The sequence below is a fragment of the Peromyscus californicus genome, unplaced genomic scaffold, assembly GCF_007827085.1.
Source record: "Peromyscus californicus insignis strain IS unplaced genomic scaffold, ASM782708v3 Scaffold_10__1_contigs__length_136768540, whole genome shotgun sequence".
Lineage (NCBI taxonomy): Eukaryota > Metazoa > Chordata > Mammalia > Rodentia > Cricetidae > Peromyscus > Peromyscus californicus.
In genome coordinates, this window is record NW_026294391.1 from 60,005,241 (window position 1) to 60,077,329 (window position 72,089).

The window sequence follows — 72,089 nt, forward strand, 5'->3', positions numbered from 1 at the left end:
ATTATCACTATCTAACTCAAGTTGAAAGACACTGTAGTTCCACACTCGCTATTTCTAACAACGGCAGGAATGTTCAACTGTAGGTATTTCATATGGAACCATTTGTATGGTTTTACCAACAATTAGGGAAGTAAATCAAGAGGCTCTGTAGAAATTTCAAGTGTTTATTTCTGAGGCAAGTGTAACATTGCTATTGATTGGCTGCCACATTGTGCTGCAGTTGGACTGGCCTTCCCTAACTGGCTAAACTCTTTTAAAAAGTTTATTATTATTATTATTATTATTATTATTATTATTATCATTATTTGGGTGCATGTGAAGGTCAAATTTCCCTTTACGATGTGGGGCCCCAGATCAATTTCAGGTCATCAAGCTTGAGTGAAGTCCTGAGTGAATGTGTATTTTGACATGGGCACGGACTGTCAAGGACTCTGAGACCTATTGGCACATCAGTATGACATTGGCAATGTCATTACCCATATGGGCCAGGCTCAAGAGAGATGTCAAAGCTTTCCTAGGGAGTGTTTATGAATGACTAATCAGCGCATACAAAGACTAACAACTGCAGTTTCCTCCCCTTGGATGTTTACAGCCCGAGACTGCTCACCTACAGAGCCCTGCTACAGAGACTAGCTGATCCCTCCCCGTGCTGTATATAATAAACACACTGAGGAGCCACGTTGTAGTTGTGGCAGTTAGAGAACCCCACCTGATCCCAGCCTCACTCTATGTGTCTGTTCTTTCTTCACCCCAGCCAGAGTTCCGAGACCCAAGCAGAATTGCTGGACCAGATCCTCTTAAACTATTTGGTATTGTTTTTCTGTCCCTTGGCTGGTGCCTCCTTTGTGTTGGCATGGCCTCTGGGAAATCCTGGTAGAGAACTAGATTTGCTTGACCTTGCAGCCCGTAGGCATTAATGTCTAAGCCTATGTTTATTATTTGCTTTCCTGAATGGACACATTTCTTAGAGAAAGACCATACTAGAACTTAAATTTTATGGAACATGAGAAGATAAGGATCAGAAAATTTGTGGATGAGATTGATAGAAAAATGGAAGATATACTTTGACAAAGAGAAAATGGAAGGGTAAATGCGCCACTGTATCTGTCTACACAGGAAAAGAAAAAAGAGGGCAGGAAATAGTTTTAGAACTCTGACCCCACGCAGTTAGTTCCATCTGACCTTCCTGATGGACAAATTTGTCTCCAAGGCATAGTCTCCAAAACTTCAGTGAGCCTGTCTCTTTGGGGAACAGGTTCTTCAGGTACTAATTCCTCTCCAGCACTTGCTGCCTCTCTTTGAAATGTGAGGAAATGCTTTATACTCACCATTAGAGAAAGACATAAAAACACATATTGAAAAGCTGGTCGGAGGATTAGATAATGTGATATCTAAATTAGATAATGTGTCTGAAGGTTTCAGCCATCTGACGACATACAATAAATAAATACTAAAATACAAGATGGGAGTGGGGGGTGAATGGTACTTTTAGAGGTTTGGCTGGGCATTCTAAGCCAACAGCTTTGGTGTACAAGTTAAAAATGAGGCTTGCTGGGGCTGGAGAGATGGCTCAGTGCTTAAGAGCCCTGGCTACTCTTGCAGAGGACCTGGGCTTAGTTACCAGCCTCCACATGGCAGCTCACAAGCATGAGTTGTGTGCAACTTCAGTTCCAGGGGATCTGACACCCTTTTCTGACCTCTGAGGGTTCCTGCATACACATGGTGCACATAAACTCTGGCACACATATACATGTAAAATAAATATTTTCCAAACCCCCTCAGCATCACCACTGTGAAGTTTGAAAGTTGATGAAAAAGATCCAGATAAATCCAGAGCAGGATTTGATAAATCCAGGATGATTATAGACTCTATTTTTTATCCTTTTGGAAAATAGATTTTATTATATATATATTCCTGTGGTGGTATTGTGTTCCCCAAAATATTGTGCACCCTAATAAACTTATCTGGGGTCAGAGACAGAACAGCCACTAGATACAAAGGCTAGAAAATGGTGGCACTCACACATTTAATCCTAGCACTCCAGAGGTAGAAATCCCTCTGGATCTCTGTGAGTTCAAGGCCACATTGGAAACCGCCAGGCACGGTGACACAAGCCTTTAATCCCAGAAAGCGAGCCTTTAATCCCAGGGAGTGGTGGTAGAAAGCAGAAAGGTATATAAGGCATGAGGACCAGAAACTAGAGGCATTTGGCTGGTTAAGCTTCAGGCTTTCGAGCAGCAGTTCAGCTGAGAGCCATTGGGATGAGGACACAGAAGCTTCCAGTCTGAGGAAACAAGATCAGCTGAGAAGTTGGCCAGGTGAGGTTAGCTGTGGCTTGTTCTGTCTCTCTGATCTTCCAGTGTTCACCCCAATAACTGGCCTCAGGTTTGATTTTATTAATAAGAACTTTTAAGATTCATGCTACATATTCCTTCCCATTTCCCTCCCATCTTGGTCCACACCCCTTTTGTGTCTCATTAAAAACAAACAGGCTTCTAAGGAATAATAAAATATAAGATAAAACAAAAACTTCACTCTCAATGATCTATTTTGACTGTATATTCTAGGAATAGAATTGGTGACCTTGTGCATGCTAAGCATCTTTCCTAACTCTGTTGTTTAAAATGTTAAAACTATGAAGGTCAGCTTCAGGTTTCTTTCAGGCCCTTGAATACAGTTAATCTTAGAACTTGCAGATAGATTACTAATAGCTATATTACAAATGGCTAAGCCTTTTCAATTGCTTTATATTAATTACGCTATAAATTAATCGCCAGTGAGGTAGACAGATGACCATCCTGCATTCTACGTGACACAGGTTAAGTTATAGACTTAACTGGCTAATTTACCAAGGGCCACAGGACACTGCAGGGTATTTCCACTGACATCTTTGATTCTGAAGTTCTTCCTTGCACTCTTAATCCTGTTTCATTATGATCTCCTTTGTTTGGTATTTCTCCCAACTCCTAGGCTAGTTTGATTGTGAGGTATGATTTTTTTTTCTAGACAGGGTTTCTCTATGTAGCCCTGGCTGTCCTGGAACTCACTCTGTAGACCAGGCTGGCCTCAAACTCAGAGATCTGCCTGCCTCTGCCTCCTGAGTGCTGCACCACTGCTAGGCCCTGTTTTTTTTTTTTTTTTTTCATGTATTAAGAATACTTAACATGGTCTCTGGACACCTTAACACGATTTTGAGTGTATGGTAGAGTCCCAGTTAAGGTCAATTGACTGTATAATGAATAGCATGTCTCTAGTCTTTCTGCTGGGATTAAAGGCATGCACCACCACCACCCAGCTTTTTTCCGTATTTTAGTGTGCAAATTTTCAGAAAATTTTCATGCTTCCAGGAATTGAATCCAGAGCCTTGTGCAGGATAGGTAAGCACTATACCATCGAACACAACCAGCCCAAATTGAGCAATCTTTAAGGACCATCTCATTTTTTTTTATTATTGTACTACTGGCCTCAGTTATGGCTTGATTTGAAATAGTTAGGATTTCAGACAATTTTTTAGTATGCCCGTCAGTTTACTGGCATCCAAGAAAATGTCCTTTAAAGTCAGTTGCCTAGAAGCTGCCATAGGCCTTTGAAGAATGTTGCCATTGCTTAGAAGATACTTGTTTAAATTGTTTGGGGGAACACTTTTATGAGCTTCAATAAAGCAACCCTATTCAGTTGGTTCACATGCTACCTTTCTGGTCAGTCTTGGCTGTTTCCAAGAATTTACTACTTAAGTATGCGCTATACATTCTAAAGGCAAGTGCAAACAAGCCATTTCCAAATAATAGTTTAAACGGTGTTTGGACTAAGTAAATGACTGCTGAGAGGACTTGAAGATGATGTCTCATTCAACATTTGAAGCACCAAGATAAACAGTCCCCATTGCAAGGAAGCAGGCTTTTCAGTAGGATCTGTGTAAATAGATACTAACAAACCTTACAGATGTATGTGCCATAATTATCACCAAATACATAGCTGAGAACTCACATATTTGAATGGAGGGAAGGATATGGGGCCGATCAAGAGCTCACCTGAATTTCCAGTTTCCTCAGCTCTTAGGAAGTAACCATGTCTCTCATCTATATCTTAGGCATTGTTTTTGAAGTGGGTCCTGAAGTCTAGGAAATATTGCTGCACTTCTCATCGGATGGCCTATGACTGCTACATCTGTAATAGGTGGTGACTACTATAGTGACCAGTAGAACTCTAGATTGAGAAGTAATTCAAGTGTGTAGGATGCAAACGGCACCAAGTTTTAAAAGTTGATCTATGGCTATGCAGAGACCTACCTTATCTGCTGGCCCACATTACATCAGAACTAAATAAGCCTTATCAAAAAAAAAAGTCTCGTGTGTGTGTGTGTGTGTGTGTGTGTGTGTGTGTGTGTGTGTGTGTGTGTGTATGTGTGTGTAGTTCATGATGAGTTTGGAAGACTACCTGGTAATGCAAGTCTATAATCAAAGCTACTTAGAGGCTGAGAGACAGGAGAACCCCAAAGTCAAGACCAGACTGGGACACAGTTTCAACATTAAAAGAAAAATACAAAAATGGTCCGAGGAGTCAAGCTGAGTACTAGGGTACTTGCCTAGCATTGAGGCCCTGGGCTCAACACTGAGTTTCTGACAAATAGAATCACCACACTAAAAACCCTAGAAAAGTAATGAGACAAAGGCCTACTGCATCAAAACTATACCGAGAAACTGAGTCTGATTACCAGTGGAGAGCTCTGCAGGTGCCACATACAACGAAAATTTTAAGCCAACACTGCCAGTTTTAGGTGTCTAAAAGGGAATTCTACCCACCTATCAGAGTGATGATTTGCTTAGAAAGAACCATGTGAATGAAGGATGTAAACCATTTGAGCTGGGAGACTGACAGAGGATAGAAGCTGCACAAGCACACAGCCACACCCATTCTGTGCAGGAAGGTCAAGCAAGGGAGCAGTCAGGTTAGGAACAGCAGAAACACCTACTTCAAATACTCTAAAAATCGCCTATGTGATTGCTTTAAGATACCAGAACTTTGATTAGTGTCCACCTTTTAAAACCCCAAAGATGAAAAAGCACAAATGATCACTTCATGCATTTTATTGATAGTCTATATTTTAAGTCTGCAGTATGACATTGTACATAGGGAAAAAGCTTCTTCCTAAAAGATAGCTATTAATAATCAAACCAGTTTTAATGAATGACCTTTCAAGGTCTTGTTCTGCATTAAACAAGTTAAATTTTAGCAGGTGTAAAGCACTGTACAAAAAAGTTGGGTACATTCTCAAAATTTAATACAGGGCTTCCCAACCAGGAGTTTGCTGCATCAGATACCGAAGGGTGTTTCATTCCGATTTAAATGATAAGGAAATGAGAAACCAGACATAGCAAGCCAAGCCAATTCACTTCCCTTTGCGTTCCACTGTTGCTTTCTGAAAACGTTTCCTGGAGGTCAGGAAGCCCTGCTATGACAATCACTTTAGCCTTTACGCAGCATGCACACATGTGCTGCATGTTCAAAGACTTAAAGGCTGCCCTTTTCAAAACCTTTCAGCTTCATATGGGCTTCACAGAGCTTTCCAGGATTGCTGCCCAGTTCTTTCCAGGAACCCAAGTAAACATCGATAGCAAAGCAGCTTTTCCTGGGAGAAGACAGACATAGGTCCATAACCAGGCCAGCTGCGTACCTACTCCACCAGACACTTCACAGGGCCCTATACCTTTAAAAGCAGCACCAGGGACAAATGGAGCTATCAAGAGGTAAAATCCAAATGCTGGACAGTTTAAACATATAAAAACCAATCTGTTAAAAAATGTTAGTAACAGGGCACTGAACAGAGTTAAGGCTGGGCAGCTGGCTTGACTAGAAATTGGAACTGGAAACCATCTTCAAGATGAGAAATGAGAAAAACCTTGAAACAAGGCACAGTGGTATGATAGGGTTCAGCTTCACTGCGCATCTCTAGATAGCTGCTAACCCAAATGACTATAAAGCAGCTCTGGGACTTTAGTAAACAAATCCTTGCTGGGTGGGGTGACACATACCTGTAATCCCAGCAATCAGGAGGATCACTAATTCCAGGCCAGCCTGGGCTACAAAACGAGACCCTCTCAAAATACCAAAACAAAAAAGTCCCAAGAATCTCACCATAGTTCTGAGAGTTGAATCCAGACATCTACATGGACATGAAAACAATCATAAAACTGATACTTAGAAAAAAAAATTCCCGGTAGTAATTCTATTCTAAGCTGTGGGCTTTTTAGATACAAACTATGGTGACTTACAGGAGGCCACTTACTTCCTGGAGTGTTGGAGAGTATTTTAGAAATGTTCCAGTGAAGATAAAGGAATCCTTAATTTCAGAGTGCTGAGCTAGATCTGGAGCTACGTTTGGTGACAAGTGCCTGTACTCCCAACATTCAAGAGGCAGTGGCACAAGGAGTGCCCCAAGTTTGTGGCCAGCCTGAGTTCCAGACCAGCTGAGAGTACACAGCACAAGCCCCAACCTCGAAAACTGAAACATTTAAAGGGCAGATATGGAGCTCACAGCCGTTTTGATTTGCTTCAACTGTGACTTAGAAATACTCTTTCCTCAGACCCTGCACTTGAACTCCCCAAGTGAAGCATGATACATCAATGTACATTTAAAAATCGTTTTTTGAAAAGAACCATTTTCTAGTGAACTCAATCACAACACTGTTGCTGAGCATTAAACATACTGAACTGCTAAAGGGGAAAACCAGACACCTTCACATGTGCCTTCCCCACCTGTTACAAAGGTACAGAAAGACGACTTTGGAAAGCAACCATCAGAACTGGCTTAGGACCGACCCTAAGTGCTCTGCAAGCGTGGCTTCCATGTCCTGCATATTTTTGGTAAAACGTGTGACAGGGAAGCCAGTCAGGAAAAAAAAAATCAACTAAGGCAGATTACAAATTATTTCCTCTCACAAAAGAAGTAAAAAGTTTCCCCTATCTGTTAAGAATAATGTCAACCCCAAGGTGCCACTGCATTCTAGCAAACTGTTAAAAAAGGCCTTAACAGTCATTTTGTAATGTTGACCTCTTTATCATGTGGGTATTTGGAGAACTGACTAAAAGTCATAGAAGCAGGTGGTTAAATACAAAACATGCTAAATGCTAACCCTTCATAAATATAAGACATTGACAAAAGCAGAGAATACTTGGCACAGAAATGAAGTTTTCCCAGGAGAAAAACAAAACAAAACAAACCACTGTTTAAGGTAACAGAGCTAACCAGTTTCCTACCTTGGATGGATTCTGACCATCATGTCCTAAAGATTGAGTATCTCCTGGCACTAACACTTCCTTATCAATTGACAATTATCTGCTCCAATGCTAGTGTGTGAGCCTCTCCCTCCCCCCAGTGCCACCTCCATTAGCACAGAGGTGCAACTAACATGGTCTTTTCAGAGATGTGCCAACCCCCCACCCCACAGCTCTCTTCAGTGTTAGTGCAAATAGCCTGCCATTTTTAACTTGTTCAATTCTGTTTTCTGCACTAATCTTAACATTGTAAGCTGTGTGGAATAAAACAAAACACGACAAACCTTCACACTAGTAAGCGGATTAAAAAAAACATTTGAAAGAGTCAAGGAAAGTCAGGCTTTAGTAATTTCCCTATGCTTTGAACAATGTAATTTCCCAACATTATTACTGCATGAAGTTCAAAGTAGGTCTTAAAGACAGAACCTTTCTGTAATAAAGAAAAAGTGCAAAGATACAAAATGAAATGTAAAGTCTTTTGCAAGAAAATGTTCCCTCAAGAATAGGTGTTTGGACACTGGTGAGGAAAAAGATATTCGTTCTTTACTCTATACCTGACACCTATATGAATCTTGAACATCTGCAACATTAGTAATATATAATAGTCATGGGCTTTGTAAAATAAAAAAGCAACGCCTACTAAAAATACTTGGATTCATTCTCTACACAACCCAAAAGATATGAGTGCTATTTGAAAGGGCCCACATGCACGTCAAACATGTGCATTCTACTGAAGGCTAGAAATGGAAAGATTGATTTCCAGTGTTTCTGAATAGCTTCAGCATCTACATTCATAAACAGCATCCTGCTTGAGTTATTGAGTTACCTCTGACTTCAGGACTTCACAAACGAGTAATGAGTTTGAGGAGGTCAGGGAGGTACCTGTTGTCAGTAACTTCATGTTTAGAATGTGCTGCAGTTGTTTTTGAGCTTTAGAAAATGAACATCCCTAACATGGAACATTTTACCAAGAGGAAAATGGATTTGTTTTTAGTTAATCAGGACTATCCTGCAGATCTGAAAACCACAGAAAGGTGACAAGGAGGCTCACAAATATAAATGAATCCTGACTTTTACATGGACAATTCTTTTAAAAAGATAAAAATGTATTACATAAGCGCCATAAACAGTGAAATCTGCTTATATTAAAAAAAATAAGTGAAGCTTTGTTTGGACATTATTTCCTTGCAAGAGCAGTACATATCCTTTGTAAACAACTACCATATTTACAATTGAGTTTCTTTGATACTTAGGTAGGATTGAAAGCCAGAGGAAAACATGAAAGAATGAACTCTGAAATAATCTTTACTGCTAAGGTGATATCAGTGAGAGTAAGCAGGTAATTCCTAAGGCAGATTTGGGTAAAACATTTTCTAGAGTCCTGGACTAATCCGGGTAGTTAGCTCATTTGGTTAAAGGCCAGGGATGTGCCTACTGCATCCAGCTTCTCTTCTGGCCTGGCAGCTTTCCCCAGAGAAACAGCCAGACTAATCTTAACCCCAATCAGCCTCAAAAGAAAACCCAGGCAAGAGCACTGGGGTTATCACAATCTATTCTTACTACTAAAAAACAATAAAGTGCGTGTCCATAGATGTGAGGCAGCCATCTCATCTTCAAATATGGGCAACACAACTAGAATCTGAATTTCAAATAACCCCACATGCCTCACTGTCAATAAAAAATCTCTCAATTTATGAATAGGTCTTTAAAGGTGGCATGTTAGATCTGCTAGATACATCAATGAAATACTGACAAGTGTGCACTAGTACCTTACATGATAAATCTCGAAAACCAGCAAATCCGAGACTTTTCCAATAGCACACCCATCCGTACCAACTGAAACCCTTACTTTAAAATTGGTTTAGTCTTTCTCCTTCCGCCACCTTTCCTTGTTTGGGGGGCAGATTGTAAAAACATCCAGTGAACTTGTGCTAGGCGGCGGTGGTCCGTTGTCTGAAACCAAAGACAGCGCTGCCAAACGATCGGCTTCATCTACTCAAGTGGACTTCTGGGTCCAGCTGCTGTGGCTGTCACCGTGGGACACCAGTTCATGTCTGTATTACTGTCATCATGAAAATGTGCCCCCACTCTTCAGAGCTCTTTTCTTTACCCTCATCTATCATTTCCTGCCTAAACCCAAGTTAAAATGCACAACCTCCATTGGTCTCTAAAGCAGTGTGATTCTGCATGGTCCTTTCCTTTTCATGTCACAGTAGCTGTTCACAAATACATTAAATATAGATATGTTCTGCTCTTGACATCTACACACTTACAAAAGCAGCTTCGTTTGGTGTGTTTGTTATACTATGCTGGCTCACAAAAAGCAGTTCTCATTTCTAAGCATGGTACTTTACAATTTTGAATGCATTAATACAAGAGTGCATTGGAAAAGTACTGAGCCTCTACAAAATAGCTTTACATTTTTAAACAAATGAATGTGATTTTTTTCACTTACACAAGCATAGGCTTTTTTTTTAATATTTCCACAAGATAAATATCTCAATTAAACTATAAGTTCACTCTATTGTGTGCCACAGTGATGGGCTTAGGACAGTTAATACACTTAGAAGATCCTAACTGTTTAGTGTTATTTACACAGGTATGTCCATCATCACCTACTCTGGAAGGTGAACAAACAATATTCAGAATGTGACTGAATTGGTGTCAATAACTGGGAATGGTATTGTTTTAATTAATCACTTACAAAACACATAATGGAACTTAAGTCTTGAGTGGGAATTTTCTTCATGCCTCTCTTATGGCCTGGGAAACTTTAAAAAGAGGTCAACATGTAGAGAAAGGAGCCACTGCTAAGGCAGACCTTAAGATAACAAAGGGAAAAATGACAAGTGGATGTGGGTAAATTATCAGTAACAGGTTAGCAATTATCTGGTACCGAAATCAAACATTTAAGTCCTAAAACATTGCTTTTGAAATATTCTTTTCATCCTGAAAGAGAAACTAAAGACATGATTCCCTCAGAAAGCAATGACTCAGGTTCAGGTTGTGACTTTATATTTAAGCACCACTCAACAAAGTGGACATAAAGCAAGTAATTTGTTTGCCCATCACTATTCCAGCTACACAGCTCAGAGTTCTGTTATTACACAACACTTTCTCTGTTCCCAGAAGACAAGACTGCCCTGCGACAAATGGGACAGGTGGAATTCTCCGATAACCAGCGGTCGATGCAGTGGACGTGGTACTCGTGGGAGCAAGGTAGTTTACGAAGTTTGTTGCCTTCTGTGTATTCTGTAATGCAAACACTACATGTTTTCAATGCATCATTTTCACCAAAACTTCTCATTGCCAAGTTATCGATCTGTTCTTTGGTAAGTCCTCTAGGTTGGTCGTCGTCATCCTCATTTAAGAGGAAAAACTGAGCCAGACTAAGGAATGGCAAAGAACCACTTTCATCAAATGCAACTGGGGCCCTATGTCGACCATCTCTCCTGGCACCTGCTGGGCCAGATGAGCCTCCTTCATTACTGCCTTCGAACATCTCTGAGCTACTTTCTGAACCTTCACCACTGGAACTGGGGCTAGGGCTAGAGCTGGAGCCGGAACCAGAGCTGTTACCACCGGAGCTCCCTCTTCCATTCCGTGACTCTACTCTCTCCGAATTTCGACTGGAGACTGAGGCACTAGGCTCTGAGTCACTGTCACTGTACATAAAGTAGCTTAGCTCACCAAAACCTGTCATTATCTGCCTTAACATGGTTTGAATCGCAACAGATGTAGTTTCACTCAAACCAGTATTTAAGATTCTGCGAATGGGAATCCTGATAGTACTGACATAGGTTCTCACACCTGCACGCTCAGAACGTGAAAAGGTGCGCCTAAAACCTCCACGTTCACTTTCATACGTGACTGTGTTGTTTGGTGTCTGAGACCTTGACCGAGTTCTACTAGCTATGCTATCTCTCTGCCGGTATTCTCCTGGACGAACTCTTCTTACTTGAAGATCAAGGACTATGGTCGGAGGTCTTTGACCAGATCCTGCAGATTCACCACTGGTACCTGTGTCTGAAGAACTTGTTCCTTGAACGGCATTTCTTGACCCAGAAGCTGCAAAAAGACCTCTACCTAGTAACTCAGGTCCAGTTATCTGCTGTCTCAGGGTCACATGGTGACGGGTTCTAGAACTTCCCTCAGTCTCATTTACTAAAGGGTGCTCGAAAGTCTGAGATGAGATACTATGATGAGCTCTTCGTGGAATTTCACTTGTTGGGTGCAGAGGTGACCTACTTCTTTCAGCTCTAGCTCTGGTTCTCCGGTGTTCTGGGCTCCGGCTTCTTGCCCTCCTCTGACCTCTGGTGGATGGCACTTCTATGAATGCTTCAGTTAAATTGCGTTCTGACCTAGATGATCTGGCAGATGATGCCTCAGATGCTGGACTTTCTATTTGTCTTTGGCTGCTCTGTTCCATGTTTTCTACACTAAGACGTCTAGCAGATGGTTCATTTTCATTCTCTGGGGTTTGGCTTCCATTATTACGGTTAACATTTATCTCTAGACTGAATCTGAAATCACCACTGTTTGGATTAGTCCGGCTCACTGCTCTCCAGGACTGATTTCCTCTCTGGCCACTTCTTGTGGTATTGCCAGTCTGTCTGACAGAGTTAAGCCAATCTATTATAGAGTCACCGTTGGACATATCATCTGAAGAATCTCCACCTGTTTAAAACAAAGAAGGAGGAGAGAGAGAGAGAGAGAGAAAGGAACTACAAAAGTTAGGACAATGATATAAATAACATTGAAGAATTCTGCAATTCTGAACCAATTTTACATTTACAGGTCTTATACTGTATGTAACACTGATTTCTAAGTAAAAAGCAAAAAAATCAGGTGTTTGAAAAGAGAAAGCTAAGAGTAATAGAACTTTATTTTCAGAGGGGATCTGGAAGAAGTTGTTTCCACTATTTCATGAGAGCCTGTAATGGTTAATGGTGGTTCTCAACTTGTGGGTCTTGACCCCTTTGGGGGGGGGTGTGAATGCCCGTTTCAGATATCCTGCATATCAGCTATTTACATTACAATTCATAACAGTAGCAAAATTGCAGTTACAGAGTAGCAATGAAAACAGTTGTATGGTTGGAGTCAGCACAACATGAAGAACTGTATTAAAGGGTCACAGCATTAGGAAGGCTGAGAACTGCTGCTCTAGGAGCTGTGAGGCTGAGAAGGCGACATGTTTTTCCTAGTCCACTGTCCAAACAAAATCGAACTATATAATCGCTAGTTGTGGGGGTTAGTGTTGGTATTTTGGTTCCGATTATATTTCTACCAAATTTTCAGTCTCTATTACTTCATCTAGGGACCTAGCTTAAGTATCTTTGATAATATAAAGTTACTTTAAAATACAAGAATTTTGTAGCCATAGCAAAAACATAAACAAGGTTAATGGTTTATAATTACTTGAAGATTTGTCAATATCAAGATCTTAAACTACCATGACAATGAAGCCTGTATCAAATGAACAGCCTGAACCTAGAGTAACAGCATACTCAACAGTAGGTTCACAAACTAATCTACCACCACAGCTCCAAGGTTCCAGCCAATCCCTATTTCCTGTGCAGAGGAGCACCAGGCCCGAGGTTAGAGCCAGCTTGCTTAGCAGCAGCGCTGATGCTCTGAACCAATGAATGCTGGGAACTGTGCTGTGCACTGTAGGGTATCAGGATGGTTCGCAGTATACCTGCCCTCTCTCTGCCTGCTAGATCCTAACAGCAAACCCTCAGCAGTTGTGTCAACCAGTCTCTAGTCACTGCTAATACCCCAGGGGAACAAAATTACACCCACTAGAAAGGCACTAGGGCAGACAAAGCAGCATTTCTTTTCTGCTGATGAAGCCACATTTATAAACAAGGAACTAAGTAGCAGGAAATTTCAATGGCTGTGGAAAGCCAAGGGGAGGAAACCTCATTTAAATAGAGTACTTCTCACTGTGGCCCAATTAACACAAACAATCCAAAGGTGAGGCAGAATAATACAGCATGCTGACATTCTCACCAAATAGCAAGAAAATATCACTTCTCTTTTTATGAACAGTTACTTATCACCAAATTAATTTGTGGCATTTCAGGATAATCTTTGGTGACATTTACTATTATGAAGTTCCTATCATTCCACCCACTACCCACCTCCCAAAGCAAAATATACCTCTATTTTCATCTGAGCTCTGTGGTGGTGGGCCCTCTTTAATTTGTTGTAGTCTTCTGAGCAACTCCTCCTCAGTACTTTCTCCTGGAAGGTGAACAATGTTTGCCAAATTACAAATGAAAATCAGCAAGTCGGTTTCTGTCTTTTTTCCACCCTCATGATTCTTTTTGAAGAAGGGTTCATTCAGGCTGGCTTTAAACTCAACAACCTCCTCCTGCCTCAGCCTCCTGTGCAGCTGGGATTACAGGCACATGCCACCAGGTCTTGTCTGGTTTTGTTATCTGAACTTTAAATTGACTTTCCAGAAACCACACCAAGTAACAACAGAGCCACAAGTGCAGCTAAGATATTCTAATTCAAGTCTGGTATTTATTATTTGCTAGTCTTGCTAAAAACCTTACCTTTGAAAATGAATGAAACCGTCCACAGGTTGGTGGAAACAGAAATGGGAAGGAAGATGTAGACTGAGTTCTAACTAGGATCAAATGAGACCTTATCTGGGTCAAAAAAGTAAGGACAGAGTTCTAGTTGCTGTTTTACCCAGAGCTAATTCTGTAGGGTACAGTTGGGACATATTCAAAGAATAAAAGACGACAAAATAAGATGAGTCTGTCCTAGAAACTAAAATCCTATTAGTTATTTTGTACCTGGATGCATGGCTAGCTAGTAAAAACACATTGTAAAATAAGCTATTTCTTAAAAACCCAGCAACTTATATATACACACCTTACATTAGATGTAGCTTACCTGGGGTGCCCAGCAAATTGTTGTCTCTCATAAGTCTATAATCTTCTTCACTCAGATTGTTTACAAATTGATAGAATGCTTCTTCCCTATCCAATCGGTCCATCTGACTTCTGCGCTGTGCTGCAGATTGATCATTTCCTTTATCGTTAGAATCGGAGTTCTCCATCTTGATGAACAAGTGGAAAATTATCTAAAAAGAGAAAGACCAACTTGAAAACAATGTCAATATGTATTCCATAATTTTATTTACATGGAAATCGAGAATGCAGGTATAGTGGTGAATTTAGGAAAAACGAATAAATGAAATGTAATAGGAAAACTCTGGAAAAACACTGTTACACTAGAAGAGTAGGTCAGGGAATTAGCAAACTATATGCTTGGGCCAAATTCAGCAATGTGGTCTGTTTCTATTTTCTTTGTAATCTAAAACTGGTTTTTACATTGAAGTGCTACAAACTGAACCCAGGGCCTTGCCTGCATGCACTCTATCATAAGGATACACATCCAGCTCCTGGGTTTTATAGTTATTTCCGTCAGGGAAATCTGTGTGGTCCAGTTAACTCAAAACACAGCTCTCCTGCCTGAGCCTCCTGAGTGCTGGGCTTACAGAGGTGTGCCATAAAACATGGCTACTTGCACGTTAAAAAAATGTTTGTGATGTATGAAACCTATGAAATACACACTTGGGCATTCACAGTCTTACTGGAGCACAGCCATGCACGCTTGTGTTATAATGGCAGAACTGAACAACTGTGACAGCCAGTAAATGGGTCCCTCACTGCTTTGCACTGCTGCTCTCTGCACTTCCAGTTACCTCAATGCAATTGTAACTTGACAGTCTTTCAAGTACGGCATGTGTGTCAGCCTGTGACTTTTTAAAAAAAACGTACAAGTACACACTCACTGTGACAAGTGAAAAGTGTACCTGCACACTGGACATAAAGGTACAGCAGAGGATACCTAATAGTCACCAGATTAGCTGACCAAGGCCTCACTTAGGCATGTATTATGAATGTGCTAAGAGTGTAAAATTAGACTAAAATAATTGTCAAAATACTCCCACTACAGGAAACCTATGCTCTGCAAATGAGAAAACTCAGAGTGAAGGATTTCATCTAGAACGTCATAAAAATTTACATACCAGAGTATTATTCAGCTGTTAAAAAGGAAATTATAGAATTTACAGGTCAATGGATGGAGCTAGAAAAATCCATCCTGGGTGAGGTAACCCAGACTCCAAGAAAAATATTGTGTCTCCTCTCATATGTGGATGTTATGTTATCTTTTAAGCCTTTGACAGACATGTTTTAATCCATATAACCAGAGGTTAGGGTTAAGTAAGAGACTAGGGGGAAGGGTTTTTTGATTGTTTATTTTCTAAGGGGGGTGAGTGGAGTTGGGTGAGGGGAAACCATGGTCAATATATTATATGAAAAATATTTTCAATAAAAAAAGATAAAAATAAGGATTTAACCAAGTTTCCAAATGGCTTGTTTTTTCCTGTGTGAAGAAAGTCATTTTATCAATAGGAAATGAAATTTTGTTCAAGGGCAGAAATGTGTATGAAGGAAATGAACTTGTTAGTATTAGCCTTTTGATTAATACAGTTCTACAAAACATCAAGGGTACTGAACAGGCTGTCATTGACCATGCAAGTAATAGAGTGGCTAGTGATGGGTTAACAAATACAACAGTGTTCAAGTGTTTTTTCCCTAGACCAGTGCTGATTATTCAAGTATAAAGTAACTGTACAACTAGTCCCACGAATAGTTTCCATGAAACAACAGGTGAAAATACAGCGTAGGCTTGGCCAGGTGGTGGTAGCACTCACCTTTAATCCCAGCACTTGGAAGGCAGAGGCCAGCCTGGCCCACAAAGGGAGTTCCAGGACAACCAGGACTGTTACACAGAGAAACCCTGTCTCGAAAAAAACCAAAAAGAAAAAAAAAATAGCCCAAGCTGGCCTTGAAGTATCAATCTTCCTGGCCTAGCTTTCTGAATGGTAAGGTTGGAGGTGTTTTAAAAGAAGTTGAGTAAACACTTAATTCAGCATAACCTAAAGCAGACCTGCCAAGATGATTTATAAATGAAATGATAAAAATATAGGTGGGGGAGGAAAAAACCTGGTGGAACATAAACAAAAGTTTATGAAAATGCAAGATGTTTATAAAGCTTCTGGTTAACCATTTTATTTTCCTCAACAAGTACTTTGAATAAAATATTAGAATCCACCATTTTAGTGAACCAATAGCGTCAATGGAAACCTCATTCTTGTGAATTTAATCACCTTTGGTTGTATGAATTTTTTTGTCAAAAAAAAAATCTTTTTTTTTTTTTTTTTTTGAGACAGGGTTTCACTATGTAGCCTTGACTGGCCTAGAACTCACTTTGTAGATCAATGTGGTCTCAAACTCAGAGATCTGTCTGCTTCTACCTTCTGAGTGCTGGGATTCTGTTTTGAAGATACGATCTTATCTTGGAGCCTATGCTGGCCTTAAACTCATGGCAATCTTGCTTTATATGAGCCACAGGCTTAGCCTTTCCATATAGCATTTTGAAGGCTTAACAATGGTTAGATTCTATTGTGATTTGTAGGACTTGGGTCAAAGATCAATTTTTTCTTAATGAGAACAACCTCTCATACTACCTTCAAAACACAAATGGCTTGAGGAATCAGTTTGGCTGGTAACTAATAGATAATGTCTCTTAATGAATAACAGGACAATCAATGCTTACATGCAAAACTTAAAGTCACTTTAACAGGAGGGAACACTGGTATCACAGGCTATCCAAGAGCTCCAACTACAGTTCCAAAAGTGCAAAGTGAATTTTCTCAGTGTCAACTTCACGCACAGGACTAGAGCAATGGCTCAGTGGTTGAGAGAGCTGGCTGTTCCAGTAGAGAACCCAGATTTGGTTCTGAGCACCAACATGACAGCTCACAACCATCTCTAACTCGATCTCTAAGGGATCTGACACTCTCTTCTTGGCCTCTACAGGCACCAAGCAATCACTTGGTACACATACATACATGCAGGTAAAAAACACCCATACACATAAAAAATAAATCTCAAAATAAAATTTCTATAGTGTGTAGCTGAGGACCTTCTATCTAGCCTTCAAGTAATAATATACTAAAAGGTACACTTGGGAACTGAATCGCTGAGAGATTAAAACCAAGCCTGTGGGCTGTTGAAGAGACTAGTACATGCGTGTGCAAAGGCATTTTCAAATAGAAAGCCATAAAACAAAAGAGAATATAAGCATAGTGTCAAGAGTTAACAAAAACAGGGAAGCCAGTAAGTCTCCCTTTTAACACAACAGTATAACAAGTCTGCCCCCAAACAGAGATGTGATCAGCACCTTAAAGCAAGCAAACTACCTGAATCTCTAGTCATATCATAGAGAAGTTAGAACAGACTGAATTCAAAAGACCGTCTGAACTACAATGTCATTAAGTACAGGTTATTTCTCCCCTTGTCCTGAGAATACGGTAATATTGAGCCATATGTTCCAATGACACAAAATTCTACCACTTTCTTGGCAAGGCCTATGGGGATAATATGAGACCCTGCCTCAAAACAGAACCAAAAGACCAGCTCCAAATTCCTTTTACTTCCATCGTGACACACTGCTCTACATTGCCCCTGCACTCATCAATACACATCTGAGCACTCTCTCCACATATTTCTGTAACGTACTTTTACTCCACAACTGCAAGCAAACTAGGAAGGCCTTGCTAAACAGAACACACACAGTGTTTGCTAAAGTAGTGGCTCCCATCAAAAAGTCTGCTCCTTATACTTATTTTGGGGTCAATTTGGGGAGAACCAAATCTGACTTGATTAATTCCCCACTTCCGCCCCAACTCTCCATCCTTTCTGCTTTAAATCTGCATTGGCTAAGAGTGGAATAAGTGAAGAGATTTCGGCCCTGGGAAGGCACATCCATCCTGCAGGGGCAGTCACATGGGCAGTTATGACTGCAAGAAGGTGCCAGAGCCTCAGGTGACTGCTTACATTTGAAATAAAAGGAACTTCTGAATGCAAGCAGTGGTCTCAATGCCTGGTAAACCAATCTTACTCTCAAATACTCAATGAACCCTGATTTTAAGGAGTCTTGCACTAGCTGTGGCACAAAATTAAGAAAGGTAATAAATGTAACTCACAAGTTCTATTGTTTGGGGAGTGAAAAAAGAACATTTTAAAAAGCTAAGGTATATTAAAGATGTTAGGGAACCATGATCCAAATAACCAAATACAGACTTTTCTCTACCTTAGTATGAAAATGTCAGTAAAATCATGTTAAAAATGGTTCTTCAGACAAATATGATTGAAGGAAATGTGATCTTTTCCAGTTGAACTAGTAACAGCAAAAAAGGGCTGGGGCATTTTGCTCAGTGGCAGAGTGCTTGCCTAGTATGTGTGAAGACTTGATTTCCTGAGGTGAGTAGAGGGGACAAAAAGGCCTCCACACCCTGCACTCCTTCCACATCACCAGAGAGGATCTTTAGCTATCACCTTATTCTCAAGGTTTACTATTTATGACACAGATCATATACTTTTACATATGATTAGCTTCAGACATTTTAAAACAATTATTTACTCAAAAGACTACCAATAAGCTGGGTGGCGGTGGCGCACACCTTTAGTCCCAGCACTCAAGAGGCAGAGGCAGGCAGATCTGTGAGTTCGAGGCCAGCCTGGTCCACAGAGCGAGATCCAGGACAGCCAGGAATACAACCTTGTCCAGTGATTTGTCAAAGCCCTGTGGACAATAAATGGTCAGCAATTAAATACAGGTCTACTGATTCCAAAGTCAATCAACTTCCCTCTAAATGACTACTGCCTCCCAGTAAATCCCAGACTGTGTGCTTTACGATACATTCCTTAAATCCCAAACGGCATGCCTACTGAAGCCCATGGGCTTTTTATACCAGTCCTTGGATAAACACTTTCAAACCTAAAAAGCCTTTTTGTGGTCCTGAGGATTGAACCTAGGGCCTTATATATGCAAGACAAGCACCCTACCACACTGAACTACATCCTTAGCACTCTGAGACCTTTTCACTATTAACTTCCTGCCTCAACCTCCAAAGTAGCTGGGATTACATCATGAAGCCCATTAACAAAACAGATTGGTAATCACTCTTCTACTGAGTTATATCCCTAGCCCAAAAACCATCTTGTACTGGCACAAATAGCCAGATGTTCTCTTTTCTGATCTGCTTTTGGAGGGACATGGGGTCACTATCTAGCCTAGTCCCATGTCACCATGCTGGCTCTGTAATTCTCGGCAGTGCTGGGAATGGACTGTGCACATTAGGCAAACACTCTACCACTGAGCCAGCCACACAGCTCAGTTTGCATTCTATTTATTTTTTTCCACTTTTTTTGTCAATAAAGTACTAACACCAAAAGAAAAAAACCACCTGTTTGTTCAACCATAGCCAGGTATGATGATGGGCGCCTTAATCCCAGCACTCAGGGCAGGCAGATCTCCGAGTTTGAGGACAGCCAGGGATACATAGTGAAACTCTGTCTCACTATGGTTAAAATAGGTTTAAACCAGCTTGGCGATGGTGGTGCACACCTTTAATCCCAGCAATCAGAGGTAGAGGCAGGAGTATCTCTGTGAGTTCAAGGTAGCCTGGCCTATAAATCAAGTTCCAGGACAGTCAGGGTTCTGTTATACAGAGAAACCCTGTCTTGAAAAATCAAACAAACAAACAAGTTAAAGCATGAGATAGGCCTGTGGCAAAGGTCTGTAATCCTAGCTAATAGGAAGACTAAGGCAGGAGGATCACAAGTTCAATGCCTATCTATGCTACAGTTAGTTTCAGGGTAGCCTAGGCAACTTCATGAGATGTGATCTCAAATTACTAAAGAAAAAGTAAAAAGGGGCTTAGGGCTAGAACTTAGTAATAGAACACTTGCCTGGTATGCATAAGACTCTTACGTTCAAACCCCAGTTCCACCAAAAAATAATATACAAAATTAAATCAAATGATCTACTAGATTTGAAGTCAGGATAAAAAGTACCATCATGTATGTAGATACCAAAAAAGTTAAGAATTTTCCTTTGTAGAATTTCAAAGTTCATTAAATTTGTAATAGATAAATGGATGGAAGTTTAGCTGTGCTTTTCTGTCATCTCTCACTTTTAAAAATATGAAGCATTTCCCCGCCCCCCCCCCCAAAAAAACCAAAAAACAAACAAAAAAACCCTAAAAAAACAGGGCACTGGGCATGGTGAAACATACCTTTAATTCCAGCGCTCAGGAGGCAGCAGGCAGAACTCTTAAGTTCTAGGCTAGACAGGGCTACACAGTGAGACCCTGTCTCAAAACAAACAAACAACAACAAAAAGAAAACAAGGACAGAGGGACTAGAAAGATGGCTACATGCTATAGAGTACTTGTTACTCTTACAGAAGACCTGATTTGACTCCCAGCACTACGTAGTGGCTCACTACCATCAGTAACTTTGGTTCCAGGAAATCTGACATCCTCTCCTGGCCTAAATGAGCAAGAGTCATACAAATGGTGTGTGTGTGCGTGTGTGTATACACATATACAGGTAAAATACTCATACAAATAAAATAATCTAATAAAAAACAGGACAGGGTTGTTTTATTGCATTTATTTATGGGAAGATAGTGCTCATCAACCACATGATTTGTTGAAACATTTCCAGAAGTAGACTAGTAGAACATAGAGTGCATTCAGCACTACTGAGACACCACAGCAATGAGCTTACAGAGTACCTGAATAGTAACGGACACTTAGCTTCGCTTACACTTTCCTATCTTTACCTCTTAGAAAGGGTAGCTGAAAAATCCAAAAGGGATTCAGGAATGTCCCTCATGTCTAATCTCTTGGCAGGAAGAGAACTGACATGCAGTTCACAATTACAACCACAAGCCTCTAAAACAATTGAATTGAAAGAGTATTAAGAACTATATAGTAAAAAAAATTAAATGACAGAAAACTCTGCTATGCTACCAATTTAGAAGATCAAGTTAGTGGAAAGCCACTATGATGACATTTCACCCACTCAAGTAATTCAGACAGGAAATTTAATCTTCACCCAACCATTCCATGTTCCTTTAGTATTGTTCTACCTTGTTAAATCAGAATTTGTTCTCTATAAATTCAATTTTGAACTGCTGTTTTTATTATTCTGAAGAACTTAAAAAATATCCCATAGAGTCCTACGTTTATTTTAAAAAGCAATTAACACAAAAATCTCTGATTATTAGTAGTGTTGATAGTAATCGGTAACTACAGTACTATTTCAGGACATAAGATTTCCCATCAAGCTGGGACTGTGAAACACTCCTGTAACTGCAGCAGTTGGAAGACTGAGGAAGGAGGATCAAGGCTGGCTTGGGCTACACAACAAAATCCTCTTACCAAAAAACAAAATAAAAAAATACTTTCTCTGAAATACCTGGAGGATGAGACAGGAGGATTTCCATGAGGCTGCTATATAATTAAGTCCAGGACAACTTGGACTACAGAAGAGGCATTGCCTCAAAAAAAAAAAAAAAAACCACACAACCAAAACAGACTGGCCTATCACCTATATCGATCACTTAATTTTAGTTGAGGAAAACGATGTTAAGATCAAACATGCTGACAACTAAATCCTTCCTGAACCAGTGTTCCCACATAGAAATCCTGAGGGTGGGCCTTTAACCCTGGTCTGACCCATACACTAAGAACCTTTTATACCTGTACTTAGGTTATCATTAAACACAAGCATCTCTCCCCGCCCAGAAAGAGCCATTCTCTTCAACCCCCCTTAGACTGTCACAAGTTGCAAAGACAGTATAATCTGTAGATGTGCAGGTATTACCTTTAACCTACCTAAACACACATACACACACAATGTGCTGCTGTCTACTACAGATATTTATCCCACACATGTATCGGTGCTGTTAGGATTAATGACATTAAAATCTCAAGTTAGAGCATTGTATTGAAATATGAGAAAATCTAGAGCAAAAATGACAATTCATTTTTTCAGGTAGAAAACCCTATGTTCAAAAACATATATATCCATAATTGAGGAATCATCTTTGAAAAAAAACTCAGTTATTTAGAGGGGGAAAGATGAACTGCTTTACACCATCTAGGAAATGTCCCTATTCAAAGCTGAGAAAAAAAATAATGAAAGAAAAAACAGACATGGAACTATTACTATCTTAGCGTTGGTTATCAAAGATTCAAAGTACTATATAAAGTGGGACATGAGGATTTAGAAATCTCTCTTATTCAAAAATGTCAAAGAACTACACCTACAAAAGAAAATGTCCTCATCCTGGGCACTAACCCCAAAATGCAGCACCTCATTGGTCTAGTTTGGACTGTTATTTGCTACCCACTCAATGGTAAATCAAAAGAACAGGCTGCTAGTCAGTGAGGGTATTCTTTTTCCCGCTCCTATAGGACTATGGAAAAAGTATAGTAACACAATTCTATAAATGTAAATGCTCCACTTGACCTGCTCTTACTAAAAGCCTTACTACAATGTTTACTAACTGAAAGACAGCAGCCTAATATTTCTGAAGATTTCACTGAGCTATTTCTTTAAGAGTCCTGATTATAATTTTTTTTTGAGACAAGGTCTCACTATGTAGAACTAGGTGGCCTAGAACTCACTGTCTAGATCAGTGAGCTAGTCTCAAATTGTGGTGATCCTCCTATGTCTGCGCCCCTTTACCCCACCAAATGCCAGTATTCAAGATGTGGGCCACCACGACAGACTCTGATTTATAAAGTAAATTTATCAACTTACACCAAGAGCAGTAACAGCTGAAACATGAACTGTAACAAACCACCCAAATAATGCATAGTTGCTGGAAAACTCTCACCTGTTCCACTGAGGCAAACTATTTTTTTTACAAGTTAATGACAGTTTCTGATGCAGGATAACATACAGATTGTTGCTTTCAATTTCCACTAGTTTCCTGATGTAACTAGATGGCAAACAGGTATTAAAGTTTGTTGACTTCAAGTGTCAAATGAGAGTTCCACCACATACTAATTTTTAACAAATCACCCAACCTTTTCTCAGGGTAGTCCGTTTCCTCTTTAAAATAGTTAACATCTCCATGAAGGTCTGATTGTGAAGATTACAAAATAATACACGCCAAACCCAGAGCCTAGCACACACTCCTTCAAGAAAAGTTACTTATAAATGTAGCCTAGTTAACTATCCAGCAGAATTTGTTTAGGACAATCCAAGTTTGCAACTGTTTTTTAGAAGTACTTATTAATAATGTTCCACTTACTTTTAAGTGCCCTGGTTAGTGCAAGCAATTTATGTGGTAATAATAATGTGAAATGTTATGACAGAAATAATAATGATAATAATGACAGAATCAATTCCAATTAGAATACATACCAATATGGCTTCTTGAATCTTGAAGGGGGAGAAAATAAAATGGCAGACAAAATAACTCACATTTTATTGAGATTTCACTTAGTTATTCACTGAACATTTAAAAGCAATTTCTTATACCCAGGTCTTTCCAATAATGTCTTAAAACAGCCTAATTTTTCCTTTCAGTGCTATAAAAGTTTGGCTAATTTTAGATTACTTTTAAAATAAAATCTACAGCTAAAGCATAGGTGACTTTCAGGTACCCTTTGAATTCACAGTAAAGAGCACCCACCCTCATCATGAAGAACCCATTCAAACACAGGGACTGTAGAACATAACAACATATATTTGTAAATACATCATCAGGAGACGAAACAAAAAATAATTACCTGTCTGTTATGACATAGTACTCAAATCCAATAAACTGGGATTTAGTTTTCTTCACTCTGCTCTAGAAGAAAAAATTTCATTATTCTTCCTGTCATAGAATCCATACTTTCATTGAAATAAAACAAATTCTTAAAAACACATAACATGTATTTTGGTTACATGCATCATAACTCAAATTAATTCAATGTTAGTATTAGGATATTTGGGGAACCAAGAGGGTCAGAGGGAACCAGGAGTTAAAGATTTCCTTTAATGGCCAAGAGGCAAATTACCTTTTAATATTAGCTTGTTTAAAACAAGCCTTTCCTTATCAGACTAGTAATTATTTTCAGATTCTAAGAGTCACTTTCAAGGACTTATTTGGTACACTACACTAGCCTAAGGCAGAAACTACAGTAATAAAAAACATCAGGACATCTTAGGCTAAAGAATGTTTGTGACCTTTTTCAGTAAGAGGAACTGCCCTAAAATAGTTACTTTAAGGGGTGCTTGGGTTAGTCTTTCTAGATAGTTAACCTGTATTTCAGAAATTGATTTGAGAAAAAGGCCGGCCTGTAATTGTGCCTGCCTCCTCTCCAGACGACTCTGATCTGATGGGAAGATGAGTAACTTTGTAATTATGAAAAATCAAAGAAATGATTAGCACTACATTATTATTTTTTTCTGTCTTCAATCATCTAAACGCACTGTGGTTACTTATGATTCAAGAAATGTAAGCAACTGATTTCTAGTAAAAAAAAAAATTGTGGGGCCTGCCAGTGGTGCATGAAAATCTGATATAAATCCTTTTGCCCCTAAAAAGAAAAAAATGACCTTAATAACGAGTCTGCTAGGCCTCAGACTGCTACACTAACCTGTGGAATAAGTATGGTGAAACTGTCTAGGGAAAGAACGTGGCTGTCTCCTCCATCTTGAAATTAATCAGCATAAGGGGAAAAGGGACTGAGTATTCAGGAAGCAGAAGCCCAACCGGTTAATACTAGTTACTAAGCTATGGCGTACGTGGCAGGTACCGCCCGCAGAAGCTGAGACCCTTAGGGGTTTTTTGAGTGGGGGAGGGGTATGACTGCTGGCGGATCACACGGATATTAACTTGAAAATAATTTGGCTCAATTCCCACACTTACCCAGGGAAAACAACCCCAACGTCTTTTCCCTCCGTTTTTCTTTTCTTTCTTTCTTTCTTTTTTTTTTTTTTTTGGAGGGCGCGCGCGGGGCGGGGTGGGGGGGAGATCCTTCTAGTAATATCTGGCCAAGGATACACCAGGGCTAAAGCAGCAAGGAAGCAAACCAAATTTGTCCCGGGTCCTCGGGGAAGACTGACATCGTAGCCCCAGAGGGCAACTAATTGGTAATGCCCTCCAGAAGGGCTCAAAATGGGGCTCTGCGAACCCTGGGAAAATCTGAAGGCCCAAGAGTTCCCAACATCTGACTTACAGCACCTCCACCCGACTTCCCCAACCCCTAGCCCGATCAGCAACGCGGGGCGACGAGGGGGGAAACTCCGAGTAAGGAGAAGAACTGGAGCCGCTTAGATTCTCACGCCTGAGGCCCGAAGTCCAGGATCGCCTCCCCGGCCTTCTGAGCTTGGGAGGACCGGGCCGCGACTCCAGGGCCACGGAGAGGAAGTCCTCCCTCCCTCCTTCCCCTTCTTCCCCGAACCGGCCGCCCCACACCACCCAGCTAAAATGGCAGCGGCGACTAGGCCACGGAGCCCCCCGCAGCCACAAGCCCGGGTCCGGAGGCCGTGCTGGGTGTCTCGGCCTCAGCCGGCCACTCGGGCCATTTTGAGAGCCGTGGCGCCGCTGCCTTGCTCCAGCCCGACATCCCATTTCTCAGGCTGCCCGTGTCTTCACTTACTCGGGGATTCCGACCAAGAGCGAACTCGCTGGGCCCCGCCGCCGCCACCAAGGCTCCGCCGAGCCACTGCCTCCGCGGCTCTCTAGCCCGCCTCCGAACCTTTGGTAGAGACCCGCCTCTAGCCCCGCGCCCGTTCTAAGACGTAGCTCAAGCAGCCATTATCTTCCCCATTGTTACCTAGCACTGACAGGAAACGACTGCCCACAACAGGAAGTGATGGCGCAGCGTCCCGACTTCACAGGCCCACTCCCACACGGCTAGCCAGCCAATCCCAGCTGATTCCTCGAAAAGGCTTAGTGGGCAGAGGAGGGGACCGGTAGACTACCAGACGAGGCGGGGAGGCGGGGAGGGAAAAAATGCTGCTGTGACGCCCACCATGTGACAGGCCCCACCCTCCTTCGCCATTTTGAATTGTGGCGAGAAATTCGCGTTCTGAGAATTGTGGGAATCTTCGCTTTCCCATTTTGAAAACTGAAGGACGTCACAGTCGGGCCGCTTGAAGCCTGTTTCAGAGAACAGGAATGTCGTATCGGTGTTAAGGGGCATTGATCCACACAGTCCAGACTAGCATAGACGGCAGGCAGCATTTTATTTAACACGTATTTATTGCCAACTGTAGATCAAGCACAGCTGTAGATGTTGAGAAAGTTGAACCAAAAATAAAGTTGAAATAGTCTAGAAATAGAACTCTCAGTTCTTACGGGATTTGGTAATCTAGAGTGAACAAAATTTTAAAATCCATTATTTGTCGCTCGGGGGAGGGGTGCGCTGTAGGGACAAAACAAAATTTGCAATGTTAAAAAGTGGTGAAGAAGGACGCCACGAGGCTCTCTAACTTGAGTACTCTAAAGGGGCGGCGACTGTAAATGGATGGGAAAAATCTGAGAGCAGGGAATTCTAAAGGGAGGTTAGGGAAGCCTTTCTCAGATGCTAATGACTAAAGGAAGGAATGAAGGGAATGCACCATATAGCTTCCAGTTCCCATTGAACACTTAAAGGGGAAAAGAACCTTAAACCAGCGTTTTAAGGATGTCTCTGTGTCCCAACCCCCATTCTGTTTTCTGTTAAAAGGATAGGTACAGTAGCTTTTTTATTGTTTTTTTCCAACGGACCTAACTTATTCCTACCTCAACTGCTTAAACTAGGCTGGAAGCCCTGCTGGGATGGCGCACGCCTTTAACCCCAGCACTTGGGAGGCAGAGGCAGGGAGATCTCTGTGAGTTCAAGGCCAGAGTTCGAGGCCAGCCTGGTCTACAGCTCAAGTTCCAAACAGTCGGGGCTACACAGAGAAACCCTGTACAAACAAACAAAAACACCAAGCAAGCAAACATAAACTAGGCTGGAATATTTCTTTGATATTTTTGCATTAATCGTCTAGGTTTCACCTCACCTCCCAGAGAAACCTTCTGTGACCACCCTATTTAACCTAACAACTTCTCCAATGCCCTTACCTGTTTGTCTGTAAAGCACTTAATAAATAAACTGTTTATCTCACTATTTAAGAACACAATAAAAACCCCAGAACTGGGGAGGCTGAGGCAGGAGGACTGCTGAGAGTTGGAGGCCATCCTGGACTACATAGTGAATTCCAGGCCAGCCTGAGTTAAAATGTAAGACTTTTTTTTTAATGGAGAGTCTCTCTGTGAGACCTAGGCTGGCCTGGAATCTCCAATCAACCTTCTACTGTCCATGTACTGATATTTCAAAACTGCACTATTACTCACTGCTCAAAAGTCATGTAACTTTAAAAAGACAATTTGGTAATGTTTGCAAAAAGCCTTAGTGTATGTGGGCATGACAGTGTTTGCCTGTTATGCCAGCACCTAAGAGACTAAAGCAAGATTACAAAAAAATTCAAGGTCAGTCTGGGGTACCTAGAGTGTTCCAGGCCAGCCTAGGCTAGAGTGAGACTTTTTTTTTTTTAATGCTGGTCATAGTGGAGTTTTTTTTTTTAAATCTTTAAGTTACATTGTGTGTGTGCTTTTTGAGTCCCCCCCCCCCTCAGTGCTAGGGACCGGCCTTAGCAAACACGCTACCACTAAGTTAAACATCTAAACCCTAGAAAGAAGTCTAAATGGGCATACATGCAAGTAAAGTGTGATCATGATTAGCCATTTAACTGTCTTAACCTTTTCCTATATTGTCTTAAACATTTTACAATATATATGTGGGTTTATTTGGGGTGGTGGTGGTTTCGAGACAGGGTTTCTCTGTGTGGTTTTGGTGCCTGTCCTGGATCTTGCTCTGTAGAACAGGCTGGCCTTGAACTCACAGAGATCCGCCTGGCTCTGCCTCTCGAGTGCTGGGATTAAAGGTGTACGTCACCACCACCCGGCAATACATATGTGTGTGTGTGTGTGTGTGTGTGTGTGTGTGTGTGTGTGTGTGTGTGTGTGTGAATAGGTTTTAGAAGAAGAGAGCCATTTTCATTCAGAAGAAATATCTGTCTAAATATAAAAAGAAAAAAAGAGTTCCTATCCATTTTTTTCCTTCCACGATCCAAATACACACTTTGCCTTTGTTTCCTTCTACCTGTTTTCCTGTGCTCTTTCATAAGCATAAAGCTGCTTCAGGTATTTAGGAAATTATTCACTTTATTGCCAAACTCTAAATGCAGCCCGTGATGTCACTGAGTGTACTCTGGAACCACCCAAAACAAACGCTGAACACTTTATTTCTGTTTAGCATACTTGTTTCTCTCGTGCAACACTGAAATGTTTCCTAAAAACCCTTTCTTGATTACATGGCCTTTAGGGAAAAAAATAACATTTCCTGTGTTCCTCTAAATGGTCTGCTGATTGCTATTCAGATCTATCAGTAGCTATCATCACACAACAGACTGTGTAGTAAGACGGCATTGAACCAATATCAATGTAAAGAACATTGCAAAAGAGAGTACCGTACCAACGGAAATACCAAGAGAAGCTGCTATTTGTGCCTGAGATCTGAAAACAGAAAGGTGCCTCAGGAAAATAAGGGAGGAACCCTGAGAGAGGGAACAGCCTTATTTAAATATCCTGGGGTGAGAAAATGGAGCCTGAGGTACTGAAAGACTAGATGGTTTTCTCCAGCAAGAGTCTATTTTATTTTCTTCACAGCACTCACACATCAGAATTTATCTGGTCCGTTTTCTTGTTTATTGATTTTATTTGTATGTTTATAATCTGTCAGTCTTCCTGCTGGCTGGCTCCCACCCCTCCGACAGTAAACACCGTGGGAACTGAAACTTGGCTCCACCCCCTCACAGCGTATCTCCCGAGCTTAAAATACTAACAGGCACTCAATCAAATTTTTTTTTTAATGAATCAACAAGTTAGTGTGTAGGTCTTATTGCAGATTTTGGATCTATGCTAATAACAATGAAAATCGTTAGATCTTTAAGGAGAAGAGCAATAGAGCAATACTATCTGATTCAAAGTTTTCTAAAGCTCTTTATGGATGCTATGTGTTTGATTTTGATTTTGCCTTTTCAAAAAATAATAGTCAAATGAGGGGCTAACATTTACAGGTGCTGTGTGTTTGTAACTTCCTTTTTCTCTGTAGAAATAACTCCGCTGTTTTAAAATGTGATAAGTAAGCACTGTCTTTAAGACATTCCAAAGGTTGTGTGGAAAAATCGGCTACAGAATATTTACTTAGGTCAGGTACTGCCTCTAAGGTCTTTTAAGAATCTTTTGAGCAAGAATCATGGACCTCTTTGATGCCACCAGTGGGTACAGTATATGTCACCTTGCCACTCCACACACAGAGCCTCTGTCTCTGCCAGCTCTCCTCCACAGTGCTCTTTTGACTCCTCCTTTGGTCAGGTTGCAGCTTGGGTGAGCACAACAGAGACATTTCCTGTCCGGCACCTCATTTTCACTGGACGTAACATGCACTTGTTTTGCATTTGTAGATGGCATGTCCTCAACGAGAATGTCTATTTCATGAGAACAAGTACTGTCTCTTTTGTTTGCTTCTACATTCCCGATGCCTAGGGGATCCCTGACCCATAATAAATACTCTGTAACCATTTGAATAAATGAGTAAATGAAAAAAACATACACTGGTGAAAATCTTTTAACCGAAACCCATTACCTATTTCTTAGTGCTTCCATTTACCAGTTTACTTCTTTAGTGGCTCACAATAAAAGTTAAGATATGAGGAAGTGGATAAAGATACAAAGATAAATATTCATTGTTTTATTTAAATCAATAAAGTATTTGTTCATTGATTTTGGCATTAGAGATCAAACCGAAGGCATCTAAAGTCTTATGAACACTAAGGAAGAATTCTACCACTGAACTAGATCCCTAAGCCTCTTATTCATTCATTTATTCCTTTGATTAAGTCATTCATTCAACAAATACTGTGAGCCAATGCTCAGTGTTAGGCCTTGGGGCTATGCGTACAAAAGTTACAAGCTCTGTTCTGTTCACAGAGTGGAAGATAAGTGTCCTGGGCGGATGTAGTTTCATCATTTTATAAAGATGTGTGTTCATCCCATTGACTGCCCGGGAAACACTCTAGTTCAGTCACACGTGTGATTTGTTTGAGGGTACAGAAGGCATCAGTATGATCAAAGTAACTTACACGCATGCATGAAAATGTCACAGTGATAAAAACAAGAAAAGGTCAAAATAAAGCCTATTATTGTGTACAGTTGATACACTCTAATAAAACAGAACAAAAGACCGATTAGAAAGGGAGGCACACAAAGCACACACAGCCTGTAGAGGCCATTTCAAGCCCCCAAAGCTTTAAAAATGGTGTCTCTGTGTTAGCCTCATCCGTGGCAAAGCTTACAATTCCTGTTACTTCTAACGGCACAATGGCCCATTTTAGCTGGGACTATAGGCGCGTGCCTGTCAAACGTCCTGTTTATACTGGCATTGTTATTGAAAACTGTTAGATCCTTGAGAGCTATTATCTCTCTGCAAAGTTCATTGTGGTGCATATTGTTTCTCTCACAACCCCCCTGTAACTTAATTAACTGCAGTTGTTATCCTCAGGAAAATAAATTCTAGACTAGGAAGTGTTATTGCAAATGTTTGGCATACTAGAAATAAAATGAGTTCTGGCTAATTGCATTAATATTGAAAGAATTCGGAGTAGGTTTGTAGTCATCCCCCCTCCCAGCTGTTCCTGCAGCAATGACAGGGTTTTCTTTACACTCTGCTGTCTGGGAATTAAAAGGCAGCCTGCCTTAGTAAAGCAGCAGGATGCGCCTTCAGTATCCAAACAGAAAAGGTCACAGCCTGGGTCACAAAGCACAGAACACTTTTGTAGCTCATGCCAAAGCAACTAGAATATAACCTTTCTCTAGCAAATTAAGAACAGGATCCTAGAGAGGGTTGTGGATTTAGAGAAGATGCATTCTTGTTATCTCTGATTAGCTACTCATTTTAATAAGCAAGTCCTCTTTTGTTTAAATTATTTTAACTGTGGAGAATAAAATGTTTAAAGCTGGTTCAGGATAACTGTGGACGGACTATCATCTCTGAAGTCAAACATACCAAGTGTCTCTTTGGAAACAAGATACCAGGGTCTTTGCTTCTTATCTTCAGTCTCCTCAGTCAGCAAAAAAAATAACTTTGAGCCTATCCACCTCAGCTCTGCTCTCCGCAGAGGTCAGCGGTCAGGCCTCTACCATGTCCACCCACACTGTCCTTCCTGCACGCCATACTCGCAGCTGCTTTCTCTGGGGAAACTCATTCAAAAAAAATTGCTCCTCTGCCTTCCAAGTCTCTTCAGAGAAGGAAGGCCCCTCCTTCCCAGAACTTTGGCCGGAAAATGCCAAACTCCCAAAAGTCTTCCCCTCCCCCTAGAACTCTAGGGAAAATCCCAAGGCCACACTCAGTTCTTAGATTCCCAAGCTTCCCAGGGAGAGACAGGAAGGAGGCTTATTTAGAGTAACAGACTCCAGCCCCACCCTCCGATTGTCATTCAGATGCTTCAGGTAGGAGCGTGAGAGAATCTTCAGGTTTTTAAATTGTATGTTTATTCATTTAAATGACTTTGAGGGCTTGTTGTTGTTCGGTTTTGTTTCTCTCAGTTAGGGTCTCTATGCACTCCGGCCTGGTGGCCTGGAACTTGTTATTACCGACCAGGCTGACTTTAAATATACAGCTACGGATTCTCTCTTCTCTGCTTCCAGGCTGCTGGGTTTCGGTGGTCACCGCCACCCACTGGTAGAAATTTTCATGTTGATTACTGCTCCTGCCTCCAGCGAGGATTCAGAGCAGGATTATTCGCAGAGAAGCGCTAGGAGGCCCCCTACAGTTGAAACGATAGTAGCTGTCGTGTACTGTATCTCGGCCATGTAGGAGAAGTCGATAGCGCATCTTAGTGCTCACCCAAACGCCTTGAAAGATGTTACGAGCACTGTAAGTGAGGGCAACGAAGGCCAAAGCAGTGAGAAACAGCGCCCAAATCAAAATGCATTTCTTGGTTCCAAAATCGAGTTTCAAGGGAATCGCACAATAATTTTTTTTTCTTTTTTACACCAACACAGTAGAAGCAGACCTTATACATGGAAGAAACACCCAAAAATCACGCCAGGGAACAAAAAAAGGACATATATACTGGGCATTGCACGCACGGCCTTAACATATATTAAACAATATTCTACCACTAGCTGGAAATATATTTTCTCGAAGATGATTTTAAAATTGAAGGGCTCTGGCTATAGCTTGGTGGAAGTGTGTTTTGTCTAGCGTATCTAAGGCCCTTGGTTCAAAACCCAGCACTGCAAACCAGACAAGCAAATACTGTTATAATCCCAGAATTTGCGGGATTGAACAAAAGGATCTCCAATTTAAGGCCAGCATAACATCCGGGGTCAGTCTCTCTCTATATATTTTAAAAATGCAGTTGTGCCTTTCAGTAGTGGAGTAATTGAGAAACCAGGCAGAGCAGGTAGTGTGCTGCAAGGTGTGATTGCTTTGTACTAATCAGTTATTTTTAAGAGTGAGGGTCAGGTCTCACTATGCAGGCCAGGTTGGCCTCAAATACATGGTCCTCTTGCCTCAGCCTTCCAGCTTGGTGGCAGATGCCTTTACCCCCTGAAGCACCCCACCAGCACTACACATTCTGTTTTGTAATGGTGTGTGTGTGTGTGTGTGTGTGTGTGTGTGTGTGTGTGTGTGTGTGTGTACATGTCTACTATGTATGTAGAGCCCATAGGACCAGCTCAGGTATCACTGTCAGGAACACCATCTGCATCCTTTGAGATATAACACCTCTTGGTCTGAATCTCATCCATTAGACTAGACTGGCTGGCCAGTGAACCCTGGGATCCTTCTATTTCTGCCTCCCCAGAGCTTGGATTACAAGTGTGCATAACCACACCCAGTATTTCCCAAATGAACCACCCCCAACGCCCTCTTTTTACTTAAAAAAATTTTTTTTTTATGAGACAGAGTCTCACTTGAGATGCCTGGACAGGCCTTCTTTCAGTCCTCCCATTTTGAATAGCTGGAATTGCAAGCCTGTGCCACGAGGCTGGCAATTTTTTATTTATTTATTTTTCAAGACAAGGTTTCTCTGTGTAACAGCGCTTGCTGTCTTGGAACAGACATTTTTTTTAAATGAAAGAAAATCCATAAAAATATTTAGGCATGATGTCCCACCATTTAGCCAAGCAGATCCAATTTTAGGAATTTTCCTAAAGAAACAAATGGGGAGCCGGACACTGGTGGCACACACCTTTAATCCCAGAACTTGGGAGGAGGAGGCAGGTGGATCTCTGAGTTCAAGGCCAGCCTGGTCTACAAAGCAAGTTCCAGGACAACCAGGATTGTTATACAAAGAAACCTCATCTCAAAAACAAAACAAAACAAAAACAAAAACAAAAACAAAAAAGCTAACAAAACCAAACAAAACATGTCTCTAACCCCCACCTCAACAAAAAATATGGTTTCATTCTTGTACATGCAGCTATCCAGTTTGACCAGCACCATTTGTTGAAGATATTTTTTCCCTACAGTATGCATTTTTGGCTTCTTTGTCAAAAATCAGGAGTCTGTAAGAGTGTGGAATTATGTCTGTGTCTTCAGTTCTGTTCCATTGATCAATGTGTCCATTTTTGTGGCAATGTCATGATAATTTTATTTGATTTGTATATATTGAACCATCTCTGCATCTCTGGGATGAAGTCGCTTAACTACATGGATAATCTTTGATGTGTTCTTGAATTTGGTGTGCAATGCATCTATGTTCATAAAAGATACTGGTTTATAATTTTCTTTTATTACTAAGTCTTTGTTTTTTGTATCAGGGTAATTCTGGCTTCATAAAAAGACTTTAGAAATGTTTTTCCTCTTGTGTTTTGCAGAATATTTGAGGAGTATTAGCATTAGTACTACTTTGAAAATCTGATGGAATTCTACATTAAATGGATCTGTCCCTGGTCTTTTTCAGTTGGGAGATTTTTGTTTTGTTTTGTTTGGGTTGTTTGGTTTTTTGAGACAGGGTTTCTGTGTGTAACAGTCCTAGCTGTTCTGGAACTTGTTTTGTAGATAAGGCTGGCCTTGAACTCACAGAGATCTGCCTGCCTCTGCTTCCCAAGTGCCATTGAGTTCTGGAATTATTTATTCCTTGTATCCACTTGGGTGTGATTAATCTCCTCAGACTGAAATATTCCTTTTAGTATGTTCTGTAGAGCTGGATTAGTGGACATAAATTCATTAAACGTATTTTTATCATGAAATATGTTCTTTTTCCTTCAATTATGCCTGATAGTTTTGCTGGATAAAGTAGTTTAGGGTGACATCCATGGTCTTTCATATAGTTTTGCTGGGTATGGTAGTCTGGGGTGGCATCTGTGACCTTTCAGAACATGAAGAACATCATTCCAGGCTGCTGGGGGATGGTCTGTATGTCAAGTGTGTTGCTGATTGGTCAATAAATAAATCACTGATTGGCCAGTGGCCAGGCAGGAAGTATAGGTGGGACAAGGAGGAGAATAAAGCTGGGAAGTGGAAGGCTGAGTCAGAGACACTGCCAGCCGCCACGATGACAAATAGCATGTGAAGATGCTGGTAAGCCACGAGCCACGTGGCAAGGTATAGATTTATAGAAATGGATTAATTTAAGCTGTAAGAAAAGTTAGCAAGAAGCCTGCCACAGCCATACAGTTTGTAACCAATATAAGTCTCTGTGTTTACTTGGTCGAGTCTGAGTGACTGTGGAACTGGCAGGTGACAAAGGTTTGTCCTGACTGTTGGCCAGGCAGGAAAACTCTAGCTACAAATGGTGTCCAACGTGGTGGCAAGAGTTTCCACCTAAAAACTGAGAGAAAAGATTCTAAAATGGAGCTAAAAACAGCTTCCTAATTGTCTCTCTCAAATGAGCAGCAGCTGCCGGTTTGAGCTACTGGTGGGTTCCTAGCGTGCACACTCGACCTGCCCTATGGCGGGAATGAGGCCTCTGCAAGTGGCACATTAAGCTGCATGGTGGATTTAGCCTTTGCTAGTACAAAACAAAAAAAGAGGTTTCTGGGCTACACGCTGCTTGGATAAAAGCATAGACCCACGATAGCTCCCAGAGCTGGCGGTAAACGTACCACCATACCACCGCCATGTTGGGAAGCTGAGGTGGGCGGAGCCAGCAGCCACAGCTGCTGCAGTTTAAAGCAATAGATTCACAATAAGACAGATTCAGATGTAATAGTTTACAATGTGTGTAAAATATATGTAGGCCTGAAAGAGACAAAAAAGGTGATATATACAGTTGTATAAACAAATACATAGTTTTAAAAAATAAAGTCTTTAAAGAGACAGTAAAATTAATATAAAAAATAAGCCACATGAAGATGAATATTACACAGAGAATCTGGATTGTGTTGTCTTTGGGATTTTTAACTGCAGAAAAACATTTGATCGTAAAAGATGTCGAGTTAAACCAATATGTATATTTTAAAGGTACCTTGACTTCAAAATTTGTATATAAGGATATGTTGCTTTGGAAAGGAGACTCTGCTTTTGTTCCCACAGAAAGCCAGAGGCTATGGATTTGTTCCAGATTAAAATACGTTAGGTTTGACCAGCCAAGACCCCCTGAAAGATCTCCGATGACACTATGGCCCAGATGATCCAACATCCAGAATGGTTTGAAGGCAACTGGCTCAGAGGATACAGCCTCATGGACTACTCCATAATCCTAAAATTTTCTTTGTGTCCCCATAAGATACAGTGCCCCCCTCCAGCAGGAAGTAGTAAGAGAAGCTACGCCCAAATTCCCAAATTATATGTAATTTTACTTTGTTAAGGTTAAAACCTTCCTTTTTGAAAAAAAAGAAAAAAGAAAAAAAGGGGAAGTGCTGTGGGATGTTCTGTATGTCAAATGTGTTGCTGATTGGTCAATAAATAAAACACTGATTGGCCAGTGGCCAGGCAGGAAGTATAGGTGGGACAAGGAGGAAAATAAAGCTGGGAAGTGGAAGGCTGAGTCAGAGAGACACTGCCAGCCACCACGATGAGAAACAGCATGTGAAGATGCCGGTAAGCCACAAGCCATGTGGCAAGGTATAGATTTATAGAAATGGATTAATTTAAGCTGTAAGAAAAGTTAGCAAGAAGCCTGCCACAGCCATACAGTTTGTAACCAATATAAGTCTCTGTGTTTACTTGGTCGGGTCTGAGCTGCTGTGGGACTGGCAGGTGAGAGAGATTTGTCCTGACTGTTGGCCAGGCAGGAAAACTCTAGCTACACCAGGCTCTTCTGGCTTTCAGAGTCTCCACTGAAAAAACAGGTGTCCACCAGGCAGTGGTGGCACACACCTTTAATCCCAACACTTGGGAGGCAGAGGCAGGTGGACCTCTGAGTTCAAGGCCAACCTGGTCTACAGAGCAAGTTCCAGGATAGCCAGGTCTACACAGAGAAACCCTATCTTGAAATTAAAAAAAAAAGAAGGAAAAAAGAAAAAAAAAACAGATGTTATTGTAACAGGCCTGCATTTATATGTGACTTAGTATTTTTCAATCACAGCTTTCAATATCCTTTGTTTGCTCTTTACATCTAGTATTTTGATTATTTGTCAAATGACATATATCTTTTCTAGTCCTGTCTATGTGTTGTTCTGTATGCCTCTTGTAGCTTGATAAGCATCTCTTTTTTAGACACGGGAAATTTTCTATGATTTTGTTGAAAACATTTTCTGTTCCTTTGACCTGGGTTTCTTCTTCTCCTTCTTATATACCTATTACTCATAAGTTACTCATAAGTTTGTTCTTTTCAGTGTCATAGATTTCCTGGATGCTTTGTTACTAGGTCTTTTTTTATTTAACATTTTCTTTGACTGAGTGATCTGTTTCTACATTGTCTTCAAGGTCTGATATTCTCTCTTCCACTCAATCCAGCATGTTGGTGAGGCTTTCCTTTCATCTTGTTGTTTGACTTCCCAAATTGATCTTTCTTTCTTTCCTTCTTTCTTTTCCTTCCTTCCTTCCTTCCTTCCTTCCTTCCTTCCTTCCTTCCTTCCTTCCTTCCTTCCTCCCCCCTCTCTCTTTCTTCCTTGAGACAGAGTCTCTTGGAACTCGCTCTGTAGACCAGGCTGGCCTAGAACTCACAAAGATCTTCCTTCCTCTATCTCCCAAGTACTTGGATTGAAGGCGTGCACCTATAAGCCTGGAACCTCCCAACTTTTTTTAAAATTTTTATTTCATTTTTCATCTCCCTCAAAGAGTCTCTTTTTTGCATTCTATTTTCATATCTTGAATTGATTTTTGCTTTTTATTTATTATTTCATTTAACTGTGCTTTCACCATCTTCATTTAGACATTTATTTACATCCTCTTTGAGCTCTTTGAATATGTTCATAATTGCTATTTTGAAGTCCTTGTCTTTATATCGAGTAAGTGCTTGTATTGGGGAGTATTGCAATATGGGTGCTGGTTTCTGGAGGTGGCATATTATCTTATCTGTTCATCATCTTAGTTTCTTTTCTATTGCTGTGATAAGGCATCATGACCAAGACAACATATAAAAGAAATCCTTTAAGTAGGGTTAGTCTATGACCATCATGGCAGGGAGCATGGCACTAAACAGGCAGGCATGACTATGGAGAAGTAGCTGAGTGCTTATATCTAATCTACTATAGTGCACAAGGCATAGAGGGAGATGAGGGTAGGGTGGGGAGGAGAGGAAGGGGGAGAGAGAGGAAGGGAGGGAGAGAGAAAGCGCTAATTGAGAATGGCACAGGCTTTTTAAATTTCAAACTCTGCCCCCAGTGAGTGATGCTCCTCCTCCAATAGGGCCCTGCCTCCTAATCCTTCCCAAACAGTTCCACCAATTAGAACCAAGTATTCAAATATATGAACCTATGGGAACCATTCTCATTCAAGCCACCACATTCATGGCGTGTGTGTGTGTGTGTGTGTGTGTGTGTGTGTGTGTGTGTGTGTGTGTGTGTTTTATAAGATCTAGGCATCTGGTGTTAGGATATTTTTGTATGAATATCTACTTTGGCCTTTGTTGAGTTGGTGTTTACTCTTCGTTGTTATTCCAACTTGTTAGATTGTAGACCAGCTTAATGATTCTTGATTTTAAGTGTTGGGGCTACTCTGAGGTTCTGGGTTCAGTCTCCAAGTGGTCTCAGATCAGAGTAGTGAGTAGAATGGCTGATAGTTCAGCAGATGGGCGGGGAGGATACTGCCTTTGGATATCTCTAACTGGGGTTCTGAGTCAGGCTCCACACAGTCCCGGGACCCAGCAGTATATTGGGTACCTGAGAGTTAGGCAGACTGGTGGGCTAACTCTGGGAGCTCTTTCCTGGAATTCAGATTCAGACTCAGATTTTGTATTCTAAGAGGTCCCTGCAAAGTGTGGTGGTGGGGTAGCTGACATTTACAGGGAGGGAATGTACTGGTTCTGTGAGTTCCTACCTAAAGTTATGGTTTGGACTCTGGTTCAGACACCAAGCAGTCTCAGATCTATATGGTGGATGGGGTACCTGATAGATGAGGGGGATGAAGGGGGCACTGACTCTGGAAATCTGTAACTGGGGTTCTGGGGTCAGCTCTACAAAACTTGGAGTCCACCAGTAGATGAGATGTTTGACAGTCTGGTGTTAGTGAACTGGTTCTGAGAAGTCCTACATGAAGTTCTGGTTCAGATTCTAGGTGTAGATGGAAACTCTTCCAGACTGGGGTGGTCAGTGTCATGGCTGATAGGTGAGCAAGTGGGGAGGAGCAGATTGGCTCTGAGTGTCTCTATCCAGGGCTCTGGATTAGGATCCATGTGGTCTGAGGCCTAAGGGTGGATGGAATGCCTGACAGTCAGGCAGCTCAGTTAATTGGCTTTGAGAAAATAATTTTTTTAATGATATACATAGTACAGTAACAATTTGCTTTGGTTTTGTGTGTTTTTAATGATTTCTTTGTTTATTTTATGTGTATGGGTGTTTTGTCTCCATATATGTCTGTATATGTGGCCAGAAGAAAGTCTCAGATTTCTTGGAACTGAATATTAGATGTTTGTGATCCACCATGTGGGTGCTAGGAATTGAACCTGTGTCCTCTGGAAGAACAGTCAGTGCTCTTAACTGCTGAGCCATCTCTCCAGCCCCTATTTGTTTGGTTTTGGGACAGAGTTTTCCTATGTAGCCCTGGTTGACCTAAAACTCACGCTGGAGACTTGGCTGGCCTCCAACTCACAGAGACTGCTTGCCCTGTCTCCTAAATGCTGGGATTAAACACATGTGCTACCTGGTTTATTCGTTTTTGAGATAAGGTGTCCTGTAACCACTGCTGGCCTCAAACTCATTATGTAGCTGAGGATAACCTTGAAGTCCTAAATTCCTGCCTCCATTTTCTTCGTGCTCAGATTACAGATGTGCACCGCTCTGCTGGGTTCCAACTATCTTAAATACATTTTTATAAGCATCAGAAAGATATGTCTTCAGGATGTATCTTTAAATGCTAATATATATTTCTGGGCACTGAAGTTAACAGGTGATTATATTTTAAAGTTTTTGCAAGAAATATGCACACTTTTGCACTTGGTTGGAAAAAAATGTTATATCAGAGAAGCTGTTCTCTCCAGAGTAATCAATTTTGCTCATCATTCTATGCATCACAAATCGTCCGTTAGACTGTAACTATCATGTGGGCAGAAATTAGTTTTTTTTTTAATTTCCCCTGGTACTTCTTGCCACACAGTGTTCTGCATTCAATAAATGTTGACTAAGTCCACTCGTGCATACGCATACATATAAGCCTATGTACCTATGTGGGCATGCATATTTAAATATGCCACCTTCTTTCTCACCAGTAATGAGAAAAAAGTAAAAAGCAGCTTTTTAAAAAGAGCTAATGGGCCTTTTGCCCATGTGTTGGGAAAAGAACGGTGCTCTCTACTCACCAAGGCTGAGGGTACAGAGTGACCAGTAATGATTTCAAATTTGTCCATTTCTGCCCACACAATTATTTCCTTTTGGTGAGATTAGGTCCAGTTCTCCAACAGTTCTCCTAACTAGCCTGTCTGGGCACTTGATTGAAAATGTTTAAATGAAAAGCTATGTACCAAGACAAGTGGCAAATGGGCTGTCTGTACCCACTCTGGGCTGCTTGCTGCAGCCAGTGTTTAATCAGCTGAGATGACAAGGACCTTGTCCTGTTGAGAGCCAAACAGGTTCACAGGTCTTCAGTCACATCTCGTTTGCTGTGTCTTCAGAATGCCATGCTCTGCGTCAAAACTGAGATAAAAGTACAAAGTTTGTACTTTGGGTTATCAGCAGGTGCCCAAGGGAGAATGAGTGTTCAAATCCCTCAAACCACTAAATTATTAAAAAGTCCTCGAACAGGCTCTTCAGAATCAGACAGCAGGGCTGAAGGATTTACACATTTGATATCAGAAATAGGAGGGCAGAATAAAGAGCCAATCTGAGCTCTTGATGATTTGATTTTTTTAAAACAGTTACTGCTGTGCAAAGGAAGGCACAGAACGTGGAGGACATTTTAAAGACAGATTATGGCTTATCCTTAATTATGGCTGCTGCAGGGCTAAGGAGGTGGGTTGGAGCCTGATCATGACTCCGGCCTTCCCTCAGAGACCCAGCAGGCAACAGGGTAGGGTTTCTTTTTTGTCCTCAAAGCCACTGATGGGGAATTATTGATTCTGAAATCTCCTGTAGGAAATTTTTACACAGTAAAGTGGGGCATTTAGAAATCTGAGCAGATCGACCAACTGTGAATTCATACTACCTCATTATGTTAACCCATTGGAAACTCTAGCTGGGAACACACTAGAGCCACTGTCTTCTTACATATTTATTGGGCTGTCAAGGTATAAAATGCCATTATTAAAGTCAGAAGCACCATGCAGCGGATCATGGCTTAAAATTCCCTCTGCTAATCACACCAGAGTCCTGGCAGCGGCATTCCTACATTCAACATATACTGAAGAGTAGGGAGCACTGTGGTGCGGCCTTAGGAGAGACTCTGCTTTATTCTTTTTTCCCAAATTGTCCAGAAATTTTCATTTGTAAATAATGAAAATCTTAACCCTCTCCGAGGCCCCTCAATCATGTAAGATCTTACCTTGGGGGTGTGGTCCTCAAAAAATGTTCTATTTTGTGTTTTGCGGGAAGGTACAAGAGGTACTCTTGGGGTGAAGAAAGGGAATTGGCAAAGAGTAACTGAAAAGTCTAGGATTTTAGAAATGCATTCACTTTCAAATATTTCCTGATCAAAACAGTCAATGACATCGTATGCTTTTTCTCCCTATGCTGCAGGCAAAGTGTATACTCATAGAATTTACTCACCTCGTAAACTCCACTGACTTCTTTCTCCATCTTTCTGTTGCATACCAAACACCAAATACACAGTTATTTGTTAGAGGAATGAAAAACTGAATCTAAAATGATGGTACTTTTTAGTACCTGTGTGGTAGTTTCAATGAGAATGGTCCCCATAGGCTCATATATTTGAAGGCTAGGTCCCTAGTTGGTGGAACTGGTTTGGGAAAGATTAGAAAGTGTGGCCTTGTTTGAGGAGATGTGTCACTGAGGTTTCAAAAGCCTATGTGAGGCCTAGTCTCTCTCTTTCTCCCTCCCTCCCTCCCTCCCTCCCTCCCTCCCTCCCTCCCTCCCTCCCTCCCTCCCTCTACTTCTCTGCCTCACGCTTGTGGATCAGGATGTAAGCTCTCAGCTCCAGCTCCAGCACCATGCCTGCCTGCCTCCTGCCATGCTCCCCGCCATGATGATCATGAAGGCTAACCTTCTGGAACTGTAAGGAAGCCCCCAATTAAACGCTTTCTTTTCTAAGTTGTCTTGCTCATGGTGTCTCTTTACAGTAATAGAACAGTAATTAGGACAGCCTGCTAGCGTTAAGCTGAGTATCAGTGAGACTTGCAAATGTAGTCCATCTTAAAATGTACAGCCATCTGCAGAGGGTAGATCCTCAACTGACCACCGAGTAGCCAAGCACCTTGTCATAGCTATTGTTTGTACCTGATAATAAAAGTGGCAAATTATTTATGAAGGGAGAATTTTTTTAACCTCCTGATCTAAATAAAACCTCAGACTATGGGCTGGAGAAATGACTCAAAGGTTAGGAACACTGCCTGCCTTTCCAGAGGTCCTGAGTTCAGTCTCTGGCAACCACATGGTGATTCACAACCATATATAAAGAGATCTGGTGCCCTCTTCTGGCCTGTAGGGATATGTGCAGGCAGAACACCATATATATATATATATATTATATATATATATATTATATATATATTATATATATATAATAAATCTTTTTGTCATATAAGTTTATTATTTTCATTCATAGTTTGCTTTTCTTGTGGCTCCTGTGTTATTTCTTCCTTTATATTTTCTTTTTTTTATTTTTTTATTAAATTTTTTTATTCATTTTACATACCAACCACAGATCTCCCTCTCATTCCTCCTCCCCCTGACCCACACCCCATCCTCTCCTCCAAAATGGTAAGGCTTCCCATGGGTCAGCAAAGCCTGGTACATCCAATTGAGGTAGGACCAAGCCCCTCCCCTGCATTAAGGGTGAGCAAGGTGTCCCACCATAGGGAATGGGCTCCAAAAAGCCAGCTCATACACCAGGGATAGATCCTGATCACACTGCCAGGAGCCCCTCAAACAGACCCAGCTACACAATTGTCTCCCGTATGCAGAGGGCCTAGTCCAGTCCCATGCAGGTTTCACAGCTGTCGGTCTATAGTTCGTGAGTTCCTACGAGCTTGGTTCAGTTGTCTCTGTAGATTTTCCCATCATGATCTTGACCCCCCTTGCTCATAGAATCCCTCTCTTCATCTGGACTACTGGAGCTCAACCTGGTGCTTGGCTGTGGATCTCTGCATCTGCTTCCATCAGTTACTGGATGAAGGCTCTATGATGACAGTTAGGGTATTCACCAATCTGACTACCAGGGTAGGCCAGTTCAGGTACCCTCTCCACTATTGCTAGTAATCTAATCTGGGGTCGTCCTTGTGGATTCCTGGGAATTTCCCTAGGACCAGGCTTTTCCCTAACCCAGTATGGTCTCCCTCTATCAAGATATCTCTTTCATTACTCTCCCACTCCATCCCTTCCCCAGCTCAATCATCCCATTCCCTCATATTCTCATCCCCCATCCCCTCCCCTCTATTGCCTCCGCCCCCATCCCCAGTTTACTCATCTCGTCTGTTTCCCGTTCCCAAGGCGATCCATGTGTCCCTCTTAGGATCCTCCTTGTTTCCTAGTTTCTCTGGAGCTGTTGATTATAAGAGATGGCTCAGAGATTAAGAGCACTGACTGCTCTTCCAGAGGTCCTGAGTTCAGTTTCTGGCAACCATGTGGTGACTCACAACCATCTAAAGAGATCTGGTGCCCTCTACTGGCAGGCAGGTATACATGCAGGCAGAACACTATGCATTATAAATAAATCTTAAAACAACTACAAAAAAAAAAATGCCCCCCAAACCACATCAGACTAAAATATATTCTTATCTCACAATCACGCGTGTGCGCGTGTGTGTCTCTCTGTGTGCGTCTATGTGTGGACAATTTTCAGGAATCTCGTCTTCCTTTCCACCTTGGGTTGGGGATTGAACTCATGGATCTCAGGCTTGCTAAAAAGTACTTGTAGCTGTTGAGCCATTTTGACAGCCCAGAAATCATATTATTTCTTATTTTGAATATTGCATTTGGTAGACCATCTTCAAAATAATAACTCAGGGAATACGCCAGATAAGTAGAACTTTGGTTTTGTAGAGAGGTGGAGATATATTTGGACCACAGATAGAAGTTGACTTGGAAAAGTCACAAGGTTTTCTGCCCTTTAAGAACACATTTCCTTGATTATTTGGGGGCACAGTTAAATCCATTTTCTTATAAAATAACTTCTCTTCTTTTTTTCTTTCCCCCTTCCTCCTCTCTTTCCTTTTTTGAGACAGTGTCTTGTTCTGTAGTCCAGGCTTATCTAGAACTCCCAATGTAGCCGAGGGTGGCCTTAAACTTTGCAAGCCTTCTGCTTCAACCTCCCCAGTGCTGGTATTACAGGCATGCACCACCATACTTGGCTCCTCCCCTCCCCTCCTCCACTGCCTCTCTTCCTTCCTTTCTTTCCTTCCTCCCTCCCTTCCTCCCTCCCTCCCTTTCTTCCTCCCTCCCTCCCTCCCTTCCTCCCTCCTTCCCTTCCTTCTCTTTTTCCTTTCTCTTGGAGATTGAACCCAGGGCCTTGTGTGCATACCAGGCAAGTACTCTATCAATAAGCTACATCTCTAGCCATTATAAACATTGTTCTAACATCTGAGTTACAAAATATACAGGCTGAAGACATATGGACTGTAGCCCAAGATTTACTAGTATATTACTGCAGATTAGAAATGTTGATGGTTCTTTTTTCTAAAGACAGGAGAAGGTAGACACAAATCACTAAAAGGACAGGCATGGAGACTGACAGACGGCTCAACAATGAAAAGCACACACTGCTCTAGCACAGGACCAGAGTTCAGTTTTCAGCACCCACATCAGGTGACTTACAAAGGCTTGTAACTTCAACTCCAGTGGGACCCACCACCTTCTTTTGGGCTTCTTGGTCATTGCACTCCTGTGTGCAAACCACACTCACACACAACACACATAATTTAAAATAAAATCTTGGGCTGCAGAGATGGCTGAGTGGTTAAGAGTACTGGCTGCTTTCCCATAGGATCTGGCTTTGATTTCCAGCACCCACATGGCAGCTCACCACTGCCTGTAACTTCAGTCCCAGAGGATCAGACTTCCATGGGCACCAGGTACACATGTGGTACACAGACACGCATCATGCAGGCAAAAATACCCATACACATAAAATAAAAATAATAAATCTCAAAATATTAAAAATAACATCTTAAAAATAAATGAAGACATCATGCCACTGTCAAGTTTGACAGTGCTAGTTCTTTTTAGGACATACATTCTAGATGTTTCTATTTTTCTTTCTTTTTCAAGACAGGGTTTCTCTGTGTAGCCCTGGCTGCCCTGGAACTCACTTTGTAGATCAGACCAGGATGGCCTCAAACTCACAGAGATCCACCTGCCTCTGCCTCCCGACTGCTGGGATTAAAGGCCACCACCACCTGGCTAGCTGTTTTTGTTTTAACAGTCTAGCTTCTAAGTGAAGCCAGAGCTACTTCACTTACTTTTATTAGTTATCCCAATGATTTTTTTTTCTGAGACACTATGTATCCCTACTGGCCATCAAACTCAATCTTGACTTAACCTCCAGGGTATTGAGATTACAAGTGTACGTTACTGTGCCTGATGCATCTTTGGGGTGTGTGTGTGTGTGTGTGTGTATGTTTCAGTACATCAAATGACAGTATATTATGCTATTCATTCTTCCATCAGTGCTGTGTTTGAAAGCTCTGTTTATATCCAGCCCACTATTTCTTTCTGTGGTGTGGTAGTCCAGGCTTTGCATCCAGCTCCTTACCACCAGAAACTGCACTGCAGTGAACATGCCTGTATTTGAACCCACAGGAGGAATTTTTTTCTTTTTAAATATTTTGGGTGTCACTTTGTAGTTCAAGAGGGCCACAAGCAAACTCAACACCCTTCTGCGTGTCCTTCTCAAGTGCCAAAATCACAGTCATGTGCCACTCTGTAAGGCTAAGAATTTCCTTGGGAAACCAACACAGGAACAGAACTGCTGGAGCATGGGGCTATGCATTAATTAAGTGTTTCCAGTTAGTTATCTGGAATGATGGCCCAAATCTTCTCTCCTGCCTGCAGGAGAGATTACAAGGCCCAGTCTCCTGTAGTAGTTAGCATGTCTCTGATTTCTAATTTTTTGTTAGTTTAATAGGTACAAAGGGATATTTTATAGTATTAGTATTTTTGTTGCTTACTTCCTTGTTGTTGTTGTTTGTTTTGGGGCCAGGATTTCTTATAGCCTGAACTAGCCTTAAACTTATGTGTAGCCTAGGTAGCCTTGAACCCCTGGTTCTCCTGACTCCATTATTTCCTAAGTCCATCACCTAGCATTGCCTATTTTTCCAAATTATTTTATTATTAATTGTGTGTTTATGGTGTGTGTGTGTGTGTGTGTGTGTGTGTGTGTGTGTGTGTGTGTGTGTGTGTGTTTTGTTTGAGGCAGGGTCTTCTTATGTAGCCAGGTTGGCCTTAAACTCTTAATCCTCCTGCCTCAGCCTCTGGATTACAGGCCCTGGCCATAACACTTAATTATATTATTTGCTTTTAAGTTTGTTTATCTGTTGCATTAGGCAGGGTTCTCTAGAGGGACAGAACAAAAGTACATGTCTATTTTATAAAAGGGGATTTATTGGATTGTCTTACATGAGAAGGAGGATGTAGTCCAACAGTGGCCATCTGCATGCAGGAGAAGCAGATGATCAGGTTTCCAATCCAGGAGGAAAGTAGAAGACTTTCATGGTCCCAATTCAATGCTGAACAGTTAGAAGTTCTCAAGTGAGACACTGGTACTGAGTCCATCTTGAAGGGCCAAGAAGCTTGAGTTCTTAGATTCTGGATACAGTTCCTTCTAAGCTATAATTTAAAACTATCACAAATTGACTTTGAACTTACAGTTGTCTTGCCCCAGTCTTCCAAGTGCTGGTATTACAGGTGTATGACCTCATAATTAGCATTTTAGTTGACTTTTTACATAAAGTCAATTCAATGGACAGTTGATAATCTTTTCAATAAATGGTGATGGAATAAATGGATATCTGTATAGGAGAAAGGCATTTTGATCAATACCATATATTATAAACACACAAAAATGAATTACTCAGTAACATAAATTAATAAGTGGGAGGCTTGAAATGTAGCTCAGTGGTAGAACATTACTAGTATGCACAAGGCCTTGAGTTCTCTCCCCAGCACTGTAAAAACAAAAATAAAACAAAGTAAGAGCTAGATTTTCAGGAAGACGGAGCAAGAACTCAGATTATCTCTCCTTCCAGTTTGTTCCATTAAACTGCTGTATAGTATTCTCTGGCATATACTTCAATTTTCTTGTTTTGTGATGTGTAAATATTATTCTGATAAAGATGAGGGAAGTTGTATTTGGGATTAAACAAAGGGCCTTGTGAACAGATGTGTGCCAGTGTAACAGGCCCCAGAGACTACCTGTTCTGCTTGCACTAATGAATCAATCAAATGGGCATCTTCTGAGTTATTTGCTCTGTAGGAGACCCCACTCCCTTGCATCCTTGTGTAGGTTATAGCACAGGTGTTCATCTGTAAGGGAGAGGAGGGTAGGACCCAACTAAATCTAGATTCTGAGCTTTCCCATGTGCAGCAAGCTGTCCCCATTCTCATTCCCTTCTTGGTTGGTATAGCTGGAGTTTTCTCTAGTCCACCAGTCTCCTGCAGCTGCTCAGACCCAAGTAAACACAGAGAGACTTATATTACTTATAAACTGAATGGCCGTGGCAGGCTTCTTGCTAGCTAGATCTTACATCTTAAATTAACCCATTTCTATAAATCTATACCTTGCCACATGGCTCATGGCTTACCGGTATCTTTACATCTTACTCCTTATGGCGGCAGCGTCTGGCAGTGTCTCCTGACTCAGCCTTCCACTTCCCAGAATTCTCCTCTCTCTTTATCCTGCATACACTATACTTCCTGTCTGGCTGCTGGCCAATCAGAGTTTTATTTATCAATCAATCAGAGCAATACCTTCACAGCATAGAGAAAGACATTCCCAGCACTTCCCCTTTTCTTATTTTCAAAAGGGAAGGTTTTAGCTTTAACATAGTAAAATTACATATAACAAAACAATTATCAAGCAAGAATTATAGTTATAATATCTAGTCTACTTGCATTTGGCAAAATTAAAGAAGATATCCTATCTATCCTATATTTGTGAGTCTAAGGTTTCATATCTAACATCTTTTATCATAACTAAGGAAATTATAACTATCTAGTCTTCAACTACATCAAAGACCTCAGAAGTATATAATATTACCTGAGAAATGGGAGAAGGACTCAAGCAACTTTCGGGAGTCTTACAAGAGTAGACAGACAGTTGGCAGCCTGGACAGTCATCCAAAGTTCCTTTGTAAAGTTCGGGCATCTGTCTTCAGCCCATAGGCCTAGAGACTCTCAGTCACTTCTCTCTGTGTCCTGTAGAATGTCTGGCAGTTTCCTCTTTGAAGTAGGAACCTGAAGTACCATTTCACCAAGCAAAGTTCAGTGGTCACCTTTCTATGGGTCCTGCATGTCCAGTCAATCAAGCAGTCCAGGCAAGAACAGTTTCTTGCCCAAATGGCTATTTTTGCAAAGAAGAAGATAAACTCCATATAGAGCATGTACAGAATCCTAATATTCCAGACCTTTTGTTTATTATAAAAAAGGGAGTGAATAGGTATAGGGGCATCGTTTCTCCCAGAAAACCTGCTTCTAGCTGACTTGGTGGGTGTTGGTTGGCTCTTGGGAGGGGGTAAGGAAGGGGGCCTTCTGAGGTAGACAGGTGTTCTGGGATGATGGGCTGTCCTGCTGCCCTGGAGCCATCTATCCCTCTTGGCTTGGCACTCTGGTTGCTTTTGTGTCTGACAGGATGCTGGTGAGACAGGAAAAGCCTGAAGTAGATCCAACCTGTCCAGATGGATTTAAGCTGGTTTCTGGAGCTTGGGAAAAATGTTGAACATGTTAAGAAGCAGCCATGAGAAAATTAGTGACCATTTGTGGTGTTAAGTACTCTGCTTATATTGGTTAGTGTTAATGGGAGAGACAGAGAGATTGGAACATGTTTTTAAGCTTTATCAGAGACAGATTATTTAAGGCACCTGCTGTGGGATGTTCTGTATGGCAAATGTGTTGCTGATTAGCCAATAAATAAAATACTGATTGGCCATTGGCTAGGCAGGAAGTGTAGGCGGGACAAGGAGGAGAATAAAGCTGGGAAGTGGAAGGCTGAGTCAGAGAGACACTGCCAGCCGCCATCAGGACAAGGAAGATGTAAAGTACCGGTAAGCCACAAGCCATGTGGCAAGGTATAGATTAATAGAAATGGATTAATTTAAGCTGTAAGAACAGTTAGCAAGAAGCCTGCCACGGCCATACAGTTTGTAACCGATATAAGTCTCTGTGTTTACTTGGTCGGGTCTGAGGGGCTGTGGGACTGGCAGGTGAGAGAGATTTGTCCTGACTGTGGGCCAGGCAGGAAAACTCAAGCTACAGGCACCTGTTTCCTTTACTAGTTTAGCATCCAGGAGACACAAGTGATCAATTGTTAAAAGCATTTAACAGTAATATATGGGTATATTAAAGTCTGTTTTTGCAGAGGCCAGACACTTTTGAGTCTGAGGGTGTAAATACCTTTTAGCTGTTACAGTTTCTTGATGATCCATGGACTCCAGTTCTGTGGTGGTCCTGTACCATTAGCTGAGCAGTTAATTAGAAGAGGGAACTGGGAAGAGAAAAGCTTGTGGTGCATGAGAACTTATTTCTTTGGAATTAGGGACAAGGCAGAGAGCAGGGCCCTGTCTGTGTGCATGAGGAGGAGAAGCACTGCTGACAGGTCTGGAGTGAGGCACATGGAGGGAGCAATGAAATGAAAGCTCCTATCTTAGCTGGAAAATCTCTTCTCATTAAGTAACCCTGAAAGTGCAACTAAATCTGGTGAGGTGGGTAAGGCTGTTCTCCCAACCCCAACAATAGGGAAACAAGGAGAGGTGACACCCTAAAACTCCCAGGACCGGGTCAGTGGCTCTGGTGTCCAGAAGGAAAGACATGGATCTCTTCCATGCTGTGTTCTGGGTTCCTGCAAATGAGCCTGTAGCCAAGCCTAGGTCTGCTGGAGGTCTTAGTTTGATGTTCCCATGCCATCTTGGTGCCTAGGGGCAGTCAGATGACTGGTTGTTTTCTAGGTAGCACTTTCAACAAGGCAACTGATGGCCTGGCAGGCACTCGCTAGCCCACGTGGTCTTTTTCCTCACTTAAAACAGGGACCCAACAGCTTTCGGGAGCCAATGTGTGCCAGCACTTGGCAATTTTGTTCTCAGGCTTTTTACCTCTTCCTTGGTACACCTTGAATGTCATAGATGACACTTTCATGTGTGGGGTCAGGAGCCTTGATCTCCAGATGTCTGTGTTGGGGAGGTAGACCTGCCATGAGGCAGGCTATAAACTGATCTCTGGCTTAAGAGCCATCCTGATTACTGTAAACTTATTTGCATGGATCCCAGCCCGCTTCCAGACCCATCTGTGCCTCTCACAGCAGCTTGAGAATGAGGGGAGGAGTTAAGGTGAGTTAGGGTGAGAGTCAGCAGAAGCAGCCCATACAACACTAGAGAGCCCACTCACTTCAGGAGTTAAGGTGAGGTGGGTTAAAGCCCGCCCACTGCCGGAGAGCAGAAAGCGGAAGTCAGATAGACAGAAGTGATTGCATGTGGCAGGGGGCTGTAAGGGGAGGGAGAAGGATTCAGAGCTTTAGTAGGAAGCTTGGGGATAAAGTAACTCTTTTCATTTGCCCGTTAGCTCGCAGAAGTTCCCGTGAAGCCGTTATGCAGCCAAATTTACTGGTATCTGCCCTTATGCCCCATGCCTGCAGCTGAGAGAAAAAAATAAAAAGATAAAATAACAAAATAGGATCCTAGGCTCCTATCTCAAGCATCCCTGAGGTAGAGGAAGATCTATGAATCAGCACAAGTTACTCTTGCCTTTGTCAAGATAGAAGTAAGAGCTGGGAGCCTACGCAGCGCGTTGACCACCTGGTGGTCCGACAGCATCCTGTACTTCATCAAGATAGAATGTGTCCTTGCCTGCACAGTCAGAGGACCTCCCCACCTTGGGAGGTCTGGCTTGAATAATATACCTCAAGGTGCAGAGCTGCGGGAAGGGACTCACCAATCGCACATGTGATGGAGATGCTGCAGTGGTGAGACGCAGCGGTTGCGGGACTTGGAGGCAGGACGCAGCTGCAACCGTGGTCACGCAAGCACAGTCCCAACACAGTACTGTGGTGGGCAGTCGCAGGCCCTCAGTATAGGGTTCCCACGACATTCAGCCCTGGATGCTGAGTGTGCAGAACTTCCTATCTGAGATCCGAGTCCACGACACCAATGATGGTAATGCGGTGCTGGTTGGTCAGTGGAAAAGTCACAGGTCATGGCAGAACCCAATGTTAGTTTTTAAAGCTTTGTTGGACGGAAAGGGGGGGAGAGAGAGAGAGCCAGGCCTGGGGGAGGGAGCAGAGCAGGGACAGAGAGAGGAAACACAGGAAAGAGAGAGGGGTGGGGGTCCACATCTGGCTTTTTAAGGGGGAGACTGTGTATGTACCTGCCCACACCCCTTGATGATGTGAAACTTTAGACCCAAGCTGCACGTGTACAGAATCCTAACACTTACTCCTCATGGTGGCAGCAGCAGGCAGTGTCTCCTGACTCAGCCTTCCACTTCCCAGAATTCTCCTCTCTCCTTATCCTGCCTATACTATACTTCCTGCCTGGCTACTGGCCTATCAGTGTTTTATTTATCAATCAATCAGCATACAGAAAGACATTCCTAGCAGGTTGGGGTAGGTATTGCAGGCTCCACTGTAGTTGAAACTTCAGCCCTAATTGTAGGGGATAACTTTAAGGAGCTCAGCACTCAAGTAAACATAGATCTAGGCCATCTGGAAAGTTCTGTTTCCCATCTGGAAGCTCAGATAGACTTCTTAGTGGAGGTTGTTCTTCAGAATTGAAGAGGTCTAGACCTTCTTTTCATGAAGTAAGGGAGTCTCTGAATGCTACTGGGAGAAACATGGTGCTCCTGTGCCAACCACCCAGGGGTAATTAGAGAAAGTTTGCCATGGTCAGAAATAATCTTAAGGAGAGAGAAAAGAGTTGCTAAGAATCTGATGGCTATTATCAATCCTTTTTCTTCTGGTCCCCCTGGTTAACTGTTCTATGTACAGCAATTCCTGGGCCATTAATCCTTTTGCTCCTTTAGGGCCCTGCTTGCTCAATTGCCTACTCAACTATGTACGACAGTAAATTCTGTTAAATTGTTAGTACTGAGGGTGTGCTACAACTAAACCCCTGCCTCATGATGAGTCCAAAATTTGACTCATGCCCATAGAACCAATGGGGAATGTAACAGGCTCTCAGGCCTTAGCATAACTGACACCATGTTAGAGACACCATTCTAACCTAAGAACCCAACAAATAGACCCAAAAACTTACCAAATGAGAACAAAGACCTAATCCATCATAGTCCATAGTTCTAAGAAAGTGTCTAAATGTACTAGCCTTGTTTTCTTGGCTTCTATAGCTCTGCTTACAGCTAACTGTTCTTGCTAATTGAAGTGTGTCAAACCAGGATGTGGTTTTTGTGCATAAAAAGTCGGTTACTACCCTAATTGTCATCATAGAACCTACATCCAGTAACTGATGGAAGCAGATACATCGATCCACAGCCAAGCACTGAGCTCCCAGAGTTTAGTTGAAGAGAGGGAGGAGGGATCACAGGAGCAAGGGGGTCAAGATCATGATGGGGAAAATCAGAGACAGCTGACCCGAGCTAGTGGGAGCTCTCAAACTCCCATGGACTCTGGCCTGACAGCTGGGGAGCCTGCATGGGACAAACTAGGCCCTCTGAATGTGGGTGACAGTTATGTGGCTTGATCTGTTTGTGGGGCCCCTGGCAGTGGGATCAGGATCTATCCCTGGTGCATGAGCTGGCTTTCTGGAGCCCATTCCCTATGGTGGGATGCCTTGCTCACCCTTGATGCAGAGGGGAGGGGCTTGGACCTGCCTCAACTTGATATGCCAGACTTCGTTGACTCTCCAAGGGAGGTTTTACCCTCTCTGAGGAGTAGATGGGGGGTGAGGTAAGGGGGAGTAGGAGGGAGGAGCAGGAAGAGGGGAGGGAGGGGGAACTGTGGTTGGTTTATAAAGTGAAAAAAATTTAAATAAAAAGTCAGGAATGGCAAGGTTAATGGCTGTATGATTTGGACAAGTTCCCTGTGCTGCCACTGGCCACTGAGAGTAAATAATTTTCTATTTGGCTTTAAGTGTGTCCTGTGTTTTCTGATGGAGTTACCTTCAACACACACGTTAGGATGGATGAACCTTAAAATCTTTGTGCTGAATGCGGGAAAATAGAAATAAAACAGCATATATATATTGTATATACTTACTTACTAAAATTCTAGGAGTGACAAAAACAGACCTAAGGCGGGAGCTTTGCCATAGACATGAAATAACTTTATTTTGCTATACTGGGGATTGAACCCAGGGTCCTTCACTTGCTAGGCAAGTAAGTATTCTACCATGAGTCATATCACTGGCATGAAGTAACATTTTGGAGTGATACATTCTGTATTTTGGTGGGGGGTAGTGGTGGTTCCAGTATGCGTATTTTCAGTGCTCTTTGAGCTGTAGACAAAAAATGAAATTTAAAAATTGATTAACAAACAGTCAGAGCAGCTCATATCACTAGGCCCCTTCCTTGAAAAGGAGGCAGTTTATTTTACTCTTCACTCATGAGAATTGGGCTGCTTAATTTCATTTGATGTAAGACTAAAAGTTCTGCTGAAGAATTCTGAGGCTGCCCCAGGATTTCTGTCTTCTACAATAGGACCACACAAGCACCATCAGTTGGCCTTCTTAATGATTTGACAACTTAGAGAAGCACATTTCAGATGTATTAGTCCATGTATTAGTTACTTTTCTATTGCTGTGATGAAACACATGTCCAAATAAGGGTTTATTTGGCTTAAGGTCCCAGAGTGAAGGCATGACAATAGAAAACAGGCATCATGGCAGCAGCAGGAAGTTGAGGACTCACATCTTGAACTGCAAGCATGAAACAGAGATATGAAACTTGAAATGGCATGAGGATTTGAAACCTCAAAGCCCACTTCCAGTGACATACTTCCTCTAATAAGGCCTCATTTCCTAAGCCTAATACCACCACCAACTAGGGACCAAGCATTCAAATGACAGAGGACTGTGGGGGACATTCTCATTCAAACCACCACAGTCCATGAGGGTGGGGATGGTATGGTGGAGCACTCCACATCATGCTATCCAGGAAACCGAGAATAAGGAACATAGAGACAGTAGTGAGAGGAAGAAATGGCCTTCAAGGACATGGATCCAGTGACCTAGTTCCTCCAATTCAGCTATATTTCCTACCTTTCACCACTTCCCACTAATGCCATCATATTATGTATCCATCAAGGGATTTATCCATTCATTAGGCAAGAGCCCTCTTGATATAATTGTCTCGGGAGATGAACTCACAGAGGTGTACTTTACTAATCTGCTATGCATTTTGTAATCCAATCCATCTGACAATGAAGATTAACCTCATGTAAGCTAATTTATTCTTTACCCACTACAAGGATCTGTAATATTTCTGTGCAGTTCCAGGGCTGAAATCCAGGCTTCTCACATGCAGACACCTCTAGCCAGAAGCTTCAATTTGGCAACTCTGATATCAAGTGAAAGTCAAGTCATGCTCCTCAGAACAAATGATGGCAAATTCAACTTTCTTACTCGTATGTCTCAAAGTGTTCTCCTTTCCAGAGGATGTCTATGTAGCGCAAACTGACTTCAAACATATGATCCTCCTGTTTCAGCCTTCTGAGTAGCTGGGATTACGACTTTATGCTCTGATATTATCAGCACCCTATATCCTACCAGTGTCTGAGCATCTTTTCACCAACTTATTTAGGGCTGTATTTTGCTCTTGGAACACATAGGTCACCTAAAAACACTTCTGTGTTAACCTATTCACTGAGAAACAATATATCAAGTCTGAGTGATGCTAAAATAGAATCAAATAACTAGTTTTTTTTTTAGAGAATCTTTAACATTTGGGATTGTAGCTGATTGTTTTAGAAGTAATAAATAAAAAATTAGGGGCATGCCAAGATAAAATGTGAATTAAATATATTTTATAGCATGTACAAGTTTGTATTTAATAAAAATACATACCATATTGAGGTGTAGTGGTGCATGCCTTTCATCCTAGCACTCAGAAGGTGGAGCTTTGTGAGTTCAAGGCTAACTAGGTCTCTATAGTAAGTTCCAGGCCAAGCAGAGCTGCCTAATGAGATCTTATTTTAAAAACACAAACAAATAAACAAAATGTGTAATATGTACATACATTACATATAATGTGTTATTTGTCATGATGTACGTCATTATTTATAGTGAAATTTCAATATTGACCATTGTCACCTGAGGACTGTGTCTTTGATATTTCTTTCTCTCCTTCTCTTTCATCCTCTTCTTTATTTTAAAAGATAAGGTTTCGTATATTCTACAGTAGCCTAGAATTAACAGTGTAGCCAAACATCACCTTGATCTTCTGGTCCTCCTGCCTCCATTTCTTGAGTGCTGGGATTACAGGCATGTGCTACTTTACCATTTTATGAGTTCTTGCAGCCTACCTAGGGATCAAACTCTGGACTTTACACATCCTGGTCAAGAGCTCTGCTGTGGGATGTCCTGTATGTTGTAAATAAATACAACTCTGGTTGGTCAGTAGCCAGGCAGGAAGGATAGGGTAGGCAGGACAAGGAGGAGAAGAACTCTGGGAGGTGGAAGGCTGAGGGAGAGAGACGCTGCCAGATGCTGCCAGGAAAAGCGAGATGTAAGGTACTGGTAAGCTACAAGTCACGTGGCAACTTATAGATTAATAGAAATGGGTTAATGTAAGATAGAAGAACTAGATAACAAGAAGCCTGCCATGGCCATACAGTTTGTAAGCAATATAAGTTTCTGTGTGTTTACTTGGTTGGGTCTGAGCAGCTGGGGGACTGGCAGGTGAGAGAGGTTTGTCCTGACCGTGGGCCAGGCAGGACTGGAGAAAACTCCAGCTACAGAACTCTACCATTTAGCCACATCCCCAGCTCCCACCTCCTCACTCTTTTCAACACCCCTCTCTCCTTTCTAATTTTCTTTTTTTGAGACTGTCTCACTATTAGCCCAGGCTGGTATAGAATTTGATATGTAGGCAAAATCAGCCTCCAACATATGAATCTTCTATCTCAGATCCTTGAGTGCTGGGATTATGAACATGTGTCGCCGTGCCCTACCTATGAATTTTATTTCTAAGACAAGAGTGGAAGTGCAGAAGAAGAAAATCTCTCTTGCTAAATTTAATCTCTTACATTTCTGATAATTCTTCTCCTTTTTGTTGCTTTTTTCTGCTTGTCAATGAGATAAAGTGTTATTATCCTGTCAAATATATTATAGAAAAATTGGCAAGTACAGGAAGGCAAATAAACACACACACACACCACCACCACCGTCACACACACACACACACACACACACACACACGCACGCACGCACGCACGCACGCACACACACGCATGCATACACACACACATAAACACACACTTTACCATTTCTCCCCCAAGTGGCCACAAGAAACAATTACAACAGTGGCAAAGAAAGGCAACCTTGTTTCCAGTTGTTGAGAAATTGTCTATTTGCTTCCCCATCTGACATTGACTGATCAGATTGGTAATTAGAAGCTAATATCATTTCCATGTGGATTTCAGTCATGTGTGAAGTAGGGAGGGAGGGAGGGAGAAGAGAGAGAGAGAGAGAGAGAGAGAGAGAGAGAGAGAGAGAGAGAGAGAGAGAGAGAGAGAGAAAGAGAGAGAACAGCAAGTGGTCAAGGATTAACAACAGATGAGAAAGTTCTATAGCAAGTTTGAACTAGAGGCCAGTAAACAATTATTAGTGCTGGTGGTTACAGGGAGCCCTGCTTCATATGACTTCCAATTCATTATGTGATCATATCATAATGGATGTGACTAATTTTAATCCCCAAATCCTGCCTTTTAGGAATCAGGATGCACTAGCTACTTTTCTTACTGCTCTACCAAATACCTGACAAAAGCCAATGAAGTGGGGAGGGGTGTCTTCTGGTTCCAGCTCCGAAGAAGGCAATGCATCAGAGCAGGGAAGGCAGAGCGGTGCGGGCAGCTCACAGCTGTGGGCAGCAGACACCGAAGGCTATTGGCTTATTTCTGGGAGGATCAGGAAGCAAAGTTAGGGGAATTCAAGTATTCAGCAGGCTTTTTCATTTTTCTGTTTTTATTTAGTCTAGGATCCCCTCCCTGGTGATAGTACTGCCCACATTCAGAGTGAACCCTATCCCCTTAGCTAATCCTTTTAGTAAATTCCCTCACAGACACATCCAGAGGAATTCATAACTCATTTATGACTATTTGTCAGTCAAGTCAAATAGGCTATGAATTTTTGGTAGTAATGACTTGGTATTAATGTAAGGACTCAGGAATATTCAGTTATGCTTACCTTTATTACCTTTCTAATACCAAGTTCATTCTATTAGTTATTTTTCAATTACTGTGATCAAACATCACGACCAGGGCTACTTAAAAAAGACAGAGTTTAATTGGGTTTGTGGTTCCAGTGACAGTTTATGATGGCCAAGTGACAGCATGGTGGCAGGTAGCCGAAGCAGCAGCTGAGAGCACACATCTAGATCTACAAGCAGGAGGCAGAGAGAGCACACTGGGAATGACGTGAGTCTTCTGAAACTTCCAAGCAAGCCCCTAGTGACATACTTCTTCCAGCAAGGCCTCACATCGTAACCCTCCCCGAACCAACTGGGGATCAAGTATTCAAATACCAAAGACTTATGGGGGACAGCTCATTCAAACCACCACTTTCATAGATGAGGCTTACACAACAAAGACAAGAATGGGGAGTGTCTGTTACTGTTCTACTGCTGTGAAGAGACACCATGACCAAGGCAACTTATGATAGAAAACAATCAATTGGGGTTTGCATACTGTTTCAGTGGGTGAACCCATGACCATCATGATGGGCAGCATGGCAGCAGGTAGGCAGGCATGATGCTGGAGATGCTATAGCTGGGAGGTTGCATCTAATTCACAAGCAGGAAGCAGAAAGCTAACTGGGAATGGCATGGGCTTTTGAAACCTCAAAGCACCAGTGACACACCTCCTCCAACAAGGTCACACCTTCTAATCCTTCCCAAACAATTCCACCAACTGGGAACCAGACATTCAAATATCTGAGCCTATGGGAGCTGTTCTCATTCAAACCACCACAGGTAGTAATTAAAAAGCACTTTGATCTGTGTATATTGGTGCACTGCTTTTAATCCCAACACTTGGGAGACAGAGGCAGGAAGATCTCTATGAGTCAGAGGCCAGCCTGGTCTACTTAGTGAGTTCCAGGCCAGCCAAGGCTACATAGTGAGACCGTAGCTGGAAAAAAGCCATTTTGTGATTGGTGGAATGAATGTCCCATTCTGTGGTAGAGTTAGAAATCAGAGGACAACTCAGGACCAAGGTCCAAAAAGGGCTTAATCGTCTGTTGCCAGTTGATCACTGACTTAGTAAGAGCTCTTATGTATCTGAACACATGTGTAAAAGACTCAAAAATAAAGACAGCTAGGAATCTAGGAGACTATAGCTTAGAGAAGCAGCTGGTCATCTTGTACCCCCCACCCAGGGAGCAGAGAATGCTTGTGCTCACTCAGCTAGTTACCTCTTTTTATGTGGTCCAGGACCCAAGTGCAGAATGCTAATGCCCACTTTTAGGGTGGGTTTTCCCACCTAAATCAACCCAGCCAAGATAATTCCCCAGGAGCATATCTAGAGGTGAATTTAATTTAAATAATCTCCTACAAGTATGCATACAGTCTTGTCTCTTAGGTGAGTCCATATCCTGTCAAATTGACAGTCAACACTAACCATCCTAGAGTCCATGTGTTAGAGGCTTCATTCCCAGGGTGGCATTGTTCGGAGCCAGTAGAGCCTTGAAATGGGGCCTTCTAAGATTTCTTATGTTATTGAAGGAACACCCTTAAAAGAGAGGATCCCAGTCCATCTTCTTCTCTTTGCTGTGTGGGACTTGTTTTCTCTCTACCACGTGCTCCTACCAATACTGCCATGGATTCATTCAAAGCAAATATGGGCACTTGATCATTGGCCAGAACTTTAAAAACTATGAACCAAAATGAGCCTTTCAGAGCCAGTGAGAGGCAGGGTGGTAGTGGCACACTCCTTTAATCCCAGCACTTGGGAGGCAGAGGCAGACTGATCTCCAGGTTTGAGGCCAGCATGGCCTACAGAGTGAGTTCTAGTACAGCCAGGGCTGCACAGAGAAACTCTGTCTTGGAAAAAAAAAGAGCCAGTGAAATAGTTCATTCAGTGGTGAAGCTGACAGTCCAAGCTCCATCTGCAGATCCCACAGAGTAGAAGGAAAGAACATACTGTCACAAGTTTTCCTCTGATGTCCACCTGTGGCATGCACATGCCACTCCCCCTAGCCACACACAAAGTAAAAGAATCAAATGTAAAAAAGCTGAAAATTTAGTTATTTCGAGTATTTTGTTACAACAAGGCAAAAGTAGCACAGGAGAATGGTACCAAACTGCAAGGCTATTGCTAGACAATACCTGACTATGTCGAAGGGCTTTGGGAATTGGGTTTGCATGAGGAGTTTGGCATGGCAAGACAGAAAAGGCTAGTGATAAGAGTTTAACAGGTGGGGGCTGGAGAGATGGCTCAGAGGTTAAGAGCACTGGCTGTTCTTCTAGAGGTCCTGAGTTCAATTCCCAGCAACCACATGGTGGCTCACAGCCATCTGTAATGAGATCTGGTGCCCTCTTCTGGCCTGCAGGGATACATGCAGACAGAACACTGTATACATAATAAATAAATAAATCTTAAAAGAAAAAGAGTTTAACAGGTGAACCTGATGTAGGTTCTGATGACCAGAATTCTGAATTCTGAATAGTCCAGCCCATGCTAATGTGGACCCTACTCAGAACTGGACTAGAGGCCACCCTTGTCATATGCTACAGCAAACAAACAAACAATATACCTACATTTTATGCGTGCCTTAAAGACTGTAATGAGAGGCCAAGCTTAAAGAGAGTGAGCTAGTGTAACTGGTGGGTGGGATTAGAAAGGCAGCAAAACACACAGGATTCAGTAGGAACATTGCTGGCTGCTTTTACCCATGTTTATAGTGAGAATTGACAATAACAACAACAGTAAAAAAATAAGTATTTGAAAATTTTAGAGCTCAACTAGAAAAAAAGTCCATGTAAAGGTGTAGATTCTTAATACTGAAAAAGAAGGCCAGCACTTTGTGCTGGGACAAACAGGAAGAATGTCCCTACTTCAGCAATTGCCAAGGCCTCAGCTATCACTGGCTTAGGGATATAGAAGTGCAAATTTGTTCTGAAGATAGCCCAGACCAGAATCTGTCTTTGCATTTATTTAGTTAGTTGTTTATTATGTGTGTGTGGGTGGGTGGGGGCACTTATGTGGAGGTCAGAAGATAGTTGCAGGAGTCAATACTCTTTCCACCATGTGGGTCCTGGTGAGGAAACTCAAGTAGTCAGGCTTGGCAGCAAGCCCCTTTGTCCCCTGAGCTGTCTTACTGGCCCTGTGTATATTTTCTTATAGCCTCACTGTAAGGATTCGGTCCTTAATTACGTCACCAGGCTGTGACGGCATCCCAGCCTAAAAAGAGGGTGGGCCCTCTGTGTGCCCCCTTCTCTCTTTCTGCTCTCTCCTTCTGTCTGTCTCCTCTCTCCCTCTCCCTCTCCCTCTCCCTCTCCCTCTCCCTCTCCCTCTCCCTCTCCCTCTCCCTCTCCCTCTCCCTCTCCCTCTCCCTCTCCCTCTCCCTCTCCCTCTCCCTCTCCCTCTCCCTCTCCCTCTCCCTCTCCCTCTCCCTCTCCCTCTCCCTCTCCCTCTCCCTCTCCCTCTCCCTCTCCCTCTCCCTCTCCCTCTCCCTCTCCCAATAAAGCTCTAAAAAGGTAACCATGGCTTGTGATTCTTCCGATCAGCACTCTCCTCCGCCGGCATGGCCACCACGGGCAGGGGCCAGCCTCGAGCAGCACCGATTTAACCAACACTCACAATGCCTGTATTGCTTAGGAATGCCCACAGAATCATTTTCCGGGTTTAGCTAGCTAGACACTCAGAGGCCAGTGTAACCAGGGCTCAGGCGAGCTCAGGTAGAGCGCTTTGGCATGGTGCACAGAACACTGGCTTTGGTGGGATGTGGATGCAAGGCTTATGGGGAAATGGAGGCTTCCAGAGAGATTTCAAATGAAATCCTGGGAAGTAGGACTGCGTGTTATAGATTCAGAGTCCCTGAAGGCAGCTGCTCACAGGACAATGCACGGAACTAGAGGCGTGAAGCTGCAGCTGCAGGCATAACCTGCGGAGGACAGAGATGCCAGCAATGTGCATTGCTTATTGAGGGAAGCCGCAACTGATGTATAAACGAAGATCACAGGGGAAGCCTTCTTCCCATCAGTGTCTCCCCATTCCCAAACATGGACTTTTAGGATTTAATCTTTGTTACACTGGGGCATTTTGCTGTTAAAGTGCCTGAAAGCTGACTAACACACCCTTCCAACACATTAATCAATGAATATAGCTTAAGAAATGTGAGTCCTTCACTGAGTCTTTCTTAGAGAGTGAATGGGGTTGAGGAAGTTGTGGTCCTTTTTCGTTCAATCTTTGTGTTTAATGTCCACTGTGAAGAAGGAAGCTGTAGATATGAGTGCATGTCTTCATAAGGACCTGGGAGATAGAAAGGAGCTTTTTCCATACATATTCTCAGATCCTAAGTTTTGGACTTGGGTTACTGGTTTGGACAGGCTAATGTCCTGTCTTCTAGTAGAATTTAGACATTTGTTGAAGTAGTCCCTGAGGCCCATTAAATTAGTCATTCCCCATGGGTCTCCTCTTTACCTCATTACTCACCTTATGAATTTAAAGAAATCTTTATTTCCATTTTTTGGTTGCTTAAGACAGGGTCTTATTATGCAGCCCTGCCTGGCCAGGTACTTCATACTTACAGCCATCCTCCTGCCTCCGCATCCCAAATACTGGGATTACACACATATGCCACCATGCCTATCCTTTGACTCATGCATTCCTACAAACTGAAAAGATTTCCTCCTCTAAGAAAATCTATAACTTGTTGCTCTCCATGTAAAATTCATGGCTCAGCATTCCTCATAGTCTCCATTGCCTACTTAACTCTGTGCATGTGTCCCCATGAAGATCTCAGAGGATTTATTCTGTCCTGTGGTGACTGCTGTTAATGCTGGAGATTTTTTTTTGAGACAGGGTTTCTCTGTGTAACAGCCCTAGCTGTCCCGGAACTTGCTCTGTAGACTAGGCTGGCCTTGAACTCAGAGATTCACTTGCCTCTGCCTCCCGAGTGCTGGGAAGAAAGGCGTGCGCTGCCACCAGTGCTGGAGATTCCTGAGTTCTCTAAAACCTCCTGGTTAAAATGGATCCATCAATATCCCCCCCCCCCCCCCCCCCCCCCCGACACCTGACCTACAAGTAAAGCACCCTCAACACATTCCTGAACTAGAGAGGCTGTTGATGCTTCTGTCTTTAGCCAAAAGAATGTTGTACTACAGGTTAGCCAAAGCCCTAGAAGATTAGAGAAGAAAAGAAAGCAGACTCTGGGGAAACAAGATGTGGCTGAGGGTATGACTATTGGTGTGGACTGAGCTACAAAAGCACCAATGGTAGAACATGATTTTAAATGCTCGTTTTCTTCTTTCGTCCATATTTATTTAAGGTCCTTTTTGTTGTTGTTTGTTTTTCTACCTGTGAAAGGCCAGCACTGTTTGTTGGCTTATTTTTTCTCCTTCCTCTTTATTTCTGATTTGTTATTATTGCTTTTGAGATAGGGAACTTGCAGTGGTCCTGCTGTCTCTGCCTCCTGAGTACTGGAATGAGCAACAACCAGCTCCTGACGTTAGTTTTCTTTTAAAAAAATCCCTCAGGTTTTGCCTTATGGGGGGCTTCTCACAGTGAGAACTACAAATAAAATAAGTTTTGGAACTCTTGAAAGCATCCACCATTCTGAAACCAACATCTTTGACCATTTTCACATTCGTATGCAGAGTATCTTTCCTCTGGGAGGTATCTGCATCATTCCTTCCTGTAACACAGAGCCGACTCACAGATGTTAAAATTCTGCTTAAGTGAGTTTCTTTCATCCCCTTCCCTGAGAGTTGACTCTCTGAATCATGGGTCTCTTCCTTCCTGACCCAGCTTATCCTGTTGCCCAAAGGACAAGCATGGCATCACTTAAAACTCACTAAAAATGCCTGCTGTCTCTTAAGCTGCTCATCATAGTCTCTTTCCATTTAAAGTATTTTTTTCTGAAATTAAAAATATTTTCTCCACTCCCAGCATGTGTGTGTGTGTGTGTGTGTGTGTGTGTGTGTGTGTGTGTGTGTGTGTGACTATATGTACCACAGTACATATGTGGAGGTCAGGGGACAACTTGCACGTGTTGGTTTGCTCCTTTTCCTATGTGGGTTCCAGGAATAATAATAATACAAATACTACTACTACTACTACTACTACTAATTATTATTATCAGTTTTTTGAGACAGGTTTAACAGCCTTGGCTGTACTGAAGCTTGTTTTGTAGACCAGGCTGGCCTTGAACTTACAGAGATCCACCTGCCTCTGCCTCTGCCTCCTGAGTGCTGGGATTAAAGGTGTGCACCATAAAGGCCTTCTGGTTCCAGGAATTAATTTAAATTAGGTTGTCAGGCTGAACAGCAAGTGCTCATAGCCACTCAGCCTCTTAAGGGTCTTTCTGAATGTTTTGTAGTTAGTCATGCAGGGAAGTTGGGCAGTCTGCTTTTGTTTCTTATTATTATTATTGATTTAAAAAGACAGAGTCTCTCTGTATGGCCCTGAGTGGCCTGGAACTTGCACTGCTCTCAAACTCACAGATATGACCTGCTGCTTCTGTTTCCTGAAAGCTAGGATTAAAGGCATGTGCAATCATGCCTGGTTATGGTTTGAGATTTGAAATAGAGTCTCACATAGCCGAGGCTTGTCTCAAACTTGCTAGGTAGCTGAGGATGTCCTTGAACTCCTGACTTTCTTGCCTCCATTTCTCAAGTTCTGAGGTTACAGGAGTGCTCCACTATGCCTGGCAATGATGTTATTATTGTCACCTTTTGTGGTTTTCAGAGGGCACCTCAAGATCTTTCTGAATCTGGGTTTCCTTGTTGGAAGGAATGGAAAGTCATTCTAGTTTACAGTTTCTTTTTCTTGTTTCCTTTATTTTCCATTAAGTTTGAGTCAGAATCACCCCTCCCAGACCCAATAACAGGACAATATAGTCTTCTTTTCTTAGTTCCTACCAAAACATCATTTGTTGGCCTTAAATGTGCATAAATACATTTAAATAATTATGTAATAAATACACCTGTAATATTTTGACAGCGACAATAATACAGTGATCTCTATGTACACACATGTTGCTTTCAGACTTGGGGCCATCTTTTGGGGCATATCCCTCTTTTCCCTTTCAACTTCTAAGATCTTAAGCCTTCTGTACTTTTATTTCCACATAATCCTTTGGTTTGCCTTCTGACATTTCTAAAGCTAAAGCAGTCTCCTGGGCTGTGGTTCTCTGTTCATTTAAAATACACTGTAGCTGCTCTGCCTGCTGCCAAGGTCCTTAAGCTGTTGCTGTGCCAACCAGATTCTCAAGGCCAAAGCATTAGTGCCACGGTCTTTTTTAGCGCATTTTCTGTTCCGATGTTTTCCTTTGGATTTGCTGTAATTTATTTCATTGGCTTTCCTCCCCTGCCACTTCAGTCCTAAACGAAGCCACATTCCTTGTGTATTTCTGGCTTTCACGCTTCTTGATGTGCTTTCTTATAAAGTCCACCACCTTTTGGACCTTTGGAATTGACAACCAGGATCAAGGTCTACCTGAGGAACAGTCAGAACCAATTCAAGAACTTCTGGTAGAGGAAAGGGCATCCGAAGCAAGGCAAGCCAGCCAGTTAGCTCTCTTTGACAATGGTTGCGTTTCAGAGTGAAGTAAAGAACATTACAATATGTGCAGTTAACACAAAGGCCCAGTCAGCCTTCACCTGCCAGAGCGCAGTCTGCAGGGGAATAGAACGGGAAGAGCGAGATAAACTGGAGTGTCTGGAATCATGTTACTATATGATTAAAAATAAAGATGTGTTGTAGAGAGACAGAAAATCTTTGTTGACAGTTGTCAAATACTAGAAACCTAAATGCCCATTAGTAGAATAGCTAAATCAATTGCCACATTTTAGTACACGGAAAGTTTAGCTTAAACATTTTTTTAAAGGTTGGATGTTTTTGGAAGATTCTTTCATAGATGTCTCTGTCCCACTTGGATCTGGGGTTACAAGTGTTTGTGAGGACACTGGCTTGCCACACAGGTGCTAGGATCCAAACTCTCAGCCACTGAGCCATTGAGCCATCACTTGTTCGATTGTTTTCTGATAGCTATGTTGTATTCTGTAGAAGGAGAATATGAAATTGTATTTAATTGGGCTTTTATGGTACTTATTTTCAATCTTTTGCCACTGTTAACAGTGCAGCACAAAACAGGGGAGTGGCAGTGTGCATCTTTAATCCCAGCATTTGGGAGGCAGAGGCAGGTGGCCTCTGTGAGTATGAGGCCAGCCTGGGCTACAGAGCAAATTCCAGGTCTGCCAAGGTTACATAGCCAAACAAACAAAGCTCCCCCAAGAGAAAAACAAACAAATAAAAACAAAAACAAAAATGAACACACTAGAACTTATCTTTACTGTGTTAATCCTGCCTATCCATGAGCATGGGAGATCTTTCCATTTTCTGACATCTTCTTCAATTTCTTTTTTCAGGGACTTAAAGTTCTTGTCATATAGGTCCTTCACTTGCTTGGTTAGTGTTACCCCAAGGTATTTTATGTCATTTGTGGCTATTGTAAAGGGTGATGTATCTCTGATTTCCTTCTCAGCCTGTTTGCCATGTGTATATAGGAGGGCTACTGATTTTTTTGAGTTGATCTTGTATCCTGCTATGTTGCTAAAGGTGTTTATAATGTGTATCAGTTCCTTGGTGGAATCTTTGGGGTCACTCAAGTATACTATCATGTCATCTGCAAATAGGGAAAGCTTGACTTCTTCCTTTCCAATTTGTATCCCCTTAATCTCCTTATGTTGTCTTATTGCTCTGGCTAGAACTTCAAGTACTATATTGAATAAGTATTACCCCAAGATATTTTATATTACTTGTGGCTATTGTGAAGGGTGTTGTTTCCCTGATTTCTTTCTCAGTCTGTTTATCATTTGTATATAGGAGGGCTACTGATTCTTGTGAGTTAATTCTTGTGAGCTAATATACAGATACTTTCCTGAAAGTATTTATCAGTTGTAGGAGTTTCCTGGTGGAATTTTTAGGGTCACTTATGTATACTATCATATCATCTGCAAATAACGATACTTTGACTTCTTTCCTTCTTATTTGTATTCCCTTGACGGCTTTCAGATATCTTATTGCTCTAGCTAAGACTTCAAGTATTATATTGACTAGGTATGGAGAGAACAGACAACTTGTCTTGCTCCTGCTTGTAGTGGAATTGCTTTGAGTTTCTTTTCCATGTAAGTTGATGTTGGCTATGGGCATGTTGTAACTGCCTTTATTATGTTGAGGTTTGTCCCTTTTATTCATAATCTCTCCAGGACTTTTATTATGAAGCAGTGTTGAATTTTGTTAAAGGCCTTTTCTGCATCCAATGAGATGATCATGTCTTTCAGTCTGTATATTTGGTGGATTACATTTATTGATTCTCATATGTTGGGAATCATCTCTGGGATGAAGCTGACTTGATCATGTTGGATGATCTTTTTGATGTGTTCTTAGAATCAGTTTGCAAGTATTTTATTGAGTGTTTTTGCATCTATGTTCATAAGGGAAATTGGTCTGTAATTCTCTTTCTTTGTTGGGTCTTTATGTGGTCTGGATATGAGGCTAACTGTAACCTCATAGAATGAATTTGGCAATGTTCCTTCTGTTTCTGTTTTGTGGAATAATCTGAAGAGTATTAGCATTAATTCTTTTTTTGTAACTCTGGTAGAATTCTGACCCCAAACCATCTGACCCTGGGTTTTTTTTCTTTTTTGGCTGAGAGACTTTTAGTGGCTGCTTCTATTCCACTGGGGGCTATAGATCTGTTTAAATAGCTTATGTGATCTTGATTTAACTTTGGTAGGTGGTATCAAGAAAATTATCATTTTTTTTTATATTTTCCAGTTTGGTGGAGTAAAGTTTTTTAAAGTGTATTCTTATAATTCTCTGGATTTCTTTGGTATCTGTTGTTAGGTCCTCCCCCGCTTTGTTTTTCTGGAGCTGAGGACCAAACCCAGGTCCTTGCGCTTGCTAGGCAAGTGCTCTACCACTGAGTTAAATCCACAACCCCAGGTCCTCCCTTTCTTTCTTTCTTCCTTCCTTCCTTCCTTCCTTCCTTCCTTCCTTCCTTCCTTCCTTCCTTCCTTCCTTCCTTCTTTTTCTTTCTTTCTTTCTTTCTTTCTTTCTTTCTTTCTTTTTTTTCGAGACAGGGTTTCTCTGTGTAGTTTTGGTACCTGTCCTGGATCTTGCTTTGTAGACCAGGCTGGCCTCGAACTCACAGAGATCCGCCTGCCTCTGCCTCCCGAGTGCTAGGACTAAAGGCGTGTGCCACCACCACCCAGCCCTCCCTTTCTTATCTAATTTTGGTAATTTGGAGAGTCTCTGTCTTTTAGTTAATTTATGTAAATATTTGTCAATATTATTGGATGTCTCAAAGAACCAACTGTTTCATTGATTCATTGTATGTTTTTGTTTCTATTTTTATTGATTTCAGCCTTCAGTTTGATTATTTCTTGCCATGTACTGTTTGGAGGTGTTATTTTTTTCTTTTTGTTCTAGAGCTTTCAGGTGTGCTGCTAAATTGCTAGTATGAGATCTCGCCAATTATTTTATGTAGGCACTTGGTGCTATGGACTTTCCTCTTAAAACTGCCTTCTTTGTGTCCCATAGGTTTGGGTATGTTGTGTATTCATTTTCATTCAATTATAGAAAGTTTTTAATTTCTTTTCTAATTTCTGTCTTGATCCATTTATTTTCATTCAGTAGAGAATTTTTCATTTCCATGAGTTTGTAAGCTTTCTGTTGTTTCTGTTGTTGAAATCCAGCTTTAGTCTATGGTGTTCTGATAGGACACAGAATGTTATTTCAATTTTCTTATATCTGTTGACACTAGGCTTTGTGTCCAAGTATATGGTCAATTTTGGAGAAAGTTCCATGAAGTGCATAGAAGAAGGTATATTATTTTGTGTTTGGATGAAATGTTCTGTAAATATCTGTTAGGTCCATTTAGTTTATGATATCAATTAGCTCCAACATTTATTTGTTTAGCTTTTGTCTGGATGACCTCTCTATTGATGAGAGTGGTGTGTTGAAATCTCCCACTATCACTGTATGAGGGTCAATATGTGATTTAAGCTGTAGTAGTGTTTCTTTTATGAACTTGGGTGCCTATGTATTTAAGGCATAGATGTTAGGAATTGCAATGTCCTTTTGGTGGATTTTTCCTTCGATGAGTTATGTAGTGTCCTTCCCATCTCTTCTGATTAGTTTTGGTTTGAGTCTATTTTGTCAGATATTAAAATGACTACTTCTTAAGTCCATTTGCTTGGAATATCTTTTTCCTAACCCTTTATCCCAAGATGATGTCTATCCTTGACGTTAAGGTATGTTTCTTGGATACAGCAGAAAGATGGATCCAGTTTTCACAACTATTCTGTTCATCTGTCTTTTCATTGGGGAACTGAGATCACTGATGTGAGATATCAATGAGTACTGTTTGTCGATTCCTCTCATTTTGTTGTTGTGGTGTGCACCCTCCCTCCCCAATTTATATTTGTTGGTCTGAGATTATTTATTCCCAGTGTTTTATTGAGTGTGGTTAACCTTCTCAGGTTGACGTTTCCTTCAAGTGCTTCCTGTGGAGATGGATTTGTAGATAGATATTGTTTGGTTTTATTGTAGAATGTCTTTCTGTATCTATTGTGATTGAAAATTTCACTTGGTATAGTAGTCTGAGCTGGCACCTGTGGTTTCTTATAGTTTGTAGAACATCTGTCCAGTCCTTGTGGCTTTTAGAGTCTCCATTGAGAAGTAAGTTGTTATTCTAATTGGTCTTCCTTTATATGTTATTTGGTCTTTTTCCCTTGCAGCTTTTAATATTCTTTCTTTGTTCAGTGCATTTAGTATTTTGATTATTATGTGTTGTGGAGTTTTGAAAGAAAATAGCCCCGAAAGGGAATGGCACTATTAGGAGGTGTGGCCTTGTTGGAGGAAATGTGTCACAGTGGGTTTGGGCTTTGAGGTCTCTTTTGCTCAAGTTTTGCTCAGTGTGACACTCAGTTTACTTTCTGTTGCCTTCTGATCAAGATGTAGCCAGCAACTTGTCTGCCTGAACATGGTCATGTTCCCTGCCATGATGATAATGGACTGAACCTCTGAAACTGTAAGTTGCCATGTCAATGAAATGTTTTCCTTTATAGAAACCCCAACTAAGACATGTGTTATGGGGAGTTTCTTTTCTGGTCCAGTATATTCGGTGTTTTATGCTTCTTGTAACTTGACAGGCACCTCCTTCTTTAGATTGTGTTTTTTGAGCCTCTGCTGTGGGTTTCTTCTTCCTATGTTCCTATTATTCATAGATTTGGTATTTTCATAGCGTCCCACATTTCCTGGATTTTTTTGTGCCTGGATTTTTCTTTTTTTTTTTTTGACTTAACATTTTCTTTGACAGAGGTATCCATTTCTTCTATCTTGTCTTAAATGCCTGAGATTCTGTCTTTTGTCTCTTGTATTCTGTTGGTGAAGCTTGACTCTAAGGTTCCTGATTGAGTTCATAAATATTTCATGTCTTGTTTTCCCTCAGTTTGGGTTTTCTTTAATGATTCTATTTCCACTTTCACGTCTTGAACTGTTTTCTTCATTTCATTCCAGTTTGTGTTTTCATAGATTTCTTTAAGGGATTTATTCATATCCTCTTTAAGGACCTTGAGCATATTCATAAAGCTATTTTGAAGTCCTTGCCTTGTACTTTAGTTATAGTGCATTTCTTAGGGCCTACTGTAGTAGGGTTGCTGAGCTCTAGCAGAGACAGATTGTGTTCTTTGGTATTGATGGTCTTTTTATGATGATGTCTGTGTTTGGGATGACTGTAACTCTAGGTGCTGATATCTGGTCTTGTCTTGGTTAGGTGGGTGTTCTGTTCATTGGATGCTATTGCCCTTTTTGGTTCTTAGGAGGTTGTGATGGCTATGAATTTCTTGGTAGGGAATGCTTCTAAGATCCTGCCATGTGTGGCCACTGGAGGTCCTGGGTAGAACATATTCTAGCTAACACTAAAGAATGGGGGTGGGGTAAAAGATGCATGAGGCACTGAGAGAATCTACAGAAAGGAGGAATGCTGGGTGTGCCATCAGGGTCAGTGGAGACCCCTAAGAATAGGGGCAAAGAAGAAGGAGAGGCCACAGCAGGTGGATCTGCTACAAAGCTGGGGGTATGACTGGAGGGTTGGAATTGGGGGCAGGAGGGAGAGTGAAAATTGTACACCTGATTCCTTGGCTGGTGTGGCTGGTGGCTTTCCAGGGAGTGCTTTCCTTTTTGAAATAGGGTTTCCTGTATTTCAGGCTGGCCTTAAACTTGTGTAGCCAGAGGGTTACTCTGAACTCCTGATCTTTCTGCCTCTACCTTCCAAATAATGAGGTTACAGCCATATGCCACCATGCTAGTCTCTTTTGGAGGGGGTTGTTGAAACATGGTTTTACTATGAAGCCCCAGTAGGCCCGGCACTCACTATGTATACAGCCCAAGTTCTCCTTGATCTTGATGCCTGAGTCTCCCAAGTGCTGAGCTGAGGTTCAGGTGTGTACCATCATGCTAACTGTAGTGTCTTCCCCTTCTTTTCAGCACTGGGAATTGAACACAGTGCTGGGAATTGAACACAGTGCTGGGAATTGAACACATTGTACATGCTAGGCAAGCACTTGACCACTGATTTGCATCCTCAGCCCTTATTTTTTCTTTTATTTGTAACAGTGTCTCACTGTATTGTCTAGGCTGATCTCTAAATCCTCAGCTCCGGGTGAACCTCCTGCCTCAGCCTTCCCCAGAATTGGAACTACAGGTGTGTACCATCACAAGTCTAAATATTATTTATATTATTTGAATTACAAATATTAACTTTACATATCTCTGAGGTACTGTGTGATGCTCTGATACATATATGCATACATGATCTGAATTTGATCCCTGAAATATACAGAAATGTGGAATGAGAGGACCAACTCCTGAAAATTGTTGCCTGACTGTGTGCGCATCATGGCATGTGTGTGTGCTCACATGCACAAATCATGAATTAAAAATTAAATGTTTATCATTGCTGACTAAAGAAAATGTGATGTGTATGCACAATTGATCTAAATTTCTGAAAGATCACTCTGAGTGTGTGTGGAAAATGGACCACAAGTGTAGGTAAGATCATTTTATGAGGCTGTTGTAATAATTTATGTGAGAAGCAGTAGTGACTCTGGTTAGGGAGGTACAGAGCGATACAAAGAAGTACATAGATTTTACTCTTTTTCCTTTTGTTTTTTGAGACAGGGTTTCTCTGTATATCTCTGACTGTCTTAAAACTCTGTAAACCAGGCTGCCTTCAAACTCACAGAGTAGTCTCAATCTGGCACTGAAGATCTGAAAGATTCCTGGAGAGTTGCTGGTCTTCAGTGTGCATTGGAAGGCTGGGATATGATGTCAGAAAAGATGGTGGTAGTGGCAGTGGCAGTGGAGGTGGCAGTGGCAGCAGTGGCAAGCAGCAACAGTAATGATAGATTACTCAGTAGCAAGAAGCAGAGGTAGTCAGGCAAGCAACACTGCTTTTCCCTCAGACCTCTTAACATCTTGGCCACCTACCGGAAGGTGCTACCCACTCTGGGGGAAGGTCCC

General features: G+C 41.8%; 1 protein-coding gene across 2 annotated transcripts; it reads right to left on the bottom strand.

The window, feature by feature from the left end:
* Window positions 1-5,072: 5,072 nt before the first annotated feature.
* Rlim (ring finger protein, LIM domain interacting) lies at window positions 5,073-26,036 on the bottom strand. Of its 2 annotated transcripts, none has more exons than XM_052734374.1 (5): window positions 25,824-26,036; window positions 23,964-24,020; window positions 14,186-14,375; window positions 13,439-13,522; window positions 5,073-11,953 (listed from the first exon to the last, which is right to left on the bottom strand). In XM_052734374.1, the coding sequence occupies exons 3-5, from the start codon at window positions 14,349-14,351 to the stop codon at window positions 10,380-10,382; spliced, it is 1,824 nt and encodes a 607-aa protein (XP_052590334.1). In that variant the 5' UTR covers window positions 14,352-14,375; window positions 23,964-24,020; window positions 25,824-26,036; the 3' UTR covers window positions 5,073-10,379. The 2 variants fall into 2 exon arrangements, with proteins under 2 accessions (XP_052590334.1, XP_052590327.1); XM_052734367.1 differs by having other exon boundaries at window positions 23,964-24,025; window positions 25,824-26,035.
* Window positions 26,037-72,089: the final 46,053 nt, after the last annotated feature.

Excerpts from the sequence above, each read along its gene's own strand:
- Rlim (XM_052734374.1), bottom strand. The coding sequence starts at position 14,351 with ATGGAGAACTCCGATTCTAACGATAAAGGAAATGATCAATCTGCAGCA. Across the intron at positions 13,523-14,185 it reads CAATTTGCTGGGCACCCCAG|GAGAAAGTACTGAGGAGGAG; the intron begins GTAAGCTACATC and ends TTCACCTTCCAG. Across the intron at positions 11,954-13,438 it reads GAGCTCAGATGAAAATAGAG|GTGGAGATTCTTCAGATGAT; the intron begins GTATATTTTGCT and ends TGTTTTAAACAG.